The sequence below is a fragment of the Cryptomeria japonica genome, chromosome 4 (assembly GCF_030272615.1).
Source record: "Cryptomeria japonica chromosome 4, Sugi_1.0, whole genome shotgun sequence".
Lineage (NCBI taxonomy): Eukaryota > Viridiplantae > Streptophyta > Pinopsida > Cupressales > Cupressaceae > Cryptomeria > Cryptomeria japonica.
The window spans coordinates 304,249,601-304,321,689 of record NC_081408.1 but is presented as its reverse complement, the minus strand read 5'-3'; the positions used below and the strand labels follow the sequence as shown (position 1 = coordinate 304,321,689).

Here is a 72,089-nt window from a genome sequence, read left to right as displayed (position 1 = left end):
CAATATAATATATATTTATTGAATATAATATTATATGACTATATTATATTAAAATATAATATCTAATTTAAAAATCACATTTATATCCAAAAGAATTTGCCAAACCCATTTATTTTCCAAAATATATAAAAATAAACTAATAACTCAAAATAATATATAATTATTATTAATTAATATCTATATTAATTAACATTATATTTTTTTCAACATTTATATATATTTTTTTAAAACTTTCAAAAAAAATAAATAATAAAAAAAAATGAAATAAAGGGCTGAGCAGGCCCCACCGCTACAGCAGCAGCCTGCTACCGCGTGTATGTGTTAGCAGTTGCTGCTAACCCATACACACGATAGCAGCACCTGCTACCGCATGTATGAGGTAGCAGCACTGTTGCTAACCTCATACATGGGGTAGCAGCGCTGTTGCTAACCCATGAATGAGGGAGCAGCGAGCTGCCAAAGGGGGTGCGTGGCTGGGTTGAGCCCAATTCCCCGCCATCACCCTCAACCAAATTTTGTTATTAATTTTTTTTTTTATTATTTTTTAAATTTAAATTAAATTTTTGTTAATTCCAATTTTATAAAAAATTGAAATACAAAGATTTAAATCTCTGTTCCATTCCCACTCTGAGACAACAGAGTTAAATAAAACAAAATCAAATTAATTTTTTTTAAATTGAATAAAATTGATGAATCAAATTTTAAAACTGGTAATGAAATTTTACCAGCAAGAAAAATCTCTCAGACAAAACAGAAATAAGAATTTGTTTCCCAAAACAAACAAATTCATTCCCAAATTCAAATTGGTTGGGAAATAAATTGATTGCCATCCCCCAATTGGAATTTTTGCCAAAACAAGAATTGGACAAAAAGAATTTAACTCGGAATTTTTTTTCAATTTTGGAAATTACCAGGAATAATTTATTTTTTTCAAATGAAGACATAAGGGGAATTTCTTGGCAAAATTTTGCCAGCATGACTCTACCCAAAATCACAAAAATTAAAAGCTACAATCAACAGGAAATGAAATCCTTTGCATAATCAAAATGAAGAATGGATTTTTAAAGCAAAACTTTTCAAGAAATTGATTTGGGAGAGTTTGAAATTGCATTTTAATAACAAAATTGATTGGGATTTTTCCATAAACCTCATAGCAAACAAAATCCATAGCACAACACTCATTTAATCAAACTTTTAACAATACCCAGAAGAAGAGAAAGAGTCATATATTTTTTTAAAACCACAAAGTAGAAACCATCCAACCTATGGAGCTCCCTGGAAGAAATTTGTGAGCTTCTATCCATCAACAAATTACCAGACCAAAACCAAAATCTTCCTTCCAAAACAATTTTTCCAAAATTTTCCTCCTCCCAAAAACAAGCATTTTCTTCCAAAAACAAGCCTCCTCTTCCAAAAATATTTACAAGCATAAATAGGAAAAATATTTTAACATAGCTTTTAGGTTGAAATATTTGTCTCATAAAAAAAACATTTAATAACCAAATTGACTTTTTTCTTTTTTCCTTCAAAAATAAATGGGAATTTCTTCTTTTTTTGAAAAATACATTTCTCACATTTTGAAATTTAATTAACTCTTTTCAACAAAAGTAAAAATCAATAATTTAACTCTATTTTGTTTTTCTTTAAATCTAAAAGCAATAGAATTAACTTTATTTATTTTACTTTTCCCAATTGATTAAAATATAGTTACTATTCCAAAATAAAACAATTATTGATTTAAATCTAATAAATTAACTCAATAAGCTAAGCACATAACACAAAGGCATAATAATGCATAAATTGCTTATACCACTATGAAATGATGACTTAAACTTAAATAAATAATCGAACCCACTATGGCACATAAATCAAGGAAAATACAAGAAGACTCGAAGGCCAAACAAAAAGGACGGACGACCGAATGACGACACTCACAAGAGTAGACTGAGGGTAAGAACTAGGGTCAACAGCTATCTCCTCCACTCCCATCGGACATATAAGGTATGCTCAGACCTGTGAAGCCAGGTGGAGACGATACCCCGTACCTATCCGGTACTTGTACCTGCAATATCCTGCATCATCAAATCACACATGCATGTATATAAATATAGAATACACAACACACACCAATTAAGGAGAATTGCGACGTTCCCTGTCTCACCGAAATGAGTGAAGGAAAATCGTCCCCTTGTATCCAATACAATCGCAGACACGCAACATATAATTACACATTGCATAGATAAATTAAAGTGTCAGTACATAGCAATAATCCATAAAATACCACAAATCACCAATACCGAAATACTGAAAATAACTCATACATCTCATATCCAAATAAACATGAAATAATATCAAATACGTCTAAATAATGTTTAACAAAATTCTATCAACTGAAAAGTAAACTGCAACAAAATATCAGTCTAATAGGTCCAATCGAGAAGGGGTACTACATTCTCCCCCCCAAAACTAGGCTTGCTCCTGGAAGCCTAAAACAAATAAGAATAGAGCTCTCTCATCTTCGTTGCATCCTCCCAAGTTGCCGAGGTCTCATCATTTGGGTCCCATAGGACCCTTACCTAGTCAATGGTGTGACCCCTGAGGGTCAAATCCTGACGTTGAAGAATGCGCACGGGCTCCATAGAAAGTTGCTCATCCTCGACCTACAAAGTGTTCCAATCAAGAACATGTGTCACATCAGGGTGATAAGGTCGAAGAACTGAAACATGAAAGACATTGTGGATGCAGGATAGACTCGGTGGCAAGGCAAGACGGTAGGCAATAGGTCCTATCCTCTCAAGGATCTCAAAAGGGCCAACAAAACGAGGTGCCAACTTAGAACCCTTTCCATAACGGATCGGACTCTTTCACAGACGCACTCTCAAGAACACACAGTTGCCAATAAAAAACTGATGATCTACCCTATGAGCATCTGCATACTTCTTCTGCCTATCCTGTGCAGCTATCAAATGCTCACGAATCCGCTCTACCTGCTGCTCCATCTCTTAAAGAATATCCGGTCCTATACGTACCCTGTCCTCTAACCGATCCCAACTCAAAGAAGTACGGTAAGGACGACCATACAATGCCTAAAAGAAAGACATACCTATGGAGCTATGATATCCATTGTTATAAGCAAACTCCACCAGATAAATATAATCCTCCCAACATGACTGTTGGTCCATAACATACATGTGAAGCATGTCCTCTAAAACCTGATTCACTCGCTCAATCTCACCATCTGTCTCTGGATGATAAGCTGAACTGAAGTTCAACTGTCCCCAAAGCATGTTGAAGTGAGGTCCACAATGTTGAGGTAAAGACAGGATCTCTATCAGAAATGATCCACCTTGGAATCCCATGCAATCTCACTGCATCTTCCAAGAACACTCGAGCCACCACTGTTGTCGTATAGGAAGCTCGAATAGGAACAAAATGAGCAACCTTCGTCAACCTGTCAACAATGACCATGATGGCATCATGACGATGTGAAGAAACAGGCAACCCAACAATGAAATCCATGGAAATGATGTCCCATTTCCAATCCGGTACAATATTAGGCTGTAAAATCTCTGTCGGGTGCTAATGCTCCGCCTTCACTCGCTGACATTCTAAACACTTCGACACAAAATCTGCAATGTCACATTTCATGCCAGCCCAATGATAAATCTGTCTAAGACCTGCTTGCATCTTCTTGACACTTGGATGTGTCGAATAAGGTGCATGATGGGCCTCAGTCATGATCAAAGTGCGAAGACCCTCCAAAGGAGGTACATAGATTCGGCCAAGATGACGAAGAAGACCATCTGCCTCAAGACTATAACCAGAAAATCTACCCTCTAAAGGCCTTCTGGACTCCAACACGGCTCTAACATCCTGATACCAAGAATCCTAAGGAAGAACTCCAAGAATTCTCTGTCTCAAGTCCACTCCAAGGGATACTGTTGAAACTTCATGCCGCCTACGACTCAAAGCATCAGCCACTACATTCTCCTTCCCCTGAATATATCGAACCTCAAAATCATACTCGCAGAGGAATTCCATCCACCTTCGCTGTCGAGCATTCAAGTTCGGCTGCGTGAAGATATACTGCAAACTACGGTGATCACTATGCAGCTCAAACTGACACCCTAAAAGAAAGTGACACCATCTAACCAACACATGCACTACAGTTGCCAACTCCAAATCGTGAACTAGATAGTTCAACTCGTGGTCCTTGAGTTTGCGAGACTCATAGGCAACCACACATCCATCCTGCATAAGCACTGCACCTATACCTTCTAAAGAGGCATCTATGCATACCATAAAATCTCTGGATGGATCAAGGAATACCAAAATTGGAGCACTGACAAGGAGTTCCTTCAAGGTATGAAACACTCCCTCACACTGCTCTGACCAAACAAACTTCTTCCCTTTCCTCTGAAGAGAAGTAATCGGGTGACCTATCCAGGAAAAACCCTGAACAAAGCGATGGTAATATCCAGCCAAACCCATAAAACTCCGAACCTCTAAAACATTGGTCGGTGCTGGCCAATCCACTATAGCTTGGATCTTTGAGGGATCCACAGATACACCCTCTCCTGAAACCACGTGACCAAGATAATTCACCTCAGTCTGGAAGAAATCACACTTCGCCAAATTGGCATAAAGTTGATTCTCCCTCAAGCACTGTAATACCTATCGCAGGTGAACCTCATTCTCTTCCATAGATCTAGAATAAATTAGTATATCATCCAAGAACACAAGGACAAAATGATCAAGGTAGGTGCGAAAAACCCCATTCATGAGGCACATGAAAATTGAAGGCACGTTCGTCAACCCAAATGGCACCACTGTGAACTCATAGTGACCATAACAAGTACGAAACATCGTCTTGTGAATGTCTGCATCATGAATGTGCAACTGATGATACCCAGATTTCAGATCAATCTTAGAGAACACCTTGGCTCCCTTCACTTGATCGAAAAGATCATCTATACGAGGTAATGGATATCGATCCGGATGGTTACCTTATTCAGCTATCAGTAATTAATGCATAACCGAAGAGAACCATCCTTCTTCTTTACGAAGATAACATGCGCACCCCAAGGAGAGACACTAGGATGAATGAATCCCTTGGCCAACAATTCCTCTATCTGCAACTTCAACTCACTCAGCTCCTAAGTAGTCATCTGATATGGAGCTCTCGAAATAGGTTCTGCACCAAGAACCAAGTCAATGCGAAAGTCTATGTCTCGCTTTGGAGGCATACCAGGAATCTCCAACGGAAACACATCAACATACTCTCGAAGAATAGGGTGACCATCAAAAGCGATTTCTCGACTCTCTCTCCTCATCCATATCCTCAAGAGTTACTGCAAAAAGTTAACATCCTCTACGTATACACCACTTAAGTTGCATAGCGGAAATCATACGTAAGGATATCGATCTTTGAACTCCAACAATCCCCACTTTCCTGCTATGGTCATCTAAACACTCTACTGTCTTCTAACGACAGTCCATACAAGCACTATGAGATGATAACCAATCCATTCCCAACACTACTCCATAGGATCCCAAACGAATGACTTGAAGGTCAACAGAAGTCACAAAGGGTCCTAGGTCTAACTCACAACCAGGAACAAAGGTATCTACACACACGCACACCTCGATAGCCAACTCAACTTGCCACCTATCCACCTGCTTAGCAGACGCGAGTCCACACTGCTCCATAATGGACGAAGAAATAAAGGAATTTGAAGCACCGGAGTCAAAAAGTACTGAGATGGGGATATCACACAACACACCTATGGTCTCAATAACAGTCCCCTAATGCTTAGCCTAGCGGTCATCCACCGCTGCAAACACTCAGTGGGATCTACCAGCATCCCCTACTGTAGGCTCTGATGCAGCTGGCCTCTGACTTCCCATCTAGTGGGAACGCTGAGGACACTGCGTGGCTATATGGCCGAACTGCCCACAAGAGTAACAAGCTCCTCTACCTGGTCCTCTACCTCCAGTTGGCCCACTGGACTACTGAAAGCTTCCCTTGCTAGGGGCCTGAGATGCACTCTGAGAGGACTGTCCTAGAAAACCCTACCTGCTCCTCTGCCAGTTTCTACTTTTCCTATGCTGAGAATTGCCACTCTACTGGCCCTGGAATTATTTTGATCTCTATGGCTGCTGCTATTGTTATTGTTGTCCACCCTTAACGGGTGTCTGAGGAGTCCTGAATAGTGTAGCTGATTGGGACTAATTCCCACGAGCTTTGTTCCTGCTGAAAGGAACACTCCCTATCTTCACCCCTGTCTGTCCAGCATGCGCACGGTTGAGGTTTTGCTCGACCAATTTGGCTTTAGCCACAGCTACCTCAACTGAGGCTGGCTCGAAAAATCTAACCCCTCCACTGATACGGTCATTAAGAGCTCTCAAGAAATGTTGCACGAGCATATCCTCATCGTTACCAATCCCAGCATATTGTTTCAGCTCATAAAATCTATGCTCAAACTAGTCAACTGACATACCAAACTGCCGCAAAGTGTAGAACTCATCTGCCCAAGTCTGCCTCCACTGTGGTGAGAGAAACCGTGCCCTGAATCTCTCTAAGAAAATCTCCCAAGAAACGGTGTTGATACTCAAACTGATCTTCTCCTCCTCTAACCTCCACCAGATCGAAGCAAAATCATCAAGACGCATAATGGCACATCTCGCTCTGGTGTTGCTACTGTATGGAAACATAGCGAAACACCTATCCAAACTGATCAGCCAAGTCTCTACCTCGAGACCTGTGCCTCGACCGTCAAAGAAGGGAGGGTTGGTTCTCATCAAGTCCCTGATATGACCCATGGGAGCTGGGTCCTAGTCAGCTGAGACCTCCCTCCTCCTAGGAGACCTCTCTCTCTCTCTCTCTTTGGAATCTGGTGGAGCGACTCCCCAACCTGAGCCTAGATGGGCTGCTCACCCTCAGGCCTAAAGCCTAGCCTAGCTAGAACCTCCTGGAACATTTGTCTTAGCTTTTCCCTTTTGGGAACCTGCTCTCCTGGATGTTGTGAATCCTAATGCATAGACTACTCTTGATCTATACTCACATGAGTAGGTCCTGGTGAAGGACTACAGTGGTCTGAACCTCGACCCCATCCCCCACCTCTACCTCTACTACGGCCACCAGCACGGCCAACACCCCTAGCTTTCCTGACCATGATCTAACACTGCAAAAGAGTAAATGGTTTAGATCTTCGGCAAGGATAAAACAAGTGAAATTCATACACTAAGACCTACACAAAAGGTCAAACTAAATGGGCTCACTACATCCCAGAGTACCCAATGTTGAAACATGGGCTCTAATACCAAATGTAATGCCCCGCCAGGAACCCTAAAGGAATGCAATGCTACAAGGCAACTAAAGGGTGAAATAATTTTATTTTTTTAAAAGTTAAGTGCATTAATTATAACATTGCACAAATATTAACACAAGTGGAAGTCTATCATTGACATCCTAAAGGGTTACCAACGAAGATTACTTTGAAATAAATCTACATCACAATGTTAATCCAATTATCCATCTAAAATAGGGAAAGTCAATTACGATTAATTAACTCAACTAAAAAACCGATTCCAAATAGATAGGTTTAAAGAGTTACAAACATATATACTTCCAATGATTCATTTATACATAAGATGAAAGATAACTGAAATAACATACAATCCATTGAACTTTAAATTACAACATTCCATATATTCATGGCTTCAATAGAATGAATAAAGTACATAGGTTACAAAGTTACTGATACAATGACCACATGGGCCTCAAGGTACAATATCAAGAACATCAGTTGATACACACAACACGAACCAAGGTACACTGGCAAAGCCAATCCTCGCAAGAAGGTAAGAACAAGATACCCGATGGGAAGTGGCACTACCACCCGACCATGTGATCCCATAATGGAAACACCCCACCGTGCTAGAAGATAGCAGAAGACCCTCAAGCAAGCAATAAGACAAGTACAACAATACTTATGACTCCGCAGAACTCAAGTGACTCAACTCACAAAACACTAGTGACCCTAAAGAGAGAGTGTCATCACATGGCTTAAGATGGTTACCCTAGGTGGGTCTTCATAGGTCCTGGCCCCCATCCTAGGTTATCCTGGTAACCTCTCCCGAACCCCCAGCTCCATCTAAGCATCATGCGGACCCTATCAACCTTTCATGAAGACAAGGTGGTAGGTTTGCCATTCTAGGCCTTCCCACACACCTTGAGTCTGTACAAGCACTAAACCGTGTGCGGGGTACAATATCTTAATTAATTAATAACTACCCACCCCCTAATCAATTATTAGGTTATCACTTATTATCTGACTTTCGAGGGGTTATCCTGCCATCCACTTTGGGTGCGGCCCCCGCCCGAAAGCCACTCTCTCTACCAGGACACTAACAGGAAAGGTCTCTCTATGAGAACTCTATGGCAAAACTGATAGCCATAAACAATCCCGACATAACACAGGTGAATGACTCACAGTCACTAACCCAGGATTGACCATTAGGAAACATAACACACAATGGCTCACATCCTCAGGGTTTAAACAACGACACCTGACTAAGGGGGTAAACATCAAATGACATAATGACAACTTACCAAAATTGCAACGACATTTAAAACTAGACTGCAATTATTATAACACAAGATCCCAAACAGGCAATCTTTTCTTAAAGCAGTCTAAAAGCATAAAATGCTTGCAATAAAGATTTTCCAGAAATAAAGAAATTACATCTATATTAATATGAGGAAAATAATGAAGTCACGTGTCTAAAAAGGTTAATTAAACCACATTTAATATTTAAACCCCCAATCATTTGATTATGATTAAATTACAATTTACCCAAATTGACTATAACCATAATCTAAATTTAATTTCAATTTTACATATATATATAATAATATAAAATAATCCCAATATAATATTATATGACTATATTATATTAAAATATAATATCTAATTTAAAAACCGCATTTATATCCAAAAGAATTTGCCAAACCCATTTGTTTTCCAAAATATATATATATATACTAATAACTCAAAATAATATATAATTATTATTAATTAATATTTATATTAATTAACATTATTTTTTTTTAAACATTTATATATTTTAACATTTATATATATTTTTTTTTAAACTTTCAAAAAAAATAAATAATAAAAAAAAATGAAATAAAGGGCTGAGCAGGCCCCACCGCTGCAGCAGCAGCCTGCTACCGCGTGTATGTGTTAGCAGTTGCTGCTAACCCATACACATGGTAGCAACACCTACTACCGCATGTATGAGGTAGCAGCACTGTTGCTAACCTCATACATGGGGTAGCAACGCTGCTGCTAACCCATGAATGGGGGAGCAACGAGATACCAAAGAGGGTGCGTGGCTGGGTTGAGCCCAACTCCTCGCCACCACCCTCAACCAAATTTTGTTATTAAATTTTTTTAATTTGTTTTTTTTTTAAATTTAAATTAAGTTTTTGCTAATTCCAATTTTATAAAAAATTGAAATACAGAGATTTAAATCTTTGTTCCATTCCCACTCTGAGACAACAGAGTTAAATAAAACAAAATCAAATTAATTTTTTTTAAATTGAATAAAATTGATGAATCAAATTTTATAACTGGTAATGAAATTTTACCAGCAAGAAAAATCTCTCAGACAAAACAGAGATAAGAATTTGTTTCCCAAAACAAACAAATTCATTCCCAATTCAAATTGGTTGGGAAATAAGTTGATTGCCATCCCCCAATTGGAATTTTTGCCAAAACAAGAATGGGACAAAAAGAATTTAACTCGGAATTTTTTTTCAATTTTGGAAATTACCAGGAATAATTTATTTTTTTCAAATGAAGACATAAGGGGAATTTCTTGGCAAAATTTTGCCAGCATGACTCTACCCAAAATCACAAAAATTAAAAGCTACAATCAACAGGAAATGAAATCCTTTGCATAATCAAAATGAAGAATGGATTTTTAAAGCAAAACTTTTCATGAAATTGATTTGGGAGAGTTTGAAATTGCATTTTAATAACAAAAATGATTGGGATTTTTCCATAAACCTCATAGCAAACAAAATCCATAACACAACACTCATTTAATCAAACTTTTAACAACACCCAGAAGAAGAGAAAGAGTCATATATTTTTTTAAAACCACAAAGTAGAAACCATCCAACCTGTGGAGCTTCCTGGAAGAAATTTGAGAGCTTCTATCCTTCAACAAATTACCAGACTAAAACCAAAATCTTCCTTCCAAAACAATTTTTTCAGAATTTTCCTCCTCCCAAAAACAAGCCTCCTCTTCCAAAAATATTTACAAGGATAAATAGGAAAAATATTTTAACCTAAGCTTTTAGGTTGAAATATTTTTCTCATAAAAAAACATTTAATAACCAAATTGACTTTTTTCTTTTTTCCTTCAAAAATAAATGGGAATTTCTTCTTTTTTTGAAAAATACATTTCTCACATTTTGAAATTTAATTAACTCTTTTCAACAAAAGTAAAAATCAATAATTTAACTCTATTTTGTTTTTCTTTAAATCTAAAAGCAATAGAATTAACTTTATTTATTTTACTTTTCCCAATTGATTAAAATATAGTTACTATTCCAAAATAAAATAATTATTGATTTAAATCTAATAAATTAACTCAATAAGCTAAGCTCATAACACAAAGGCATAATAATGCATAAATTGCTTATACCACTATGAAATGACGACTTAAACTTAAATAAATAATCGAACCCACTATAGCACGTAAATCAAAGAAAATACAAGAAGACTCGAAGGTCGAACAAAAAGGACAGACAACTGACTAATGACACTCACAAGAGTAGACTGAGGGTAAGAACTAGGGTCAACAACTATCTTTTCCACTCCCATCGGACATATAAGGTATGCTCAGACCTGTGAAGCCAGGTGGAGACGATACCCTGTACCTACTCGATACTTGTACCTGCAATATCCTGCATCATCGAATCACACATGCATGTATATAAATATAGAATACACGGCACACACACCGATGAAGGAGAATCGCGACGTTCCCTGTCTCACTGAAATGAGTGAAGGAAAATCGTCCCCTTGCATCCAATACAATTGCAGACACACAACATATAATTACACATTGCATAGATAAATTAAAGTGTCAGTACATAGCAATAATCCATAAAATACCACAAATCACCAGTACTGAAATACTGAAAATAACTCATACATCTCATATCCAAATAAACATGAAATAATATCAAATACGTTTGAATAATGTTTAGCAGTAATGTATCAACTGAAAAGTAAACTGCAACAAAATATCAGTCTAATAGGTCCAATCGAGAAGGGGTACTACACAAGAAGAACTCAGAATTCAAAAAAAGAGGCATATGCAAAACAATGAAAGAAAGAAGATGGAAAAGACCAAGAAATAACGCCACAAGAAGCACGAACAAATATTGATCAAACATCAAGAAATGCCATATTTCTATCAAATGAGGAGCAAGATGTACTAAGGTATGGAAGAACCATAGAAGAACTTAGAGATAGTCAAGGAGGATTGACTTTTAGTTCAAAAGAAGCTGAGTTCGAGAGAAGACAAAATCAAGCAAAAGAATCCTCTGTATCATGTACACAATTATGTCAACTTCAAAATACAAATGAATCTATGGAAATTAAACAAGAAGGAACTTGTAGTGTTAAAGATGTATGTGTTGATATAATTCATGTGTTTAAGGGACAAACGTTAGATGAAGAGTCACTTGAGTGTGAACCACAAAATACCAATACTGATTTTGTTAGAACTAATTGGAGAACACTTGGGAGAGACTATCCTCAAGATCATTCTATCTATGGCATTGCCTACTCTATGTCAAATTATGACTATTATGTCATAAACCTTGAAGCACCTAACATTGACGATGACTATGACTGACCACTTCTTCATCCAGAACTAATTGATTGGGATAACCTAGAAAACCTTGAATTGGATGTCTTTTCCAATGACCATGACTTAGTTGTGCATCTTAATGTCATTGAACCCATAACACCTAAGATATCTTCCATTGCGGAATCAAGTAACGTTTCTTGCAATCAGGAGAATGTCAAACTTTCCAGTCGCAAAATTGAAATAAAACAAGGAAAGAGACCTAGTGTTGAAAACTATTTCATGGCGACATTAGATCAATCAAGAGGAAAAATAAAGGATGTATCTAACAGTGAAAACCTCTTTGAGGCGCCAGAAGATGGAAAGTTTGACATCCTCCCCACATACTTTCAGGAGAGATTTGCTATTCTAATAGAACCAACAAAAGCAATAAACATTGGCACATCAAAGGTTCCCAAGATACTTCATTCTATTGCATCATTGTCAGCTGAAGAGAGGAAAGGATACATAGAATTTTTCAAACAAAGGCAGATAAAATTTGCTTGGTCCTATGTAAACATGCTAGGACTTAATCCAAATCTTATCATGCATCATCTCAACATGGACCTAAAAGAAAAACCAGTAAAACAAAATCTAAGGAAGATGCATCCACACATTGCGCTTTTTGTAAAAGTCGAGCTAAAGAAACTATTAGATGTGAGTTTCATAAGACATGTTGCCTATCCAGAATGGGCTTCACACATAGTGCCAGTGTCAAAGCCAGATAAAAGTATAAGAGTTTGCACTGATTTCAAAGATTTGAACAAGGCGTGTCCCAAAGATGACTTCCCACTACCCAACATTGATATAATTGTGGACTTATCAGCAGGACATGCGATGTTTTCATTAATGGATGGATTCTCAAGATATAATCAAATAATAATTGCCCCTGAAGATCAAGAAAAGACAACATTCACCTATGCATGAGGTACTTACTATTGGAATGTTATGCCATTTGGGCTTAAGAATGCAGGAGCAACTTATCAAAGAGCTATAAAGATAATTTTTCATGATATGATGCATACATTTATGGAAGATTATATAGATGATATACTTGCAAAATCTCATATAAGAAAAGAACATTTGAACATCTTGAGCAAGGTCTTTGATAAGCTTGAAAGATATCAGTTGAGATTAAATCTAAAGAAATGTACATTTGGAGTAACCTCTGGAAAACTTCTGGGGTACATTATATCAACTTGTGGAATTGTGAAGTAGATCCTGAAAAAGTCAAAGCTATCATGGAAATGGAGTCACCTAGGAATGTAAGTCAATTGTGTTCTTTACAAGGAAGATTGCAATCAATCAGAAGATTTGTCTCTCAACTAGCAGATAGATGTCATCCATTCACTCATCTTTTACATAAGAACGTTCCATTCAAATGGGATCAGAAGTGTGAAGAGGCTTTTATGCAAATCAAAGAATATCTCATGAATCCTCTAGTACTTGTATCACCAATCAAGGGGAAACCATTATTTCTTTATATATCAGTGACAAATGTATCATTAGGAGCTCTCCTAGCCCAACATGACGAAGAACAAAAAGAAAGAGTAGTGTACTATATCAGTAGAATGCTTGTTGGCTATGAATTAAATTACACATCAATAGAGAAGACATGCCTAGCAGTTGTATTTGCAACTCAGAAGCTACAACATTATATGTTGACTCATTCAGTGAAGTTGATAGCAAAAATTGATCCATTAAAGTATTTGTTGAACAAGTCAAATTTGACAGGCAGACTGGCCAAGTGGGTTATGGTACTAAGTGAGTTTGATATAGAGTATGTTGATCAAAAATCTATCAAAGGACAAGTCATTGCTGATCAATTAGCTGAAGCACCTTTAGAAGATGGCATACCATTGCACATTGAATTTCCTGATGTAGACATTCTGACAATAAGTACAAAACTTTGGGAGTTGTACTTTGATGGTTCTTATACACAATATGGATCAGGTGCAGGAATTTTGTTTATCACACCTCAAGGACACATAATTCCAAAATCATATAGACTGCGGTTTCCATGCACAAACAATACTACAGAATATAAAGCATTGGCTATTGGACTCAAAATGACTATTGAATGAAATATCAAGGAATTACATGCCTATGGTGATTCACAACTTATCATCAACCAAATAAATGATGATTATCAAACCAAGGATGACAAGCTCCTGCCCTACAAACAATTGGTAGAAGGGTTTAAAGAGCACTTTGAAGAAATATCATTCACCCAGATCCCAAGAAATGAGAATAAGGCAGCAGATGCATTGGCTACAATAGCATCTCTCCTACAGAATCAGGAGAATCAACAACATTATAAATTCCTAGTGGAAGATATCTTAACCCCTACCATTCAATCTCAGCATGCCTACATGATCTGCCATATATCAGGAACCGATCAATCTTTATACGGCCAAACCTATCAATACTTGAAAGAGAATATCCTTCCTCCTGACCTATCCCGCAACCAAAGAAGAAATTTTATCCGTCAATCATCCCGCTATACTATTATTACTGATATCTTATATAGGCGAGGTCTAGATGGCACTTTATTGAGATGTCTTGAACAAGAGGAATATGAGAAAGTTCTTAATGAAGTTCACGCAGGTATTTGTGGCACACACTCAAGTGGATTAACATTGGCTAAGAAACTTCTTCGTATGGGTTACTATTGGCCTACTATAGAGAGAGATTCATTTACATATGCCAAGAAATGCAAACAATGTCAGATCCATGGGAACCTTATTCACACACCAGCACAAGAACTGTATCCTATGGCAAGTTCATGGCCATTCTCCCAATGGGGTCTTGATTTGGTAGGTAAGATAAATCCTTCATCCTCTAATGGACATAAGTTCATTCTGACTGCTACTGAATATTTCACTAAATGGATTGAAGCAATACCTTTGACAAAAGTGACAAGAAAACAAATATCATCATTCATCTTGAATTATATAATATGTTGCTATGGAGTTCCTATGACCATTATCACTGATAATGGACGACCATTTAAGAATCAAGATATGAAGGAACTATGTGAGCAATTCCATATCTAACATAGGTTTTCTACTCCATATTATCCACAAGGAAATGGTCAAGTTGAGGAATCAAACAAGACTATCTTGAAAAATCTTGAAGAAAACAGTCAATGAAGCTGGAAAAGACTAGCACATTCAGCTAAATCCTTCTCTTTGGGCATACTGAACCAGCATCCGTACACCAACGGGGACAACTCCATATTGTTTAGTCTATGGATCAAAAGCCATATTACCAGTAGAAGTGGAGATACCTTCTCTATGAGTATCCTTGAAAGGTCTTATACCAGAAGAAGAACACCGAGTCTCTAGACTTCAAGAACTTGAGTTGATTTAGGAACGTCGCCAAAATGTAATAGATCATTTGAAGGTATATCAATAGAGAATGGCAAGAAGTTGTAATCACAGAGTTAAGCCACACAATTTTTCAAATTGGAGATATAGTTCTAAGAGAGAATCCAAGAAATCAGCAAGATCGAGAAAAGAAGGGTAAATTTGAACCAAATTGGTTAGGTCATTTTGTCATAGTAGTAGCATATAGCTCAGGATCATACAAGTTATCTACTCCTGAAGGTGATTGGTTTGATGAACCTATCAATTCTATCCATCTCAAGAAGTTCTATGCTTGAGATATAAAGTCCTGGAAAAAAAATTTAATAAAAAGCATATAAAGTCCTAAAAAAAATCAATAAAAAGCATATCTTGGAGAAATCAGTAAAAATCAGGTAAAATAGAAAATCCCTAAAAAGCATAAAATAGTGAAAATTTAAAAAAAAAAAATCAAAATATGAAAAAAATGCAATAAATTTAGACAGTGAAAACCTGGTAAACAGGCGCTATTCCTCCATCTATGAGATTGCTTTGCGCACCTATCCACTCCATACTATCGCATCTATCGCTTCCATCTATCCTAGCTCATCCATTTCATCTTTCACATCCTTTGCTTCGAACTATTAGCAGGAAATATGCAGCTTACCAACAGTTATCAATCTTTGACATACTTGTCATAGTCACTGTCTTAGATTTTCTCAGAATCAATCATATCTGCATTATATCCCACCATGGTTTGGATCTTGATCAATTTGTGCATCCATAATAAAGTTTGTTTCCGCTGGGGACAAAAAATCCTAATTCCTTCCGCTAAGGTGATCTTTTCAATCTTTGAAAATCCAAAACATTCTGAAAAAATAGAAAAAACATCTAGGATTTCAAAACAGATAACGAAGCAACGAAGATCAAGGCATTTCATTACAACTGAATCGTGAAACTTAAGAAAATGAAGAATCAACCAACAAGTAATAAAGGATTATCAATGATCATCCATCAAGATGATTATATCAGTTAATGACCATGAGAACATGTGAATGACATATAAAGATTCAGTGTTTATATCTTGATTTTATTGCTAATCATGTACTCTGTGCGACTCAAGGATGTCCATGACTAGAGAAGCTATGATGGGGCATGATTATTTTCTTTGTTTATTGTCTGTGGTTTATCTCTTATTAAGGTATGTACTTGTCTAAGGATATGATCGACAAAAGATCAAGGAGGACGTTCCAAGTCATGCATGAAAGGAGATAATCCTTGTCTGTTCCGCAAGAAATACTCAGGTCAGCTTGATTCATTATATAAAGTTGCTTGTATAAACTTGCTATATCAAAGTTCATGTAAGAAATACTCAGGTCAGCTTGAATCTTTATGTCAAGTTACTTGTATTTTCTTACAACATTTTAAAGCTCAATGATGAAATCAAGCACTGTTATAAGATAGCATATGAAGAATGGAAGTATCATTTTAGTTTAGCTCATTATTCATCTGCATTATAAGCATTCATGGTCAGTTGCATTATAAGCATTTCATTTCATTCAGAGATCAACAGTCATAAATAAAGATTGAGAATACTTGGACAAACAAAAACAATTTGCATTTGATCATTGTAGGTGCATTCATCTTTAGAATCATTTTAAATCATTTCATTTAGTTGCATTTTAATCATTGCATTAGTTTGCATTCAATTAAGTGCATTTCATTAATCATGTAGTAATAATCATTATTATTTGCATTAGACTCATTATCATTATAGTTCTTTTATTCATTAGGGTCATTTAGTTGCATCTTTGCACATAGCATTCATAATCATCATTTGCATTTAAATCATCAAGCTTGAAATCAAAAACATTTCATTTGCATTTTACCCATAATTATATGCATACACATTAAAAATTAAAAAAAAACAATCATTCATTTGCATTCCCATATAGATAATTGCATTTGCATCATTTAAGTTAGTAATCATTTTCATTTGCATCCATGATCATCAAAATAAACAGCATTTCATCATCACATCATCATATATTAATTACATCATCATCATTTAAAAAAAAGAAAAAGAAAAAGAAAAGATCATCATATAGAGTCCATGTCTGCATATAGATCATCATAAAACAATAAATTGTCCAAGTATACAATGATATCACAAAAATAATCGATAATGTACAAAGTCCCATGATACAATATCAAAGATGAAATCAAATCTCAAAAATTACATCAGGAATGACTACCTCTCGAACATGTGGGTTTAACACCTGGATCACCTATGGCACCTACACCAACATCATCATCCAATGGAATCAGTCCACTTTAATATCTTCATCATTCATTCAACTATCATCTATCATGTCTTATACAGGATGTATCTTTCCTAAAACCAAACGTTTTGATCATCTATCATGTCTTATACAGGATGTATCTTTACTCAAACCAGACATTTTGATCATCTTTTGTCTTATATGGGATGTATCCTTCCTGAAACCAGACTTGATCTCAATCTAATCAATCTAATTCATCTGATCAATCTGCAATCTATTCACTCATCTATCTTTCATATAACATTCTTCTTCTATCGAGAGATCATTCATGCCTTTAATGCACGAACAATCTCTCAAGGGGGCATCATCATCAAATCAATATCGAAAAATCAGTATCTAGGGCACACAATCAAGGTTTTCAATCTCCATCAGGCGCATTATCAAGAATTGATTTAATCTTTGAAACAATGTTGTCTCGACATCATTTCAAAGAGGGGCAAAATGTATACACATAAAAATTGGCTATGAGCAATTAAATAAATATTTTTTATTTATTTAATATTTATTCTTCTATTAAATAGTTAATTTGAAAAGATTAATTTATTTAATTCATTTCGTGTCTTTCTATTAATTAATTCATTTATCCTTTTCTTCAAATCAATTAATTAAATATCTAATACTTAATTATTCTTCTAATCAATCAATTAAATATTTAATATTTAATGATTATTCATCTAACCTATAGTCTCAAATATTAAATAATTTCTAAATTATTTAATCCCTTTTCCAACTCACCTTCCATCTCCACTTCATCTTTCCTTTGCCAACTCGTCAATCATGTGGCTAAAGATATTAATATTTCTTAAATATTAATTCATCACTTATCTTCAACTTCCAAATTAAATAAATATTGTGTATGTACACATATTTCCTAACCTTCTTCTATATTCTCTCCAACATCCCTATATCTTAGGAAGGACTTGAGTCCACTTGTCCTCTCATGCCTAAATCCTCTCCAACCATCCCTAGATTCCCTCAGTCAGCAACCCAGTCAAGGTGAGATGAGTGACACTTGTCTTCTCCTTCCCCCTTTCTCTCAACCTTCACCTTTGCTCACAACCATCCAAATCTACAGATCTGATCATGACCGTTGATCTAGGCCACACCATCTTATCCTCTCAAAAGTCTATAAAAATGGGAGTTTGAGTTGAGAAAAAGTTATTCTTCAAGTTAACAATTTGGAAAACTTATGCATCTGTGAGTTTTTATCTTGGAGCAATTAGCAATTTAGCATTTCTCATTTAGCATAATCATTTAGCTTAAATCATTTGCATTGCATATCATATTATCAGTTAACTATCAGTTTTCAGTCCATTCTTCATATGTCATCTTGGAAGCTACCAGTGCTTGTCTAAGAGAAAATCATCTACAACCAGGAACAATCGAGTTAGGACACAATGAGACTTAAATCATGAAGATATTAATATAGTTTTTATTTTAATAATTCATTTCATGTAGTTTCATTGGTTGAGTTTGGATTTCCTGTAGCATTTCCTTTGTGTTTTGTGAAACTAATATGTTGTAGGTAGTATTCTAATGATGAAATTCAAGTCAACACACACACACACACACACACACACACACACACACACACACACACACATATATATATATATATATATATATATATATATATATATATATTACCTTTCTCACTCTTTCCCCTCTATCTCTGTCTCCCCCTCCCCATCTCTATCGATATCTCATTATCTCTACCTCTCTCCCTCTCTCTCATTCACTCCATCTCTCCCTCTCCCTCTCCCTCTCCCTCTCCTTGTCTCCCTGTCACTCTATCCTACCAGCTATATCTCTTTGTCTCTAGATCTTCACACACACACACACACACACACACACACACACACACACACACACACACATATTACCTTCCTCACTCTTTACCCTATATCTTAGTCTCCCCCTCCCCATCTCTATCGATGTCTCATTATCTCTACCTCTCTCCCTCTCTCTCATTCACTCCATCTCTCCCTCTCCCTCTATATCTCCTTGTCTCCCTATCACTCTATCCTACCATCTATATCTCTTTGTCTCTAGATCTTCCTCCATATTTCTCTGCCTCTTCATCAGTATCTTTCCCTCTTTATCTACACATCTCTCTCCCTCTATCTTTATCTCTCCATGTACCTCTCTCTATCTCTATATCTATTAGTCTGCCTCTTCCTCTCTTGCTTTATATCCCTTTACCTATTTATGCCTACCTCTCCATATTTATCCTTCCATTACTCCCTCTATCTCTAAGTGTATCTTTGCATGTGTCCCTACCCTTATATTCCCCCCTCTCTCTCTCTCTCTCTCTCTCTCTCTCTCTCTCTCTCTCTCTCTCTCTCTCTCTCTCTCTCTCTCTCTCTCTCTCTCTCTCTCTCTCAATATTTATCTATATCTATATCTTCCTCTTTATTTCTATCACCTTATCCCACTCTCTCTCTCACTCTTTCCATATTTATCTTCCCCTCTTTCTACCCCTATCTTTCCCTCTCTCGCTATTGCAACTATAACACAAGCCTATTGGTAACGAAGCCTAACTATCTTTCTAATTTAAAGGTTTTGTTTTGGTCATATTTGGATCCCTGTAAGTGGAAGCATAGTTGATTTAAAACTATGAATTCTCCATTGAGACCTTTGTTGCACAAACAAATCATTTTCTTAATAACATAGCAATTAATCTCATATAATTAGCCAATAGACTCTCTATGCGGGCTTTTGCCTGCCAAAGTGTCTGCCTTCTGACAATTACAGACTTCCGACATCTTTCTGGTCACTTTGCATTTTTAGTCAATGACACATTTTTGTTTGGGCGGTCACTTGATTTTATACATTTTATCATTTATTATCCAATAGTGAAATTGTATGACTCCAATAGTTTGATGATGACATTTATGTCGATTGGTGGCATCTGTTAATATCTTAGGGTTTAGGGAAAGAAATTATGTGATTGTGCAAATTCTTCAGTTACTACCTATAATTTGTCATCCTTCTTGCTTGGGTGTTACTTCCTGGTGACAAGCAACTGAATCATAGGCGGCTCAAACCCTATATGTTTTGCCACGTTCAAGGGTTGTGTGGTTGTTTGTTGGAGAATTTATCTATGCAGACTGTGAGGTATGTCTGCTTCAAACCCTATCCCGAAGATTGTAGGTTATTGGGTTTCTTTTTCTTTTGGTTTGGTGGTGTTTTTGAACTCAAAGGATTCTAGCATGGTTCCTTTTTGTCAGAGGAAATTGGATTTAGGATGAACTGCTCTAGCCCCTTTATCCACCGCCATTTGGAGAAACAATGAAGGAAAGAGATAAAAAGAGAAGTTTGGGCTAAGAGTGGAAAAAATAGAAATTTTCACAAAGTGATTCTTCCAACTCTGAGCGGATTCGTACAACACGGGAACATGGGCACTTATGGAAATTCTTATGTTTGTTTGAAACCCTACCTTGTATATTTGTCAGTTGTTGGGTTTCTTTGTGTTTCATTTCTTTGATGTTCTTACAAGTAGGGTTTTATTTGCTAAATCAATGAAATATTCGATTTAAACATTGGATTGCTTCCTCTGTTTTGTCATTTTCCCTGCGAAACAACTATATGCACAATCGCTTAAGAAACAATTGAACAAATCCCTAATCTCTTAGTACAACTCAACATAATATTTAAATGCATACATTCTTATATATCCATTTTCTGTTGTTTTTTGGTTGTTGTAACGGTGTTTATTATTTTTTCTATAAAATGCTTAGTCTATAGAATGTTTTTTTTTATTTGGAAAGATGAAAAAATACCCAATAGGTGAGTTGGATGGTCCAAGTATGAAATAAACTCATTTTGAACTTGTTAGTCATCATTGGTCAGAAGTTGTTAGAGCTCCAAAGTGTTAGACACAATGCACCACAGAGAGGGGGGGGGGGTGAATCAATGGTTCTCAAACTTTTCCCTTTAACTAGCTTGTGTGTGTATACCGGTTAAGGGATCTAACACAATGCAAACTTACCGATTAGTGAGGAGACCAACACAAATGCAATCACACACAAAGTATCATCACATAACACTAGCGTGTATGAGGAAAACCCAAGATGGGAAAAACCTCGGTGAGTAATGTTGCTACAGACTACTACTCCAATCCAGCCTCACAATCAAAACTCTGTTACAATGTTTTAGGTCTACAACCCAAGGAGCTACAACCCCTAACTTGTTAATGGGCTACAACCCAAAGGAGCTACAACCCTTGATTTAGGGCACCAACCCAAGGAGCACCAACCCCTGACTAATTTATGGGCTATAACCCAAAGTAGCTACAACCCCTGCACCAAGCTAAAACTCAGTGTTCACTTTGATAACTTCAAATACAAAATTAATACTACTGTTACAAGTGAATATTGTAACCATCTCATATACCTCTCTCTGTAGGTGAGACACCTTCTCAGCTATACCAACTCATTCTTCAATTGCTCTCATCTATTGCTTCCTTGCCAATAAACTCTATTGGTTCACCTCTCCTTTGTTCTGCTCTACTGGATCTCCTCCTCTTTGCTCTTTATCGGTACAATACTATGCCAGTTTTATGTATGCTCACTCTACAGCTTCCTTCACCTCTGCTCTGTCGATATGGACTCTATCAATTCTTCACTGATACGGATTGAACTCTTCAACTTGGTTCTCCCTCACACTGCTTTGCTCTCACATGCAAAAGTAACCCTTGATCACTTCACAACAACACTCTCTGATCTAGCAGCAACACTCACTCATCCAGCGACAATACCCTCTTCTTCGCAACAACCATTTCTGATTTTGGCTTGTAAATTTATATCCTGGATTTCCCGCCAAAAGCCAATTCAAATCTCAGGCGGCTAGGGTTTCTTCATCAACCTTGAGGCAAACCAAATCCAATAAGATCTTGTCCGATCTGATCTACCAAACAGCCAACTGTACATCTCCGCCATGGTCACGCCTTCCACTACACATTTTCCAAGTATAGAAAACTTGACCCTGTATGTTGACCTGCATCTATCAAACAACCATTAATACCTTTGTTGTTTCCTCCTCAAAATCTTCTCACAGACTGACTTTCTTGCTTTTATCTAGGCACCAACCACTTCCTAATTTGTCTCTGTCACTCATTCTTCCTCGAGCCGCACTCTTCTAATCCGATCCACAAATCACGGGATCCATATTGAATGTACAACAGTAGAAACATCTATCTCTACATGACACTCCACCGACCTTTGCATGTTTTCCACTTCATCTCCTTGTGGCATCCAAGTTGACCAATTGCCAGCTTGGATCGGTGTGTCAATTTAGGAATCACCGACCAAACACCCAACTAGTTCTACTCTTCTATCGGTTTACTAACCTTGCCGGTTAAACCCTCAAACTGGTCTGTCATCCACCTTGCACTCTACTTCTCTTTTGGTGGATTGCTCAATCGGTCAACACACTTGCTAACCTGCCTTATGCACAATTTCATCAGATGGGGAGTCTTCTGCATTTGTATCTTGTCCATATTACCGGTGAACATTCATACTGGTAAAACCCTCTCGATGACACCATGTCATCAACCTTCAACAAAATTCATCTTTTAGTCAAGCCATTCTCCTCTGACTACATCCGTTCAACCTTTCCTTCTCCCTGATCAGCTATGACCGTGTCTCAACTAGTTTGTCAAAGTGACAAACTCATCACTCTTCATCTATACCGACATCTTAACATGCCTTCGCGGTCAGTCCAGTGCATAACTCTGATTTCATGCACTCAAGGCTTTCCTTTGACTCACTAGTAGATCCAGTGTGAACCTTCAAACACCTGCCTTCGTCTCATCTACCTTATCTCATGGAGCTATGATGCACACTATGCATACTAGGAGATAAGTTCCACTTAACGGTGAGAGTGAATCTTTGTAATCTATATCCTGAAGTGCACTCATGTGGCTTCTCATGATGATTGTATCTTCATCCGGTGGGATTCCTATTGTTCTGCAACCTCATAGCATACTGATAACCTATTCATCCTTCTCCTCCTGTGTTGATGTGATTTTGATAGCATTCTACCTCTTCATCACAAACAACCACTCAAGCACCTTGCCCAACTTGCCTGTGCACTGATCATCATCTTTTCGGTTGATAACCACTCACTTGGTTGAACTAACTACTCTATGTCAACACATCACTTACCAATTGACATCCTTTCCTTGCCGGTGTTACACTATACCGGTAACCTACTCATCTCATCCACACGAGTTAGGCACTAACTTGTGTACTGGTAACCTCAATGATCATTCCTCTGAGTTGGATGCTTTGTCTTACCTTACCGATGTCCTGCATTCTTACCTTACCAGCATCCTACAACACAAAGTGATATCAAGGATATCTCAACCTATCATGTACTCCTCCTTGATAGTGTTGCACACAACTTGTTCCTCTCATACCATTATTCGTCCCATACCGATTGACATCAATGACAATCCAATGCCAACAATCTCCCCCTATGGCATTGATGTCAAATCGTGTAGTATCTGACATACTACATTCTCCTTCTGCCCCTTTCTCTAATCCATGGATTCTTAACACATGTAGTATGCGGTATACTACTGAATCCTTCTTCCCCTTTGACAACAATGGCAAGGGCACTATTAGGGTATCATTTCTGATGAGTTTCCTCCTGTCAGTTAAACTGCATCACCTCCCATTTGATCCCAAATTTCTTTAAGAATCAAATGTGATTGTACTAATGATACAACCAGCCAAATGACAAGTAGGAATCAAATGTGATTGTACTATAAATACAACCAGCCAAATGACAAGTAGGAATCAAATGTGATTGTACTATAAATACAACCAGCCAAATGACATGTAGATACCCCTTACAATGAAACTCTCCTGGATATTCCTACTGTAACTTTCATCATTTGCAGTTTGGACAGTTGGTGCACTTACCCTTTCAAGTTCAGGTATGTCGACCTTGAATCATAACCACTTGAAGTCCCCCTGAGTCATATATCTCAAGTCTTCAACTTCGGTGAGGTCTAATACCAAGAGCTCCAATCATCTCCACCGCAACCTATGACATGATCCTAAAACCTCACAATGGCATACAATGACATCACCATGCCATAAATTAAACTGGTTAGCCCAAAGACATGCATGCCTGCATGATCAACCACTGGGCCAACATATATCGTTAAGGTCTTTTCCAATACCACCTGATACATAATCTCCACATTTCATGCTACCAAGGCTATTGTAATGATCTCCACCCTCATTGTCTTTCATAACCTACAAGTACTTGTTAGCATCCATGCCAACAATATTCTGCATATACCAGTCTCCTGTATCAGTTAGCTATCACTACCAGAGCACCTTCCTATGACTCCTAACCTTTTGTGTCACTTTGTATCCGATTTCAATTATTATCTCATCATACTTTGACACAACAGTAGTGATCCAACACTTATCTGTAGGTGTGTAGTCATGGCAGCCTTTGCACACACTTACCTTCTCATTTTCTTCCTTCATACTGGCAGCAGTTTGTTCTTCTTCTTATCCTTCTTCACTGAGGGGGGTAAATGATAAATTTAATGTGTATTACTCCCTCTAAGGTCTTGCATCTCCCTTAAGCCTTAGGAGATATCACCCATGCTTTGAATGCATAGTGTTGGTCCAAGGTCTTCTTCCTCCACACTTGCTTGGTCTCATTCTTCTTCCCATTTTTAGTCTTGGGAGTAGGTCTTTACTTCTTCTACTGATGGGTCCTTCCATTTCTGGATTCTGCATCACAACTCGAAGTGGTGCTATAGTAGCACACAACATTCATTCCAACTTCATGATTGGGGAATCTCTTGGCATGTCGATTTGACCTTCTTCTTCTGATCATATTGCTATGACTAGCAATTGAAACCGATGGAGCTCTTGCTCCTACAGGGACATTTCTTCTTTGGTTCCATGTAGGTCTCTAATTTCCATATGCTATGTATCCACCTTTTTGCAGAGCATAGTTTCTATGTCGGCCTCCATGTGACTGCAGGTGCCTCCTCCTGCATTCAAACTCTCTATGGCCAAATCCATTATAGTTATAACATGCAACATTTATATTATAAGGAACAACAAATGGATTCTTTCTAGCATAATCAGGAGAGGGAGCATGCATGTATCTACTCCTAGATACATTTTTCTCGTATGCATGATGTCTATGAGATCCTAGATTATTCCTTCTAGATCTCTTTTTGCATTCTTCTGCCCTATGGCCATAAGCATTACATGCAAAGCAATAACCAGTAAAAGATGGCATGTGACTTACAAATTTGTTCTGCCATGCATGGGGAGATCTTATTGGTTTAACATCTCCACTTCTCCTTCCTTGAGAATGGATCCTGGGTTGTCCATTTTGTGCAACCCTTCCTTCTGGTCTCTTCTTTTGTCACACTTGCATTTCCCTGTGGGTGGTAGCATTTCTTTGTTCTCTGCCAGTAGGAGGTCCTCTTTGTTGTCTTCTCATGTTCTTGCTTCCGATGAAGCAGTCTCCTCCTATCTTCCCTTCTCCCCTTTGGGATCTGCATGGTTCCTCCTTCTTGCAACATTGGTCTTTACTCTTGTCTGCAGTTCTTCACTGGTTGTGGTTAGATCAACCTTCTTTCGGGGAGTGTTTCTCACTGTGAAGGTTTGGCCTTTATTTTCTCCATAGGAGGAGATAAACAGAATGTCATTGTGGGGGACATTCTTGCTGGTGGAACATTCACCGACACCACTACCTAAACCTTCAGTGTCCTTGGCATGCTTTTGCTTCTTCAACATTTTGTCCAAGGCATCACTGCTGCCATCAAATTAGATTCTTACCTTGAGTTCATCCTAACATTTCTCAAGGTCATTTTGGAGAACCTCCATTTCTCCAAGCAGATGCTGATATTTTCACTTTTAACTTCTAACCTAGAAGCTAGATCTTCACACCGACACTCCTTGAGCTCTTCCTTGTGAGACTTCAACTCTGAGATACTTTTCTCAGATTCTTCAAGGCATTTATTCAACCAGTTTTGTTCCACTATAGCAACATTCTTGAATAGCTTGTACTCATTTCTTAATCTATTGAGTTCTTCAAGTGCATTTACAAGCTCTCCTTCAAGATCAACTTTTGCTTCATCTTCTTCTTCACCTCCACTATCAAATAGATCTTGATGGCTAGATCTATCTGCCATGTCTCCTTCTTCCTCATCATCACTACCAAACACATCTTGCTGGTGGGATCTATTTGCCCTATCACTTTCAGATGTGTGCTCCTCCTCTTCAGATTCTTGAGCCATGAAGAGGTGGGTTCCTTCTTCATCAATGTTGTGGCTGCTAGTGGATCTACCTTCATCATCTGCACATGCATTTGTTGCATCATTCTTCTCACTCTCACAAACTGATCCAGTGGTGCAGGGTTCATTTCCATAAACCTTCTTTAGTCTATCCCATAGACTCTTTGGTGATTTACACTTATGGACCTATGAGGAGACATCACCAGTGAGCCCACTGAATATAGCCTTCATGGCTTCTTCATTGCACATGCATCTTCTTTCTTCTTCAGATATGGGGGGAGGACTGACATTCCTAGGGAGACCATTAACAACTGACATCCACACATCAAACCCTAGAGAAGATAGATGGAGTTCCATTCTATAACTCCAAATAGAATAGTTTGAACCATCAAACACATGAGCAGGTATTGACACTAAACAGACCATTGTGTCCTTAAGCCAAAATCTACCCAAGCGAGAGAAAGCTTGATAAATAGGGTACCTAGGCTCTGATACCAATTGTTAGACACAATGCACCACTGAGAGGGGGGGTTGAATTAGTGGTTCTCAAACTTTTCCCTTTAACTAACTTGTGTGTGTATACCAGTTAAGGAATCTAACACAATGCAAACTTACCAGTTAGTGAGGAGACCAACACAAATGCAATCACACACAAAGGGCCATCACATAACACTAGCATGTACGAGGAAAACCCAAGATGGGAAAAACCTCGGTGGGTAATGCTGCTAGAGACTACTGCTCCAATCTAGCCTCACAATCAAAATTTTGTTAGAATGTTTTAGGGCTACAACTTCTAACTTGTTTATGGGCTACAACCCTTAATTTAGGGCACCAACCCAAGGAGCACCAACCCCTGACTGATTTATGGGCTACAACCCAAAGGAGCTACAACCCCTGCACTGAGCTACAACTCAGTGTTCACTTTGATAACTTCAAATACATAATTAATACTACTATTACAAGTGAATCTTGTAACCATCTCATATACCTCTCTTTGTAGGTGAGACACCTTCTCAGCTCTACCGGATCATTCTTCTGCTGCTCTCATCTACTGCTTCCTTGCTGGTAAACTCTACCGATTCACCTCTCCTTTGTTCTACTCCACTAGATCTCCTCCTCTCTGCTCTTTACCGGTACAATACTTTGTCGGTTTTATGTTTGCTCCCTTTGCAGCTTCCTTCACCTCTGCTCTGCTGGTATGGACTCTACCGGTTCTGCACTTATACTAGTTGAACTCTTAAACCTGGTTCTCCCTCACACTGCTTTTCTCTCACATGCAGAAGTAAACCTTGATCACTTTGCAACAACACTCTCTGATCTAGCAACAACACTCACTCATCCAGCGACAACACCCTCTTCTTTGCAACAACCATTTCTGATTTTGGCTTGCATATTTATATCTTGGTTTTCCCGCCAAAAGCCAATTCAAATCTCAGGCGGCTAGGGTTTCCTCATCAACCTCAAGAAAAACCAAATCCAATCAAATCTTGTCCAATCTGATCTACCATATAGCCAATTGTACATCTCCACCATGGTCACGCCTTCCACTACATGTTTTCCAAGTATAGAAAACTCGGCCCTGTATGCTGACTTGCATTTGTCAAACAACCATTAATACCTCTGTTGTTTCCTCCTTGAGATCTTCTCACAAACTGACTTTCTTGCTTTTATCCAGACACCAACCACTTCCTGATTTGTCTCGGTCGCTTGTTCTTCCTCGAGCTGCACTCTCATGATCCGATCCATAAATCACGGGATCCATATTGAATGTATAATAGTAGAGACATCTATCTCTACATGACACTCCACTGACCTCTGCATGTTTGCCACTTCAGCTCCTCGTAGCATCTAAGTTGACCAACTGCTAGCTTGGATCAGTATGTCAGTTCAAGAATCACCGACCAAACACCCAATGGGTTCTACTCTTCTGTTGGTTTACGAACCCTACCGGTCAAACCCTCAAACCGGTCTGTCATCCACCTTGCACTCTGTTTCTCTTCCAATGGACTGCTCAATTAGTCAGCACACTTGCTAACCTACCTTATGCACCACTTCATCAGATGGGGAGTCTTCTGCATCTATACCTTATCCATATTACTGGTGAACATTCATACCGGTAAAACCCTCTTGATGACTCCATGTCATTAACCTTCAACATAATTCATCTTTCAGTCAGGCCATTCTCCTCTGACTGCATCTGTTTAGCCTTGCCTTCTCCCTGATCAACTTTGACCATGTCTCAACCGGTTTGTCGAAGTGACAAACTCATCACTCTTCATCTGTACCGACATCTTAACATGCCTTCTCAGTTAGTCCAGTGCATAACTCTAATTTCATGCACTCAAGGCTTTCCTTTGACTCACCGGTAGATCCGGTGTGAACCTTCAAGCACCTACCTTCACCTCATCTACCTTATCTCATGGAGCTATGATGCACACTATGCATACTAGGAGATAAGTTCCACTTACCGGTGAGAGTGAATCTTTGTAATCTACATCCTACAGTGCACTCATGTGGCTTCTCATGATGACTGCATCTTCATTCGATGGGAGTCTTGCTCTTTTGCAACCTCACATCTTATTAATGACCTATTCATCCTTCTCTTCTTGTGTTGATGTGATTTTGATAGCATTTCTCCTCTTCATCACAAACAACCGCTCAAGCACCTTGCCCAACTTGCTTGTGCAATGGTCATCATCTTGTCGGTTGACAACCACTCACTTGGTTGAACCGACTACTATATGTCAACACATCACTTACCAATTGACATCCTTTCCTTACTGGTGTTACACTATACCGGTAACCTTCTCATCTCATCCACATAAGTTAGGCACTAACTTGTGTACCGGTAACCTCAATGATCATTCCTTTGAGTGGGATGCTTTGTCTTACCTTACCGGTATCCTGCATTCTTACCTTACTGGTGTCCTACAACACAAAGTGATATCAAGGATATCTCAACCTATCCTGTACTCCTCCTTGACAGTGTTGCACACAACCTGTTCCTCTCATACCAGTAGTCATCCCATACCGATTGACATCGATGACAACCCAATGCCAACACAAAGTTGTGAGAGAGCAACAATAGCTAGGAGAAAGTTGTTTGCACTCCATGGAGATCCTAGGTAGTTGTAAAGCAGAAAAATCGAACCCTAGTTGTTCTCCCCTCCCCAACTCCAAAGAGAGAGAAGGGGGAGTCACTAGGGTTGATGGTTTTCACTTAGGGGAGACTTTACATTCAAAAGAGGGGTTGAAACCCACAAGATCCAATCCCACACAATGCAAGATTGGATTCTAAATGAGTTTCAAGGGTTAAGACATCAAGGATACCCTCTTTTGTAAAGAATGTAGATAGAATGATTGAACTAGGAATGCATGTAAAGTAGGAAAGATTCGCTTATAAACTGAGATAGGGATATGGGATGAAGCTGCAGACCTGGAATTAGTAGTAAAATGTTGAGACGGTGCTGTTCTACAAATTTGAGCGAAAGTTGACGGGACGATGGCGCCCGACGTGCACACGGTCCTCCGAAAAATCCGCGAAACGAAGGGGGATCTGTTCGTCTCTGCACAAGGATTCCAGATCTTCAATTACAGCCGCGTACCTGCAACATGCGAAGGTGTAATGTATGTAGTATGTTGTATGTTGTATGTGATCTCCTCTTCAATGGTTGAATCCTTGTCTTGAATGCAACACCTAGCCTTGAATGGAGACTTAGAATGCTCAATTGCTTGAAGGAAATGCTTGAATGCTTGAATGCTTGAATGCTTGAATGTGTTGAATGCTTGAATGTTTGAATATCGCTCTCCCCTTTTTTCCCCCTACCAAAATGGGAGAGGAAATGTAGTTTATATACTTGTCAATTAGGGCTGATAGACTGATTTTCTTGACCTTAGGCCGACCAGGAAATATTATTTTCCAATTTGCAAACTTAAAGACCCGAAGCCCCAAAAGAGACCGGGCCCAAAATAGGGCCAGGGACCAGGGCACTGGGCACCATGGTCCTGGGGGACTAGGGCACTGGGCGCCCTAGTCCTAAAGGACCAAGGCGCTGGGCGCCATGGTCCCACCTCCCGGGATAGCAGGGTGCAAGGAGGATCAGGCCAGGGTGCTGAAAAATGCAGTTTTTGATGTCATGAACAAGTTTTGGGGTCTCCATTCAGGTTCCGTGTTGCATCGCCATCGTGAAGACCCAAATGCAGTCAAAATTGCAAGTGTCGCAATTTTAGGATGCTACATTTAGCCCCCACTTTAGCGGGAGTATAAGCGTACGCTCATACTTCCGGTAAAGTACAAGGAAACAACATTGAAAAACTTTCACCACGTCAAGGAGGCAAGATACACCAAGCCCCCAGTGGACTAAGGATCTTACGACTTCGATTGACAAAGTAAAAGGGAAGATCACTAGGGAGAACCATGACTGTCAGTAGTAAGGTTCCCTCACTATGAGTCATGCAAGAAAGATATCAAAAAATTTTGAGGCAAAGCTAAATTTGTCAAAAATTTTCAAGTATCTTGAAAAGATATGAACGAGATGTATGCCCCCCTATGTTAAAGCGATAGCACACGCCTCACCGGGGGTGATTGCTTTAAGGTAGTGATACATATAAGAAACGAGAAGGGAAAGGAGCACGTTATCACAAGGATTTAGCCCCCAAGTGTGAGATAAGCCCAAGGATAATAGACACAAAACACAAAGCACAAGGTGACTTCGCTTTCCTCGGGGTCAGTATGTTGTATGATAATTCATGTATATCATATGTATGTATGCATAATTGTTCTTCATTCCCCAATCAAGGAAGGTCACCTAGAAGAAGGGAACACATGTGTCTTTTGAGTCAACATGAGAGAGACCAAAAGAGATCTCAATGTTTTGCATCGTCCTCAAGTAGACAACACTAAGGACAACAAATAGAAGAATGAGAATAACACATAGAAGAAGTAACAAAAGAGAGGAGGAAAGAGTCTGCTATGCTAATGAACTAGTCTAGCACGTCATCTACCCCCCAATCTTGCTGATCAATATTTCGGGAAGGTAGGAAACATGCTAGAGGAGGAACATCCAACACAGCAGATGGAGCTATCACAAGATCCAAACAAGGGCTATGTTCATGTCCCAAGCCACGTTGTTCTTGTCTAGGAGCTAGGATAAGTGCTTTAGAAAAATCGTTAGATAAATGGTTATCAACATCAACATATTCATATTCACTATCAGGATGAATAGGAGTAACATTTTCATCATGAATAACATTTTCATCTATATCATCATCAAGATTTATAAAAATAGGATCTTTAACTCGCACAGGATCAAGACCATCATGCATCTTATGTTTAGGAGATTTCGACTCAATCGTCGGCTAAGGAGAAAATGGAATAAAATTGGCTGAAGGTGTTTTTGGGGATTGCAAAGTTTGAGCTCTAAGACGACGCTTTCGTCGGCGTTCACGTGCAGAACGATTTCGTCTAGTCTTAGTAGGAAGTTGCGAAGATTGAGGAGGAGGAATGTTCTCATCCTTATCACTTGGGTGCTTAGGTTGTGGTCTCTTAGGTTGAATAATAGGAGAAGAGGAAGGTCTCTTCTCTCCATAAGAGGAAGGAGGAGGAACTGCTCCATATAAAGGAGGAATATTCGGTTTAGGAAGGAGACCAAGTCCATCATGACGAGGAGGTATAGGTCTACTTTTAGGAAGTTTATTAGATATAGGCATAGTCACATTCATAGAGATAGGTTGGGAATCTTCTTGAGGAAAGACATTAGTTTTATCTTTCAAAGGAAGAACTTCTTTCTCAAGAACGATAGGAATGTCAAGTTTGGGTGTTCTAGGTTCACTTAGAGATAGGATCATGTCTTTTTTCCACTTTTGATAAGATTTAAAAAGATGATCACTTCGCGGAGGAAGAGATTGAAATTGTTTAGGCCAAAAGTAATCAATAGGAACGCTAGAAGTTCTTTCAGCTGGTTTAAAGAGACTATGATTGACAGTAACAACTTCACCATTATGAGGAAATTTCAAACACTTGTGAATAGGAGAAGCAATAGCTTTCATGGAAGATAGCCAAGGATAGCCTAGCTTCACACGAAATTGTTCGGATGATGGAATAATAGCAAAGCTCATATCAAGGGATTTGTTATGGACCTCAATAGGTAATGTAATAGAACCAATTGCAGGAGAAGAAAATGCATCAAATAGTTTCACAACCACATTTGTTTCATCATAGATCACTTGATTCAATTGCAAAGTAAAAAGAAATTCTTCAGTAATCATATTAACCATACAAGAAGGATCAATAAGCACTCCACGGCAATGTGTATTCTTGACTTTTGCAACTATGTATAAAGGACCATCAGGTGCCCTGATAGTTTCACTAGAATCAAAGGTGATGGAAGGTTCTTTAGGGATTTTCTGCTGCTCTACAAAGTTAATCACATTCGGAGTCATGGACACAAGATCATCAGGTGAGACAGAGGAATCAGTAGTATCAATCGCATTAGAGGTATGAGAAGGTAATGGATCAGTAAAAATCTGAAGATTTTGGTTAGGAGGAGCTACAGATGTGTTGCCTTTATCATTCACTCCAGAAACAGAAATAGTATTATTATCAATCAAATCTTGAATTTTACCCTTTAAAGTAAAACATTTTTTAGTATCATGCCCAAGATGACGATGAAATTGACAAAAAGATTTGTTATCAAAATAGGGTGAGTTAATCTTTGCAGGATCTATTTGCCTTATAGGAGGAAGAGTAAGCACATTTTATTCCAATAACTTATTCATAATACTATGCAATGATTCATTCAAAGGAGTAAACTTTCTTTCTTTCTTGAAAAACTTAGAAATAGGAGGCACACCTGATGCCGCATTCACATTGTTGTTGATGATGTTTTCATTGAATTTAATGGACTCTCTGTTCGGTTTAAACTTCCCAAATGGTTGTTGACTACTATCACCCTTATCACTCGGAGCCATAGGATTTGCTTGTTCCATTTGGCTCACAGTCAGTTGATAATTGTGAAGAGTTGCGCACAACTATTGGAAAGAAGTAAACTCAGAAAACAGGAGTTTTTCTCTAATATCTTTTTGTAAATTAGAAATAAAGATTCTTTGAATATCATTGTCAGGTACTGGAAAAGAAATTTGAGCATGCAAATGCTTATATCTACCAATGAAATTAGTCACTTTTTCTTTAACACCTTGTTTACAATGCATTAAATCAATCAAAGTAACTTTAGGACTTATATTGTTTTGAAATTGTTGAATAAAAGCATTTGCAAGTTGTTCGAAAGAAGTAATAGAGTAAGAAGGCAACGAGCAATACCATTGTAAGGCTTTATCTCTTAATGTTCTAGTAAATAGTTTTGCAAGCAACCTTTGGTCATAAGCAAAATCAGTACATATTGTTTGAAAGGTCTTAACATGTGTTAGAGGATCACCTTTACCATTATAAAGCTCCAAATGCAGAATTTCAACATGTTTAGGGGGAATAGCTCGAACAATGTCAAGAGAAAGTGGGCTCGCAACATCAAATGTGGGCACACTAAACTTAGATTGATTCATAGAGGCAATTTGTTGCTGTAAAGAAGAGACAGTTTGTGCAAGATTGTTAATGGTCGCTTCAGTCGAAGAGTTCATATTAGACGTGTTAGATTGTGATGGAGGTGTTATGTTATTGAAAGAAGGTAGAGAGTAAGGTGGTGGGACACTATGATAGTTAGTCATAGGAGATGATTGGAAAGGAGGAACACTACAAGGAGGAATGGAATGGTTAAATGAATTGCCCCCTTGTGTCATGTTCATTTGTGGAGATATAATAGGGACACTCATTGAAGGAATGAATGAAGAAGTCAGATTAAATGGAGGAAGAGGGTTGATTGAAGAAGAGGGATTGCCCCCATGACTAGTGATCATAGGAGGAATGTCTTGTATTGAAGTAGTCATTATGTTTGATGTAAAAGTAGGTATACTAGCAATAGGAGTTGTCAAAGGAACAAAATGATTAACTTGAGTAGGAGGTTGTGTGTAACCTAAGGTTTCGGCACAACTTTTCATCGGCATCACATTCGAATCCACAATGTGTGCAATACCACGCAAAATATCAATTCCATTCTTATCACTTTGAACCATACGTTTTAGACCCTCAATTAATGAAAGAGCTTCACTATCGGGGTATTCTTGAGACATCCATTGTCAAAAATCATCAAATTGGTTATCCAATTTCGAAAGTTGTTCTACAGAAACCTCATGGAGAGCTTCTTCATCATTAAGAGGATTAGAGGAATTACCCATGTCCTCGTTAAAAAGGCCATTCAAATTAGGTTCCATCTCCTCAGTAATTAAACCTTGGAAGGACTTAATTCTAAGGTTTCGTCTAACATGAATAGTGTAAGTAGGGCTTATTGTTGTAAAACTCATGCACTAGAGAGAGAGAGATTTTGAATTTTAGAGGTAGAAAATTTCAATAAAATCAGCCAATCTCCTAGATTCAAGCTGTTAAATGCAATCAGGACAATCTCCCGAAATTTCGGAAAAAATGTCCGGGACCGTGGCGAACGGAGTGCACACGGTCCTCGCAACTTTTTTCGAAATTTTTAGGGATGAAAGTTATGATGATTTTAAAGCTGATCTGAAAAAATTGAGTGATTTTACGATCTGTAGATAGGCCAAATTAAAGTTGCAATCTTAAAATTGAACCCTACCAAGATTGTTGAAAAATGTAAAATTTGAATTTTGAAGAAGAGAGGGAAACTGAAATTTTGAATTTTATGATTTTAGAGGGAATGCTAAAAGCAATGCAAGTTTTGAAATTTAAAGGTTGACCCGATTTCATGCAAAATTCGAATTTGAAAGTGGAAATCAAGGTTACTGCAATTAAACACTTAATTTCAAAAGGCACAAATTGTAAAAATTTGAATAAAACACTGAAATTTGGAATGAATGCTAACACACTTTTCAGATTTAGGACTGTAAGAAACACAATTTTGATACAAATTTCAATTTCAACAATTTTTGAATGATTAGAAGCCTCAATCCGAGCAATCGCTAGACCAACTTCGACTTTAATTTTGAAAGTGTTAGAATTGATAAAATCAGCCAAAATTCTGGATTTTAGCAGAAAAATACAGTAAGATCTAGCTCCCGAAATTTCGGAAAAAATGTCGGGGACGATGGCGCTCAGGGTGCACACGGTCCTCGCAACTTTTTTCCAAATTTTTAGGGATGAAAGATATTGTGATTTTATTGCGGAATCCAAAGTTACAGTCGATTTGGAAGTGTTTTGATTAGTGAAATTATCAGTCAAAGGTTGAATCAAGAAGGTTTTAAAAATTAGGGTTTTGACATTTAACCACTTAATTTTCAGAATTAAAGCACAAAGATGAATTGACAATTTGCAATAGAAGGGTAGATCTGAAACAAGCATTAACAATTAAACATTTCACAAGTTTAATTACTAAAAAGAAAATTTTAGGGTTTTTTATGCAATCAACCTCTAAAATTTGCAAAAGATCAAACATGGAAATATAATTAGGAAAGCAAAATTTTCAGATCTAGCCATGAATAATCAGAAGGAGGATGTTCACGTCGGGTTCACCAAAATGTAAAGCGAAAAAATCGAACCCTAGTTGTTCTCCCCTCCCCAACTCCAAAGAGAGAGAAGGGGGAGTCACTAGGGTTGATGGTTTTCACTTAGGGGAGACTTTACATTCAAAAGAGGGGTTGAAACCCACAAGATCCAATCCCATGCAATGCAAGATTGGATTCTAAATGAGTTTCAAGGGTTAAGACATCAAGGATACCCTCTTTTGTAAAGAATGTAGATAGAATGATTGAACTAGGAATGCATGTAAAGTAGGAAAGATTCGCTTATAAACAGAGATAGGGATATGGGATGAAGCTGCGGACCTGGAATTAGCAGTAAAATGTCGAGATGGTGCTGTTCTGCAAATTTGAGCGAATGTTGACGGGACGATGGCGCCCGGCGTGCACACGGTCCTCCGAAAAATCCGCGAAACGAAGGGGGATCTGTTCGTCTCTGCACAAGGATTCCAGATCTTCAATTACAACCGCGTACCTGCAACATGCGAAGGTGTAATGTATGTAGTATGTTGTATGTTGTATGTGATCTCCTCTTCAATGGTTGAATCCTTGTCTTGAATGCAACACCTAGCCTTGAATGGAGACTTAGAATGCTCAATTGCTTGAAGGAAATGCTTGAATGCTTGAATGCTTGAATGCTTGAATGTTTGAATGCTTGAATGTTTGAATATCGCTCTCCCCTTTTTTCCCCCTACCAAAATGGGAGAGGAAATGTAGTTTATATACTTGTCAATTAGGGTTGATAGACTGATTTTCTCGACCTTAGGCCGACCAGGAAATATTATTTTCCAATTTGCAAACTTAAAGACCCGAAGCCCCAAAAGAGACCGGGCCCAAAATAGGGCCAGGGACCAGGGCGCTGGGCGCCATGGTCCTGGGGGACCAGGGTGCTAGGCGCCCTAGTCCTGAAGGACCAAGGCGCTGGGCACCATGGTCCCACCTCCCGGGACAGCAGGGTGCAAGGAGGATCAGGCCAGGGTGCTGAAAAATGCAGTTTTTGATGTCATGAACAAGTTTCGGGGTCTCCATTCAGGTTCTGTGTTGCATCGCCATCGTGAAGACCCAAATGCAGTCGAAATTGCAAGTGTCGCAATTTTAGGACGCTACAGTAGTAAATGGAAGGTATCAAGGAATATAGAAGCCATAAGAGTTATAAGTTTTAGAGGGACAAATGCTTGCTGGAAATTATTGAAATCTAAAAATATATGTTACCAATTTAGGTGTGGTATAATTGCATCACAAAATGTGTTGTACTGAAAATTTCTCTTATATTATCCTACTGTAAATAATATTTACATATGCCTTAGTGATTACAATGAGTTTCCATCATTTCACATATGTGATATTACTAAACAAAGAGATTTGTGTTTGGGCACAAGTATGGGGACATAGGTTGCAGGTTTGAGTTGTTACAATGGTAAAGATCCTAGCATAGTTATGAATTCTTTCCTTCTAGTTGCATTGAATTTAACACAATATTTTTATAAGCAAGGCCAATGAGTAATTTTATGACATTTTATGGCCAACAACACAAACTGATTGATAAATTTGGAAGCAATCCATGAAGGGCCTATATATATCCCCATAATTGTAAAGACATCAACACGACTAGGTAAAGAGGCTTTTCCTCTCTAGTTTTCATGGTATGTGCATAATGTTTTTTTTTAACACGGTGGGTGAATATTATTTATTACATTTGTTTTTTAATTAAACAATATGATCAAGAAAATGATTTTCTCTCCACTGAGTTTTGCTTGAATGTAAATGATATAAGCATCTAGAACATTGTTCTTTGGCTAGTTGTGTTTGACATGCAACTTAGTTTTGTATCACTGTCTTCTTTTAATGTCATCCCCACAAAGATTGTAGATATTGTTAAATACGAAATGGACCCACATATTATTCTATGATGTTGAGTTTATATCACTTTGGACTGAGTGATGTTATACACTTGATTTGCCTCCAGCCATAACATTGATATTGTTAGATTTGAATTGCATCTTATTCTCATTGTAAATATTTTGGCATGTTCAAATTATATGGTGTTCTTGTCAATGTAATACAGGGAAACTACCTACGTGCTTAACATTTCTGTCGATAGTTAATTTTATAGGACTTTTTGTTTGAAAATGAGTATACGATTTTTGAACTTGAAGACATGGCTTGATACACTGAATCACTTTTAACAAAAATGCAATTCCAAAGTTGTGTCCATAGTTGGCACTGTGTATGACTTGAACTGTAGTCCATCACTTTGGAGGAATGGATGACTAAATATAAATGGGCATGGCCTTTGCTAATAAAAGTTTTAGTTTGACAAGCATTATTTATGTGTACTACACCTATAATCATTTCAGTTGCATTGTCTTTTAATGTTAGAAGTATCATATCCTGAACAAATTTCAATGTTCTTTGTCTCAATAAATTTATTTTTGTACTCTCATGAAAGGGTGTCCTTTCCATCTTACTCTTCTCTACACCCTCAAGTTTGGAGTTAGGAGATTTTGTGCAGCATCCGTGTTCCTTTGAAATAAAGCATCTCTGCATCTTTGACCAAGATTTGAAACTGTAATTGATTGGAGTAAATTTGGGTTGATGGTAGGAAGTGTTTTTTCAACCTGATCAATGAACTTCCAACTATATTTGAGGTAGTTAGTGGAGCTACAAAGAAGTAAGCAAAAGAGAAATCAAGTATAACAAATAATAGTAGCACTAAAAGCAAGCCTAATGCAAAAATGGTAAGGGTATGTGACATTTTATAGCAGACAAATGTGTAGATCTTCTTGAAGTGTAGCTATGCTATTGTCTAGTCATTTTCCAAGTCACGATCTTGTACAATTTAATATAATTATGTTTAATGTTTGGCCATTGTGTTGTGCCCGCTTTAAAAAATACTGATGCCCCAGTTATACAATTTGTTTAAGTGTTTCGATTTCCAACATTATGAGCTGAAATTACAATTTAATTTCAAATTTTTATTAAGTTACACTTTTTATGTGGAATTAATTATACTTTTAGCATGCATCAGACCACGCATGGTCACCGTTTGTTGTACTGGAATGATCATCTAAATAAACTAATATCTTGTTGTACTATTTCATATTGATAGTTTAATGATTCAACGAATAACCACAATGTGTAAAAAACTGACACATAAAACCATGCGATGCTTCTCTATTAGCTATTAATGTGTTGCTTTAAAACCATTAACTACTTCATCATCACAAACTTTTTGATATGGGAGATCCCTTACATTGGAAAGAAACAATAGATCAAATTATTGACATTTTTTTGTTGTTTTTTTAATATTGTCAAAGAATAAATAAATTTTAAGTTATGTGACATAAAGAGAATTTTGAATCCATATGCATGTAGTCTTACTTGTCATTACAATAATCTTTCTTTTATATCATAAATCTATTCCATATGAACAATATTTTATGGAGTTTTCAAACAAAATCTCTATACACTGTGTATTTTTTTTTCACAATTTCAAGATAAAAGACGAGTGAATCATTCTAGATCAAACTTCTTTATTCACCATGTTTATAGAAATCTTACAAGACAATATTTACATGCTTAGTAAGATCTAATATTGCCAGCAGACTTTAAACTTATAGATTGAGGATTAGAACAAACTAAATTTTGTATAGTGAGCAGTTGTCCAAAGATAATGTTGTCACCAACACACCCAAATTGTTTGGAAAGTGTGTATTCATCTTTTACTTGGAGCAATAATAATTTGTTTAAGCTTCCTTGATGTGCCTAGCCATTATGGCTTTCACAAACAATTGAGGAACAAGGAGCTGAACATCCTATTAGGGTAGTGAGCCCAACCATTTAAAAAAGAGTTAAAAATTCCATTATGGAATTGTGTTTGTGTATCTATGAATGTATAGTTGCCTTTTATACACGAATCTGTTATGACATCTTGGTCATTCTCATTGCAACCTTTCCAATACGTCCTGCTTCTTCTTTTAAGCTTTCTTAACCTTTTATGATTTGATTTAATTTTAATTCTTATTTTATTTCTGCAATAATAAAAATTACTTGGTTATTCAACTGCTATCATCATCTTTAGATGGATTTACCAAATTAAATTATGGTTTTTCATTTGATGGATTTGAATCCAGTATCATTAAAAAAGTGTGCAAACAAAAATCTTTTTATCAAAATTATTGAATTCTGTGTTCATATCAAATGTTGGCATCTCAACTTTCAAAAACACCTTACCCAAAAAAGATATTACTAATTTGCATTGAGTTTGGAAAATAAACTTATCGACTCACCGTTGCATGAGAAAAAACATACAACTGCTAGTATACAAATGTATGAAAAAAATAGATCAACATTTTTCCTAATTGACCTTCCAGACCTTTTTAACGCACCCATTGCGCACCAAAATGCAATGACCGTATTTATGCTATAGCCAACTACCTTGTGGTGAAATGGTTCAAGTGATGTAATTTTATCCAATGCCTATGCATTGAAAACCTTGCACTTGCCCTTCACGTGTTAAAAGAAATTAGGGTAGGGTTTTAGTGTGTCTTTCTGTATGATCCTGTCACCCCGTTTTTAATTTGATGCGTTTTGCCGTAGCCCAGGGCAAGACGGGAGCAGCAACCATGGCGGTCACTTTAACACAAACTAAAATAGAATTATCTAATTTCTGGTGTTGCGAAGATATGTGTGAAGCAGTCCTTAGAACTTCTGCAGGATGCCAGACTGGTGATTCTCGGAGCACGGCTGAACGCGGATTTCGAACTCATTGAGTTGGCGGAAGCGGACAGTTTTTTGTCCGGTTCCTCTGAGGAGGTCGTGGTTCTATGCTAATAATGCCGATAAGCGTTTCAAGCAGTGCTTAATGAGCCTTAGGAATGGCACACAGAAGGTAATACCTTTCTGCTTTCCCTTCTTGTGGGCATTGGGGTTATCTTTGCGTCCTATCTCACTCAAGCAAAACTGCCAGGCATAAAACATCATTAAAGAACCATACAACCACTTTTCTAAAGTTAGCCATTTGGGAATATAAGCTGAACTTGAGATGGCTTCTGAAATGATACTAGGGTTTTGTATATGATTTCACAAGCAGTTCTGTTCTCTAAGTTGAGCCTTGAGGAAAAAATTCAATACATGTCCATTTTGCATATGATTTGGTTGCTATCACTTGATATGGGGTTTTTAAAGTAATGTGGCCGTTTTGGTACTTACGATGACATTGTTTTTCAAATACGATGACATTGTTTTTCAGATCGTGTGTTATTGTAATTGCATTGAAAAGCTATATATATATATTTGTGTTTGTCAACCTTTCATTAGCACTTTTATGTGTTGTTTCTAGCATATCCGGTAGTTATGGTGTTTATTATACATATGATGATAAAGGGAACAACAAATTCTGTAGACCAGCAAAGCTTAACTTTAGCAAGGTTTGTTTGTCGATCTTACAAAAACAAGGGTTAGGGTTTGAACCAAATGAAGTTCCTAGGAAGGGTTAGGGTTTAAATAACGTAGAAAGGCTAAGATTTAAGGCACAAGGGATGGTTTTTCTTAAGCCAATGTGTTAAATAGTATTGAAAATACCTTGTCCAAGCCAGCAAGTGCAATTATTCAGCAATTCAAATGATTGGCTTTATGCTTTTAAAAATGAGCTATCAAATCCTATGTATTTTCTTGTGTTTCAATTTTCAGTACGGTTTGCTTTAGTTTACAAGGATTCAACACGGTTATGATTTGTTAGGGTTTTCAGATTATATAATGCTAGTAAAGGGGGACAAGTGTTTCTTTCTTTTGGTCACTATTTCCTTTGCATAATTGTTTTTCAAGTTGAATGCCACAATTAAAACTATTCTGGATGATGAATACATGTACAAGGCCAGGGAAGTAGTCATTTGATTTCTTCATTTGGTTTCTCAATGAGGCTGTTGTCATAGTTACTCTGACAGATAACTCTATTTTGGCATTCAGTTTTTATTGACAATGTCGTGTAATTTTTGAAAATGTGTTTGCCAATTTGATTTTGGATTTTTGATGTTTGCCAAAGTGGGTATGCACTGATTCATTTGTATTTCACTTTTTTTTTTTTTTTCTGAATTGATGCGTTTATGGAAAAATGTGTGCAAGGAGTCTTGTGTGCTTCCTTGTTTTGGGGAAAGAAAAAATCCTTTCGGCAGTTGACAAATTAGTTGATTTTTATGACAAATTCTTATTTGCAACTGCATATGAGTGCTTTTTAATAAATTCTTGAAAAGTTTGATGGAACTTAGTGAAATTTGTTATGTACAGTTCTTATGACATAGTAAGTTTGAGTGTGTTGCTGTGCTAGAAAATAGAATCAATGCGAAGTTCATGGCATTGTGCTTCTGTATTAATGGGGTTGAATACCAGCAGTGTTAATTTGTATGATAGTTATGGACAGTTGGTATGACATAGTAAGTTTGAATGTTGCTGTGATAGAAAATAGAATCAATGTGAAGTTCATGGCATTGTGCTTTTATGTTAATGGGGTTGAACCCCAGCAGTGCTAATGTATATGATTGTGTTTAATGTTTATGCTGCATTTGTTTATTTGGTTGCATGTATTTCTGTTTGGAGATTTTTCAAGTTTAAAGCCTATGTATGGCTTTGTGCTTTTATGTTGCAGAGTTTGGATTCTGAAAATGTCAATTTTCTATTGGTCCATATGTTTCTTTTTTTATATTCATTTATGCTTTTTTGTGATGGATTGAGCGTATAACTACTTGCAAGGTTGTTCCTTGTATTTTTTAAGATGTCATTAGTGTGATCACTATTCATTGAGTTCAAAATCTTAAAAAACCCAATTAACAGTGCTTCTAAAACTTTCTCCTTTGCTATATATGAGTGTATTGTTATTGGTTTAATCCTTATTTGACAAGAGTTGTGAGGTGAGGATGACTTTCAAGGCACTAAAAGTTTCTAGAGCGCTTGCCAATAGGAAGAGGTTAGAGGGTTAAAAGCTCAAAGCGGTGAAAAGTACATTTATAGTTGTCGGATGAGGGAGAGAAGTTAGAGAGCAAGAAGCCCATAGTGATGAAATATATGTACAATTCCTCCCTTTGCTAACAAATTCTTGAGATGTTTGTATGCCAAGAGGTTTCCCTTGTTCTTGATTATATTTGTAGTACAATGAATTCATTAAAGTCATCTTGAGATTACAATGATCAAATCTTGCCCAAAATAAGGTAATTGCCAAAATCTCAAAAAAATTATAGAAGATAAAAAATTTAATTAAATAAACTATTAAATTCTTTTATCAAGTTCTCTAGTTCCCTACTCTGTTGTACATACTTGATTTCAACTTAAATTATCAAGCAAGATTTAAAACTATGTTAGAGCATTTTCATTAATTTCCTTGCCCATATTGTAAATTTTATTTGAACTTTAATTTATTGTGTACCATGTTCCAAGGTAAGCATGTCATTGGCCACCATTTGATGTGCTAATTGTCTATAAATTTGTACTCGTTTAGAACAAAGTCCTTTTCACATTTGAATATCTTCCCCTTTTCATTCTCTACCTTTGTGTAATTTTGAATACCAACACACCATGCTCGTGTACTTCTCATAGGATTGAGAATTGTAGCGTTCAAATGTGCATTTCCTACCCATATTTTTTCCTTTCTATTGTATTCAATCCCTATTCCACTTCCCTAACTATAAAAAATGGTCAAAATTGACTTATTAAATAGGGGGTAAATGGAAATAAAAAGGGATCACTTATGAGCGCTAGGATATCCAAGAGAGTACATAGGCAACATTAACACAAATAGAAGCAACAATCTTACACATCATGCACCTCCATGAGCTAGACCTCCACTATTATTGCAATACCTGTACTTCTGCACCTAGGTTCACATTTTCAAAGTAATCTCTATACAACCTGTTGATTTAGCTTAGGGATTTGATTGAGGCAAATCTCCAAATGTACCACAAGCATCAACTTGTCTTCAAATATCGTTTTTCTAGGTATAAGTACCGAGAATGATCAAGAGGTTGTAGAGCTTGCTATTTGAGTTTGGAGAGGAGATCCTTGTAGCCTTATGAGACGCCAACATGATGATAGGTCATCATGGCTGTATGGTGCTTGATAGGACATTATTGGCTATGGTCTTGTGCCAAAGGCAAAATGCAGAGAATCGAACTTGATTCTTGTAGTGTCGTCCCTCTTCTTGGTCTTCTTCATTTTGTAGAAATGTTGTTGACCACTAAAATAGACAAACTTCTCTTACCCACTTTAATAGTATAGAATTTTCTATTTATGGACAATTTTCACTCTTTAGTTATTCAATGTAGAGTTTAAAATATTTTAAAATACTTCGTAATATTTCTAGATTGTAAATAGATAGGTAATCTTTCACATTTCAAGTGGCATGTTTGAAATACATGCATTATCCTTAGGTTGTATCTACACTAGTTTATTGGTGGTTGAAGCTTAGAAGTGCTTATTGCAGCCTTTGAATCTTGACCTGTTACGTGAATTAATTTGTGATGAATATTCTTAATATTTGAGAAGTTGATTTGCTTTCCATTTTTTAACGTGTGGAAGTGGATGGAATTCCATTTACAAATATGTTCAATCGTAGAAACATGTAACAAAATTGCTGAAAAACAAAGGTTTGTATTGTTTGTGGTGAATGGTATAACATTCAAACCATGGCATTTATAAATAAATATTAATATCTTTTTGCTTGTGGAGATTGCTGTGGCATTCAAACAATTAGATAGAAGCTAAGTCGTCAATTCTAGGTTGGGCTTGGGCTTGGGTTTGGGTTCAAGATTCGGGTTTGCGGGTATGGCCAATTTTTTTTTTTTTGCTTTGGGATTGTTAAAACATACAAAAATAAAAAATATATACATATATGCAACAGTAGTTAAGTTCAAAGTACACCGCTATGCTAATAGTCAAATAACATAGCAAAATACACCGCCATATTAATAGTCAAAACTCTATTGTCATGATGTATATACCAAACTGATGGGTGCTGATGTGTGAACATGATAGCCTAGTTGTTGCTTCTTGGGGATGTTATTCACTTCATCTTGTGGAGCCTTGACCTGGAGGTGGAGCATTGATGGGTTTTGCATGGAAAACCTCGAGAAAAAAACATTTTTTGATGGGCCATACAGTTCCAGGCATGTTGTTTCAGCAGCAAATCACAAGCAGACCTGTAGGTGGTTGTTTAGTGCAGCAAACTTAATGTTTTCAATCCTTCAATGAGTCTTGGTATGAGTTGGAGCTAATATTCGAGGTGCTGGTACAGGTTGAGGCTTTCTAGAGTGTTGTTGATGAATTTGGAAATTAGCTGGGTGAGCTTGCTTTCCTACCTGACACAAAGTGTTCCCTATCCTTCATTGGTCTATAGCTGTCCATTACTGCATTTGGAGGGGTCTATTCAATGCTGGGTATGTTCAAAAACTAATTATAGACTTGTAACTCACTATTTTCTGCATGTTGGAGACTTTAGGAGGCGTACCTTGAAGCATGAATGCCCTGAGGGGGTGTTGTACGATTCATAGCATCAACTGAATTTAACATTTCAGATCTTTTTGGCAAAAAAAAAAAAGCACTTTAAAAAAGTTAAAAAATTTGACTTCAGTGCCAAATTTCTGCCAGGTTCCTTGAAAGTCTCCAAAATTCTGTCTAGGGTCTTCCTTGGTTTGCAGGGCCGAACCCACAGGCTGTGTGCAGGTGTAATGTCCCCATTTTAGCAGACATGGTTTTTGGGTGATTAGCCTATCATTCTGACCCTCGTAGGCTAATGAGCATGGATAGAGGGTTTCTCGAGGCTTGTATCGTCTCCAAAGTGTTAACTTTTAGCACTTTCAGATTAATATAAACTCAGAAAACAGATTTTAGTTTCTTTCAGATTAATATAAACTCAGAAAACAGATTTTAGTTTCTAACTAAATTGATTAGATGCAAGATTTAGAGTTTTCTAGGTTTAGGCATCACATAGAAATGAACAAAATAAGAACAAGACACGGTTACCCTTGGAAAACCTCCTAGGAGGAAAAACCTAGCCAGAAAAGATCCTCAGATCTGATTATGGATTATATTCATATGAAGATTACAACACTTATCTTTAGTACTTGAAGATGATTGCACATAGGGCTGATAAGGTCTTCAACAAGTCTGCACTTTTGTAAGTCTCAAGCCTGCCCCATTTAACACAGTAATCAGCAATCAGATCCACACCCTAGGTCAGCACCTTATTGTATCTTAAGTCTGCCCCTTTGCTTGAAACTGGACTGCAACCCTAGCTGTTTGAATCTGGAATAGTTCGCCCTCCTTGCAATGGTATTTGCTCTTGATATTAGTGCCCTTTTATGATAGATACAAATCACCAATATTATTTCTTCAAACTTCACATTTTAGGCAGAGGTATAATTCGCATGGAATGATGAATTGGTGAATGATAATGTGAAGTTGTTCTTTATTTATATGATGAGCAATGACTTTAGTCATGTCGGCTTGCTTTATAATTTATTTATTTATTACCTTTCCTTTTTAGCCTTGATAGGGTCGGCCCTATTTTGGGGGAGCACGTTGAGTGTGGTGTGAGCAAGTTTAAGTGGTGTCGTGGGGTTTAGGGCCCAACCCTACACGTTGGAGAAAGGGGCCAACCCTTTGGGCGGATTCCAATGTTGCCCAAGACAATTGGAATCCGCCATTCCCTAATTACAATCAACACAGAGTACAGTGTGTTTCGATCTGGCTTTCATTTGGTATCATTTGGACTTCATTTGCTATACTTACTATTTATAGTAAGTTTGAGATGGACCCCTTCTATTTTTAGTAAAGGGGTATGGTCATATGCAGCTTCATCATGTCAGCTCCCAGTTCAGACGACGTTCAAAAATGTTGAGTATTAATGGAGATATTAATGTTTATTTAGTTTAAATAAACATTAATGTTTTGAGTTTATATTATTAATTTTATATTACAACTTAAGTAAGGGTCCAAGTATCATTAAAGGGGACCATTTAATTAATTAATTGTGGCTCTTTTACCAAGGTGAAATATTAAATGACAAAGTGAAAATATTATATCATTAAATGTCATTTAATATCATTAATTGATTTAATGCCTTATTGGAGAATATCGAACCTTCATGGGAAATATATATAAGGCTTTTGAAAAGAAGAGAAGGGGGATTGATCATTGTTATTTTTGATGAGAAGACTTGTCTCTTGGCGTTGGAGAAGAAGCCGGGGTTTCTGCAGCTTGTCCAGAGTATCGGCATTGGAGAACGTGAAGACTTCATTGCATCAGCAATCTGAGGGTGTGAGATATTCATCTGAAGTTGCTCGTAGGGTTGGCTTCATCCAGAAGTTGACATTGTGCTGATTGGAGATTTATTGGCATAGCTGAGGGCATATGTATATGGCAGACTGAGAACATCATACATAGGGTTTATTTGCTGCTACAGTGTTGCGCTACAGTACCTTGCCAATTTTGTGGTCTTTGTGGAGACCAAATTGGAGATGTTTGTTCAGATTTATGATGAAGATTGAATAAGGAGTCTTCGGCTGCTTCTTCTACATTCTGCAAACCCCGGCAGCCGCCTCCATCACCTACAGATTGGGGTCAATTGATATTCCAGGTGACATTCAACATTGATCAGCCACTTAGCTTTCATGCCAACTGTTTGCTTAAATGCCTAATGGCTGTAGGTGTACTTTGGGAAGCATGACAAGTGTTTGTCTTAATGTCTACTAGCTGTACAAGTTAATTTTCAGTCATTTCATGTGTGTGTAAGGTCTAAAACAGCTAGCATATCATTTCTATAACAACTTTGCATTGTTAGAAGCTTTCCATAACTTCATTTGCAGCCTACAAACCCAAAGAAGACAAATAAAGAATTCACTACAGCGTCTTCAAACATTGTATGCCAAGTGTTTGACAATATTCCTTGGGGTTCAATAAGCGAAACAAGGTTAGATTAGCCAAGGTATATTACAGTGGTACAAAGGGGTTTCTTGCCAACTTGTTGGGTAGATTGATTCAGTTAGTTAATCATGGTTACTTCAAGTACCTAGAATTAGTGGGACCAGAATATGAAGCAAGTGTATTCCTCATTGGAAAAGTTCAAACAAAACCAAAAGAAGCTGGATGAATTGATTTCACACCCTGCAAAACTTGATAGAATTGCTCAGTACATGACATCTATTTTTAAGGATAAAAAGGTGAAACTTGAAGAGAATGTGGTGATTATTGGCACTCAAGAAGTTGTTGTCAGTCATGATAACAAGTCTGATTTTCATGACAGCAACCTGCACTTGAGCGTAATGATGATTTGAAAATCATGGAAAGTTCAAAAAGTGCTGTGGGAGTGACCTTGAGTATTGGCACTCGTGATACAAGTGTCAAGAATGAGGATTGCATGGGAATTTTGGCTCATAAGAGTTCTGATCTACATGACAGCAGTGATGAAATTTTGCATCAGCATGAGAGAGTAGTGACTACACATGTGCAAGATGCTTCTATTAAGTTGCCGCATGAAGGTACTCGAGATTTGGGTACTAATGGGGTAATGTGTGATGTGGATTCATGTCATTTAGAGTCTGATTTTTCAGATCAGACCTTATAAAACAAGTTTGAAGATTCATGCTTTGGCATAGGATCCTAGAATCATGAGTTGGATGGCCATGTAGTTGCATTGGAAGTGGAAGTGTGTGAAGATATTGTCATAACAACAACTTCTACCTTGCTAGTTGAGCCATTCTATGAGGTACACAGTAGCAATACCTTAGATATTGATGTGTGCACAATTGATTGCACACATGATGCTGTTGATCACGAGGTGAGTGATGTTGATTCGATTTCATACCATAGTGCAGATTTGGGTGGAAAGAATGAGTCATAGGGGTATCATCATCTGGCTGGGCAGTTGAAGGTTGATGATGATATGATTGCTACAGCTTTGGAGTATTTTGATGTTGCTCGACAAATGTTGGCGACCTTTGGTTGGAGTACTCCTGAGACATATGAGCATGGTGATAGTAGCCTTTCCATAGCAGAGATCCATGCGCTCCGAGCAGCTATTGGGATAATGAAACAGAATTACTTGTAGTTACTTGCTGATAGGGATTATCTTCTTAAGTGGGATTGCACTTGCTACGATGCACTGAAGGGAAAGGAGGAGGAGGTTGATGAGCTCACCCATGAGCTTGAGGTGACTATGGACTCGTTGGAGAGCACTTAGTCAGCCCTTCGTGAGTCACAGTCACAGGTTGAGGAACTTACCATGGCGTTGAGTTTAGCACAGTCTTCACCATCTGTGGATACAGTTGAGTTTCCTGTAGAATCACTTGGTGATGAGTTTACACCCACGGGTTGTAATGATGGGTGTGTGGAGGATGTGGTTACATCCGTCATTGATGCAGGTACAAGTGACTTAGCTGGGATGAGTATTTGGGTTGAGAGCAGCAGAGAACCACTTGTTGCATCAGGTTCTCCTGAGGTTAGTGCTATGACAGATGATACAGGTTAGATTGTTGATAGCTCTTGTGTGGCAGTGGTGGACTCTCCAGAGAGTTGTGTTAGTACGCAACATTACTCCATCCACTTCACATGGAACTCACATAGTGTCATCTGGTTGGGAGTATGGCTCTCATGTAGATTTGTTTCCCTCTCCTGGAAGCAAATCCGTTACTTCATCCCATGCAGCTGATTTTGGATGCTAGCTTGTTGTTTCTCAGAGTCAGAGTGATCAGTTGCAAGTCTTAGAGGATAAGGTTGTCTCAGCCTTATATTGTTTTTATTGGACAAATTCATTTATTGAGTACCTTCTTGAGAGTCCTGAGTTTCGAGAGGGTCCGTTTGGAGCCACCAAGGATACTCATCCGAGGTTCTCTCGCCATCAGGCATGGTGTGGGAGTAATTATCGATACTCTGACTAAAATGCTTCCTAATAGAGATTTTGTGATTGGTTTTGCAGAGAGGGTTACCAGAGCCCCTACCCAATCAATTGTTTGGGGTCTGAGATTGGAGCCATCTCATGATTCCAGTATTGTTAGAGATGAGCCCTTGACCGAGGTTGGAGCTTATCGCAACTACACAGTGAGGAGTGCTCATCACTTTTCTTTTGATCCACCCGTGGAGGACTTGATGATGCATTGGTGTGGATTGGCTTTAGGATTATACCATCCATTATGGGATGGAGAGTTACCATTTTCAGTAGATGGAACTAGTAGTTGCAAGTACCCGACTTAGTTGATTGTCGGTGGCTACTTGCTCGAGCAGTGTTCAGTTTCCCATCATGCTGATGTGTATCCGGTGGAGATTGTTACTCCTATGAAACAGAGGCTATCTTTGGACACATGGCTTCAGAGAGACTATGGTGACAATGGGCATGATGGTTTAGTTGGATATCACATCCCTGAGGGTTTAGCAGAGGTTGTGGAGAGATGTTGCGTAGCAGATGTTTCTAGGTACTCCTATCTTCACAGTACAGATGGATGTGTGTATAGATTGCACTGGGATCCAGGTGATGACAGAGTTAGTGTTGCAGTTTGGATAGGTCCCATGGGTTGGCTTCACCACATCTTGCATGGTGAAGTGGCGATCAGTGTTGAGCAGCAGAAGTCTGAGGGAGGTTTACATGGCAGATTTCTACCCTGGATTTGGAATCCAGGTATACTATGTGGGACACTAGCGAGTATGTTGAGGGATCCTTTGTGTGCATCCGAGTTTCGGTTGGTGTTCCCTGGTAGGTTTCATTGCATGTACATGGTGTGCATCGTTGGTAGTCTCATTTCAGGTTCTCATGTACATGATTTGTCTCAGATGCATAGTTCAGTTGCACGTGTTAGATGATGTGGTTGGCAACTTATCTTGCGCAGTTTTGGGAAGCAAACATTGTCAGTTTTTAGAGTTGCTTCCACTTGATGTTCATGTTCTTGTGACACCTGTTGTTGGGGTTGATTTAGTTTGGTAGGTCTTGTTAGTTGTGCCCTTGGTGTGGGCATTACAGGAGTTGGTTGGTAATACCAAGGACATTACACAAGTCTTCATTTGGGATCCAGGTGGAGGAGTTTATTTGCAGTCGATATTGCTTGGGGACAAGCAATTTTAGGAGGGGCGGACTGTAATGTCCCCATTTTAGCAGACATGGTTTTTGGGTGATTAGCCTATCATTGTGACCGTCGTAGGCTAATGTGTATGGATAGAGGGTCTCCTGAGGCTTGTATCGTCTCCAGAGTTCAGTGTGTTTTGATCTGGCTTTCGTTTGGTATCATTTGGACTTCATTTGCTATACTTACTATTTGTAGTAAGTTTGAGATGTTAGAGATGGACCCCTTCTATTTTTAGTAAAGGGGTATGGTCATATGGAGCTTCATCATGTCAGCTCCCAGTTTAGACGACATTCAAAAATGTTGAGTATTAATGGAGATGTTAATGTTTATTTAGTTTAAATAAACATTAATGTTTTGAGCTTATATTATTAATTTTATATTATAACTTAAGTAAGGGTCCAAGTATCATTAAAGGGGACCATTTAATTAATTAATTGTGGCTCTTTTACCAAGGTGAAATATAAAATGACAAAGTGAAAATATTATATCATTATATGTCATTTAATATCATTAATTGATTTAATGCCTTATTGGAGAAAATCGAACCTTCATGGGAAATATATAAGGCTTTTGAAAAGAAGAGAAGTGGGATTGATCATTGTTATTTTTGATGAGAAGACTTGTCTCTTGGCTTTGGAGAAGAAGATGGGGTTTTTGTAGCTTGTCCGAGTATCGGCATTGGAGAATGTGAAGACTTCATTGCATCAGCAATCTGAGGGTGTGAGATATTCATTTGAAGTTGCTCGTAGGGTTGGCTTCATCCAGAAGTTGACATTGTGCTGATTGGAGATTTATTTTCAGATTTATTGGCATAGCTGAGGGCATATGTATATGGTAGACTGAGAACATCATACAAAGGGTTTATTTGCTGCTACAGTGTTGCGCTACAGTACCTTGCCAATTTTGTGGTCTTTGTGGAGACCAAATTGGAGATGTTTGTTTAGATTTATGATGAAGATTGAATAAGGAGTCTTTGGCTGCTTCTTCTACATTCTGCAAACCCCTGCTGCTTCTTCTACATTCTGCAAACCCCTGTAGCCGCCTCCATCACCTACAAATTGGGGTCGATTGATATTCCAGGTGACATTCAACATTGATTAGCCACTTAGCTTTCATGCCAACTGTTTGCTTAAATGCCTAATGGCTGTAGGTGTACTTTGGGATGCATGACAAGTGTTTGTCTTAATGTCTACTAGCTGTACAAGTTAATTTTCAGTCATTTCATGTGTGTGTAAGGTCTAAAACAGCTAGCATATCATTTCTATAACAACTTTGCATTGTTAGAAGCTTTCCATAACTTCTTTTGCAGCCTACAAACCCAAAGAAGACAAATAAAGAATTCACTACAGCGGCTTCAAACATTGTATGCCAAGTGTTCGATAGTATTCCTTGGGGTTCGATAAGCGAAATAAGGTCAGATTAGCCAAGGGATATTACAGTAGGATCTTGTCTGAACACACAGGGAACCAGACTGGGTTCAGGACCGGGGGGGGGTCCCCTTGCAGAACCTGGTAACATAGGATAGAAGCACAAAGCTTTACAATCTTATTTCTCTTCTTGTAAATGGTGTAGCATTCAAATCTTTAGAAAGAGGATATAAAAATACTGTTTTATCTGGGAAATAGTGACAAAGAGAAAGAAACATTAGGCATCATTTGTACACATTATGTATGTTCAAACCCCCCCAAAAACATAAAGATATTGAATCCATGTAAACTAATAATGCAAAATGGAATGAAAATTAAACTGCAAGAAAAAACCTAAAGATACACTGTGCATATGTATAATCATGGAGCTAATTGTTTGAATAGCTGAATGATTCCACAAACTGACTTTGGACAGGGGATCTTGAACACTACTTAAAAACAATGGCTTTATAGAAACTCTTCTTCATGCCTTAAGCCTTAACTGTTCCTCATAATTTAAACTTGAAACCTTCCTACAAAGGCCATTTGATTTAAATCTTAACTCTTTTGTATTGTAGGCTTGGCAAACAAACCTTTATAAGGGTTAGGCTTTGTTGGAGCTCAAAATTTATTGTTTGTTTTCCTATATGATTTGTACCCAATGCAAGTGGAGTATGATTTCTGTACCATTTAATTCACTTACTCTTCTTTTTTTTTCGATCAGTAATTGGGTCTTACGCTTTTGTTTGGAGCTTTGAACCAGTGGGATCACATTGGGGGATCCCATCCCCGTGGTTACATTATTTCCAAGGTATTAACACCTCCCCCTTATCACTCCTGCTGCACCGAAGCTGTCACCTTATCTTCACCACTCCTTATCCCTCCACGAGGCACCCCTTATCACTCTGATAGTCTCTCCTTATCTCTCCATCTACGGTCACTCCTTATCACTCCTTACGAACCCTTATCACTCCACTGTCTGTCGACTCAGCCTGTACATGCACTTGCCATGGGCCAATCTCCCAATCAGTGCATGTGTCCGTGTGCTCCTTTGCATGGGGATCCAGCCTGTCCGCCTGGCATAGTGTCCGCCAACCACTGCCGAGCTGTAAACATTATGGCATCAACACCATTCATTCGTATCACGGGCACGAGAAATATGCCAACCTACAAGCCATGTGAGTCGAACCACAAACCTCCCCATTCCGGGGTTCGTGACATTACCATCACGCTGCGGGGTGAACCCCCTCTTACCCTTCTTTTTCCTTTTTTATATTTATATGTTTAATTAATATTAGACAATTGGATATAATAGAAATAACACCTAAAGATGCCATTGAATGGGTGATGAACAAACATCAATTGATTTTTCAAGATCATCACGTTGTTGTGCACCTTAGAACTAAACTTGTTAACTCTGCTCTCCACTGTTTATAACAGAAGTCAAAAGATAAGAGGGGCTGAACTGCTGAACTAACACTAAAGCTGTAACAAAGCCAGACCATCAAAGTCTCACAAGCCAGACATAGTTGTGTAATATTTGATTATACAAATAACAATAAAAAGTACAAATTACAATATAGATAGAAGAGTAACAAAGAAAGTTGTATCTGAGTTCAATTAAGATGGGCAAAAGCTATATGTCTAAACAAACAATTAATTAGTGTTGTGGCCTAGTAAGGCCTCCACCAATTGCATTATTTGTTTGCCAAGCTTGCAAGGAAAAAGTGTCGAGGCTGTAATGTCCCCTGTGGGAGAACCTTACTTAAATTGCCCTAAATTGCCCTAAGTAGGGTTGGGTATGATGTTCGGAACTGAGATTGTTGTGTTAGTCCCTTAATCTTGAGCCTGCAACCAGATTAGTGACACAAAATAAACATAATATTCAACAATGTACAACTAGAATTTCCATGCTCATGATATTCAATAAATGCCTTCGTAGCTCCATCCAATCAACTCATTGCTATTGTGAAGTTCCCGTGGGAGATCATACGAGGTGTCTTTGAGCCTATCCAACAGGTTTAGGGTCATGGAAGTGCGACCGTTGCATTACCTCCTGCTTAATTCTTTGGAGTTTAGGTGTACGAAAACACATCCGTGAAAGACATTCATCATCAACCCCCGCTTAACACAGATGGTCCCTTGATTACGTGCCCTCCTTATATGTGCCGTCTCTCCCCTTCACAACAGAATGTTTGATTGACTGGAGTTAAAAAGAATCTGATCATTCTACCTTATTATGTAAATATACAAATTTAGAAATATATAATCAGACTTAATACTGCATAGATGACATTACTAAGATTATATAAAGATTATTTTACACATAAATATATATTCACTCTTAATATGGATCATACCACCAGAATAAATAGGATTGCTCAGGTTGCTGAGTTACTAATGTGTATATCTGTCTGAAGACACGTGAATGCCTTCCTTCCTGATAATGAAAATATTTTGATGTAGTGGAAGGACCTTTTAAAAATTAAGAGAGATTATTATTAGTATCTGATCGCTGTAACATATCTGGTTCCAATATTAGAGAAAATTGCGAGGTCTTATGAATAAACAATTTCTTATGATAGTAAAGATTTATCTCTTCTTTAGCTTCTGATTTCTAAATATATCCTCAGATCATTTGATCAGAATTGACTTATGTTCCAGACCAGGACTTCATCCTTCCAATCTGATCCTCTTTTCTAATTTTTCGTTCTTTATCTCTCCCTCTTATATCTCCTTGCTTCCATGAAGAGAGGCATCCCTTTGTAAAGATGATGTCCTTCCAAATAGAAATGACTCTTCTTTAATAATTATTTTGGCCTCTTCAAATTATATCATTGCTCTTTTTCAGATGCTCAATAATGTGTTCATATGTTTGCTTTAATAATATATTTTTGTTTACTCCGTATCTGGTCTTGTTTGGATAGCTTTCTTCCTTCTCATTTTATTCCATCTTTGCATTCCTATATCCAAATGAAGGGATACATTTGAATAGAGATCTCCTTTCATAGAGACATGTCCCTTCTTATGAAATGATTGCTCCTTTATTAATGCTGCCTTCATATTAATTGCTACCTTAATACTAATCATAATTGTTGCTTTTATAGAATTCTCTCAATCGTACCTGTTGTCATTTTATGACACCTTGGTCCATCAGCAAGAACCGATTAGAGATATGTTCTACGGACCAGCGTTGCTCCAAAATTGATCAAGAGAAGACGATGGAATCACGAGGTTTGAAGTTTTGCCTTGTCGGAAGTTCCTAGGCCCTTTTTTTCTCTTCCCCCGAAACTCCGGAACCCCGAGGTTTCGAAGTTCTTTGCTTAGCCCCTCCTCTCCTTAGCCTTTCTCCCTCCTCCTCCGGAACTTCGGAACCTCGAGGTTACGAAGTTCTTTGCTTAGCCCCTCCTCTCCTTAGCCTTTCTCCCTCCTCCTCCGGAATTCCGGAACCCCGAGGTTCCGAAGTTCCTTGTCCTTTTATCTTCCCTCTCCAGAACTCTGGAACCCTGAGGTTCCGAAGTTCCCCGCCTTCCTTTTCTTCTCCTCTCCTCTTAAGCTTCTCCTTTTCTCGGAACTCAAAAACCCCGAGGTTCCGAAGTTCTTTCCCTTGTTTTCCTTCCTTTCCCCGGAACTCTGGAACCTCGAGGTTTCAAAGTTTCCTTCCCTTGCCTTCCCCTCCCTCCTGGCCTTTCTTCCTTCTTTTCTTCGGAAGTCTAGAACCCCGAGGTTCCGAAGTTCTTTCCCTTGTTTACCTTCCTTTCCTCGGAACTTTGGAACCCCGAGGTTTCGAAGTTTCCTTCCCTTGCCTTCCCCTCCCTCCTAGCCTTTCTTCCTTATTTTCTTCGGAACTCTAGAACCCTGAGGTTCCGAAGTTCTCTTCCTCGCTTCCCCTTCTTCTCTCCGAAACTCTGGAACCTTGAGGTTCCGAAGCTCCTTCCCTTTTTGCCTTTTCTCTTCGGAACTTCGGAACCTTGAGGTTCCGAAGTTCCTTTCCTTAGTAGGCTTTCTATTCCCCGAACTTCCGGCTTGCGACATTTCAGACGGCATGATCAACACTCAAGGCACTAAATGCTCTACCGACTATTATGCCCCGTTTACCTTCTTTTCATGAGCTACAGAGGCGCATTTATTGAGGTTTGCAGGCCCGTCTGAGACGTCCGGGAATATTCCGGGGGTCATAAATGCAGATTTGAGAGCTTTTAATGACAAGGTATGGGCTGGCTTGACTTTTGGCTCAAGCCATCCCCTTCTAGACATGATTTGACCCCTAAAAGTAGGGTTTTTTGGGGAAATTCGACTAGGATGGTTGGAGTTCCTCACTTGGATGCAACTATTTGGAAAAGTATATAAAGGTTGTTAAGCCTCATTGTAAAATGTTCTCTCCCTGTTGGCTTGAGCTATTCTATGCTCTCCCACTTCTCTTGTATAATTCTATATTTTTTGCAACTATAAGTTGGCCATTGGCCTTATGATTAATTGAATCACCATTCTTGCCTTCTTTCAACCTATGTATGCTGTGTATGTTTCTTACCTTCAACATAGGTGTATGTCTTGTGGCTTTTCTCTCTATATATGCTGAGTTAACTTGTTTTCTGAGTGTGACTTGTGGGAATCTTTCTCCCCTCTTGACACTTAGCGAATTCTAACCTCCATACATGCATTGGAGTCACTCATGCAACTGAAGTTTGTGCATCTCCTGGGTTTTTCAGTTAATTCTTTGTGTCATTTCGATGGGGAGAGGAACAATCTCTTCTTGGTGCATCACCTTCTATTTCAAGCATTCTCTCTCTTTACCTTTGCAAATTGTTAGGATAGGCTTAGGAGTTAGTTTTGAAGTGTTGAGTTGGTTCAACACCTGCACTTGGATTGAGAAAGAAGCCGACCTTCTCCGGAGATTCAACGCCCTTGCGCAAGGTCCCACACTTCGGGGTTGTCTCCATGTTTCACAAGGTTGCCGAGTTGATAGCTCAGCAAGGGTGCGAGCTTTTGTGATAACAGTACCTTTCATGAATAATTGTAACTTTTGAAAGGGACTATCTTATAGAGGGAGGTGTCCCATTTTATATTTGGTGTCCCATTTTAAAATGGGACACCTCCCTCTATAAGATAGTCCCTTTCAAAAGTTACAATTATTCATGAAAGGTACTGTTATCACAAAAGCTCGCACCCTTGCTGAGCTATCAACTCGGCAACCTTGTGAAACATGGAGACAACCCCGAAGTGTGGGACCTTGCGCAAGGGACACATGTCCCTGATTTGAAGTCTAACTAATAGGAAGTGAGGTTAGATAGAGAATAATATTTGATGAAGTGCCATGTGTCACTCGCTCCTCTTGGATGAATTAGGTTCAATGTATTTGGATGTGTTGGTTTTGGAAGAATTTGATTGGCCGATGATGAGTAGATTCCACCTTCGCTACATCATCACAAAGTGTATGTGATTGAGGCATATCTCTTGATACTCAACATGGTGTAACTGTCTGATTGATGTTGATGGATCATATTCCCAAATTGTATCATCTTTGTATTATCAAGTATCTAACTTTGCTTAACTCTTCTAAAACTATCTCTGCTTGATCACACTTGCACAATTTCACCACCTTGTGATACACCATCCTGATAATGTTCATTCCTGACTTTATAATGCCTAGGCATTAATCTTCATGTACATGACTGTAAGCATAATGATGCTTGATGTAGACTATGTGATGCCCTTGTTTGATCTTCCTTGGTTCATGTTGAACTTGAATGCCTTGTATTACCCCTGCTTAAACTTGAATTCCTGGCCTTGATGTATGACATCTACTTGTTGTACCATTCCTTAACCTCCTTGTATTGACAGCCATTCTTGGATTTCCGAAGGAACTTCAAGATTGTCAAATTCATCCCCATTTCATTGCTATGTCCTTACATGCCTTGAAATAGTTCTCATCTTGACCTTCTTCATGTTGGCATAATGAACTTGTGGATCTTAATGTTGAAATGAATCTCCTTGTAGTAGCTGCAATGCTTTGGGTTCTTCACCAGGAACTCATGAAATGGACAACTGTTCCTTAGCCATGTCATTTATTGATCAAAGCTCTCTCATCCTAATCGACAAGACATCACCTATCTCCAAGAGTTGAGAGACTAAGAAACCCAAAAATGTCGCAAAGCTATGCAATTTAAGCAAAAAAAAGAAAAAATCAAGCAAGAAAGAAAAAAAATGGGGGTCCCTATTTGCAATGGGGTGATGTGTGAAAATGTCACAATAGTGTGACCAAGTGGTTTGTCTTATTTGGCAAAGATATTTAATCCATTTTTTTTTGTTTCCTTAGTATTGTACGGGGGATGTATGAGAGGTGTTGGCTAAGGAATGTGGATTAATTTCTGTCAAATTTTTAGGGATATCACAGGGGCTTAAATCAAATGGAATCTGTATGAAGGGTTAGGGTTTAAACTTTAAAGTACAAGAAAGGTTTAGGGTTTAAGACACGAGGAAGGGTTTTGTTTAAGCCATTGTTCTAAATAGCAATGAAGACATCCTATTGAAAGCTGATCTATGGAACTGTGGAGTAAGTCAAATGGTGGCTTTATGGATATAAGTGTGACCATGACTCCCGTTTTTTTCCAAAATTTTCTTTCTCGTAGCATTTATTTGTGGGATACCATATCTTAATATGATGCTTTCTTATAAATGGGGTCATGTGTTTCTTTCATTTGGTCTTCACTTCCTTTGCTTAAGTGCTCTTAAGGTGAGTGCCACTGTTAGAAGTTTTCTGGATGATGAATACATGTACAAAGCCAGGGAAACAGTCACTTGATTCCTTCATTTGATTTCTCAGTGAGGCTATTGTCATAGTTACTCTGACAGAAAAATATATTTTATTAGTTGTAATCGAGATCTTATGTGATTCTCAATAATATGCTCATCAATTCGGATACTGTTTTGTTTGTATTTGATTTGCGATCTGGTTCATCCATTTGTGAAAGTGGGTGTGCAATGAATCTTGCGTTGATTCTTTTCTTCATTTGGAGAAAGGAACTTGTTTTTTGCTTAGCAAAGAGTTTTTCCTTCTCTTTATTTGGAGAAAGAAGCTTGTATTTTTCCATTTAACAAAATAATCAATCAATATGGCAAACTGTTAGCTGTAATTGCAGAAGAGTTTTTGAAGAAACTCACCATTATGTTATTTTTTAAATTATAAAATCCTGAAAATTTGGATGGATCTTAGTGAAATTTGTAAGATAAAATTGGTATGTTTAGAACAGATGTTTTTGTTATGTGTTTGAATTGTGATCTGGTGCATCCATTTGTGAAAGTGGGTATGTAAGGAATCTCATGTTGATTCTTTTCTTCATTTGGAGCAAGAAACTTGTGTTTTTTTTTTTTTGGCAATTAACAAAATGTTGTTTCTTTTCTTTATTTGAAGAAAGAAACTTGTATTTTTGCAGTTAACAAAATAATCAATCAATATGGCAAATTATTAGCTGTACTTCGAGAAGAGCTCTTGAAGAAACTCAGCATTATGTTGTTTTTTTAATTATAAAATCTTCAAAAATTCGGATGGATCTTTAGGGGAAGCGTACTAGTAGTCCTTATAGCTAACTTCGTGTACCCACAGATTCTAAATGGTACATCAGATTTTGACGATTTTGTTTGGGTGTCTCCACATGCGACTTAATTGCTTATAGCTGTTGTTTTGGCTTATGGGTAGTAACAATGCACGCTGTGGGGTCTGTTATGTGTGCAAAGGCTAAAAAAATACACTTTTCAAAGTTTCGCTCAATAATTGTGCACTTAAAATCACCAATACTTATGCACGAATGTACCAGTAATCGTGTGCACAAATGTCAAAGTAATCTTGTGCTATGGGTACCAATAAAAGTGCACCAATTATGGTCCAAAAAAGCTAAAAAATGACTGGCTATTGGTACATGTGTAATTTATTAATGAGCTTTTATTTATTTATTTTTTCGGTTTTTTTAAAGTTAGTAATTTGGGGGGGGGGGGGGTGTTGGGTGTGCAAGGAGTGAACAGTTATTGGAACATGAATGGTAATTCAGATGTTTGTGTTAAAATATATTTGATGTAGAAAAGTAAAAGCAAAAATATTATAACTAAAAAGAAACATAAACACAAGCTTGGAGGCTGGAGGCTAGGAGGTATCAAAGGAAAAGAGTGTATTCCCCCCATCCATGCTAGGAGATGCCTAAAATGATTTATAGCCCTTGTTCATTGATTGTGAAATACCGACACATTCTATCATATTGTCTCATAAATCATATGATAAATATTGAACCAATAGTTTACGAGACAAGGGATTAATTGCATTCTCAATGCGTTGGCACTTTTGCCCCTATATCAACAAGAGTATTGGAATATCCTGCTTACCTACAAAAATTCGGTCCAGTGCTTGCCTATTGTGGTTTTTTATGTCTTCTATCAACAGTATTCTCTAAACCAGATGGAAGTTCCAAATACATTTCTGGGCATGATGAGTTTCAGAGTGATTCAGTTGTCTTTCTGAAATGTGCATTGGATCTTAACATTAGTGTCATTGTCTGGTAGAATGCCAAGCAAAACTTCTGGGGTATTTCAAGATGTCAATGATGTAGCTTTTGCATGGTATCTTGAAGGAATTACACCAAGTTTACGTGGTGTGGGATGTTGATGATATATGTGACAAGAGGCCCTTTTTCAGGGGATGGCAGGGCATGATGATTAAAAAGGTATTTGAAAAATTAAAAAGTATATGAAATTTTAGTTTATCGTATATAAGCTAAGTTACCGGTTCGGGTTCGGGCACGCAAATACAGTTCATGGGTTTGGGCAAATTTTTGTTTGCCCTTTTGGTTTGTGGGTCGGTGTGTGAGTTATATACTCGTGTACATGTGTGTGTGTGTGCGCGAAAAATTTAAAGAAATGTATAAAATTATAAAACTAAATATATTTAATCTGTCACAAAGTTTGAGTTCGAATTCAGCAACAACAAAATTCAGATAAAATTTGGGCAAGGAAAAAAATTCGGATTAAATTTGTCATACATAAATTTAATTTTTTAATATTAATAATAAATCTAAAAATAAAATAATATTATATTAAATTTGAATATATTATATATTATAATAAAATTAAAAATATTATAACACAAATAAATTTAAAATATAAAATATTGTAACATAAATAAAGTTAAATATATTATATATTATATATTATAATAAATTTTCAAATATTATAACATAAATAAATTTAAAATCCTAATTTAAATTTATTACTATATAAGTCATAAATATATTAAATATACGTCTTTAATATATGTATTTGAATACTTCAGTAACTATATTAGATATGCGTAGTAGGAAGACACACTTTAACATATGTTAGATTAAGATATCTTAAATTTTTAAAATATATATAAACTTACATATGACTTTAATAGGATTTTGATTTAGATATGTTCATGCCTGTAACTATTGGAACGGAAAAAAACCTGAATAGGAGCGGGGAAAAAATGTTTTTTGAATGCATTTTACTAAAAAAAAATCTTTACCTAAAAATATTTTTTAAATGCATTTTACTGAAAAATAAGGCCAAAAAAAAAATGTTTTAAATGTTTTTTAAGTGACTTTTGGAGTGACTGCCCGCAAGGCTCCCAAGTTTCACCTGGGTGTGGCCCGGGTGCGTCCCTTTCGTGGACCCACAGAGAACCCGGTGCCCCTGGGATGCACCCGGTTCCAGGCGGACCGGGTCTGGAATGAGCACCTGGACACACGAACCTAGTATCTCAGTATATAAGGCATTCATGGTATATAATGTATACTTGTATAACATACACTAGAGCTAAATTGAGAATACAGATGAGAGTCTGGTATGTAAATTAACAAAATTTTATTGTTTTCATTGTCAATGTGGATATATAATATTGGTTTATTATTACTTAGAGAGGCGTAACACTACAGTGGCAGTCATCCGTGTACATGAGAACTTCTAATTAAATCTCGGATTTTACTAAAAATCGCAACCGTTGGATGGATGGATAAACAAAACATGATTAAAGGCGATTAAATTTGTTTCTTATACTTTAAAATGGTGACATTTTTGGTTGATAATGATGTAAATACAGAATGCATGCTGAGTGAAAACCCTTGTCCTCAATTGTTTTCCATGAACTGTTTTTCTCTCACATATTGGGGTGTGTGGAGGATGATTTTTTGCAAGAACAATTTGAAATGGAAAAGTGCCTCCTAAGGTATCTTGGATGTTGATATCTTGGTCACTATAAATGTGCCCTAGATAAGGAATTGTGGTTTCTTGGAATGGTGAAAATATGTGATTGTTTTGATGCACAAAAATCCAGACTTGGGGTTTCAATTCCTATGCAGAACTTTCTGCCATTGTCCTTGTACAGATATGCAGTTTTTTAAGGTAAAATTGGGTGTTAGTTGTATGTTTACCTCGCGCATTAGGGTTATCTAGGCTGAACTGTATTCGAGAAAGTTTGTAGAGTGAATGGGATGTTATATGCAGCTATTTTTGTAATCTCTAAACTGGCATATCTAATTTTAACCAAAAGTTTTTAATGGATCCTTCTCCAGGATTTAAATATAGCCAAATTTAGATTGTTGTGAAAATGGGAAAGAAAGCTATTTTGTGCCGTCTTATTACATCAATCTGTTTCTTTGTTTCAAGTGAATCGGTTGAAAGGTTATTCAATTTCAATTACAGGCTTATATTCAAGATTAAACTGAGAAACTCTGCAATTGAAGGTGAATTTATTAGTATCGAGAATTTATGACATTTTATTATTGATAAAAACGAGAATGCTTGTTTAATTCTGCATTTTATGTTTGTTGCAGGTTGTCTATGAGCATCATCCTCGGCCTAAGCAACTTACAGTTTAGAATGGTTTACACCTTGAGCTACAAAGCCTTATTGAAGAACGGACAGATGGAGAGCGCTCTGGTGGCCAGGTGTTTGTAAAACAAATGGCAACTGCGCTGTTAAAGGCTCTCCATATTAACACTGTTCTGTAATGAAGTTATGGATGTCTCATATGATATTTGAAAGAAAGTACGGTCTTGTATTATCTCTATATTTTTGTGTGAAGATCGTTAAGAACAGTTGAAATGAAAATATACGTAGTGCTTCACTATCTTTGTTGCAGAAAGGCCTTGTAAAAAGGAACCGTGAAATGCATATTTAGGAGGTGTTAATTATGCCGAGAGGCGTTCTTTTGCTGTGGTGGAAAGATTCCGTGCAAACAATAACCCTTCAGTATGAAATTGACCCTTCAATAATGAATTTGATGTCTGCAGTAATGGTTAGATCGAGGCTCGTGAAACCAACCCTCCATCTTCCACTTGTGACTGTCAATTAAAAAAACATGCTTTGTCTTTTTGTAACACCTACCATTGCTTTCATAAGTCACTGATTCTTTCCGGACTGCATTGGAATGTGGTGTATTTCCCATTCTACCTGTCCTCTATGCAGGACTAAGGTCCAGCCAGGGCAGGGATTTGCTGCTGCTGTGGAGATTAGTGAGGATGTGGGTTTTCATTCGATAGAGGGAGGAACTAGTTCTGATGCTGTTGAAGTCTATGCCTCTTGTATTTGTGCAAAGTATGTTGGTAATGAAAGGAGTCGCTTTATCAGCCCCACTGATTTCTTGAATCCTTATCTCTTGCGTGCATTGCTGGAGAAAGCTGAGGAAGAGTATGCGTTTGACCACCAAATAGGACTAAGCATCCCCTGTGATGAAGATGTTTTCCAAAGTTTGACATACCTGTTACAGAAAAATGATTCATCACTTGAAAATTCGGGTGTCGGCGAGCTCATTCCTAGAAAGACAATCCTCTCGGACGGTAAATCTTGTAGAAGATAAGAGGTGAAATTTAAAATCACCAGGCCAAAGAAACATGTACTTTTTATATTAATTGAGTTTATGTTTTCCGAGACTGCTGAAGGCTGAATCTGATTGTAATTTCCGTCTTAATTAGCCTGACAATGATGGAATGGATTTTAATTTATCAAATTAGCTGGGATTCATCTGTTTTGAAACCATACATGAAAGAAACCTGACTTCTAAACAACACTTTGAATACACAGAAAATTTATAGAACAGAAATATCACTCCATAAGGAGCCCTATTTATTATAGCATCAAATGTATTTTCCAGTTACAATTTTAATACACAAACTTCCTTCGTAGAGATTATATCTGATTTTCATTCAATATTCAAAATAGAGGAATCATTACAGTTTTCGGGAAAACTGTGAATCGTTACAGTTTTCGGGAAAACTGTGATAGTTCAGAAATTAAGATGCAAGGTTACTTGATTCAGATTTTAAACTCACGCCTGATCCTTTAGTAGAGCAGCAACAATGCTAGCTTCATATCTGTATTGAATTTCAGAATGCATTCGATAAGAGGATTATTAATGCCCATCGTTGAAAATCGCTGACATTAATATACAGAGATCTGCTGCTTAATAATCTCCCAGTCAGACCCCTTACCAACCAAAGGAGTGTGAGTCGGTGCAACAATCAATCATTCACTATTGCAGTAATATTCCAGTTAGCTACGCCATAGAAATGAGTATACTTTCCCGAGGGTAGACATCTTAGAAATTCTGTCACAAAAATGGAATTTTGTGCCAGTGCTGATGTCTTACGAATATATGAAATTAAGGTCTCCCAGGAATTAGGAATCGAGCAAGTGAAATAATGTTAGCTTGCACTGAGAACGGAGTAGCGGTCGCGACTTCAATACACATATAGTCTTCCACTTAGTGTTTTGGATGCCACGAGTATCAGAACCCACGCAGTGAAATAATCCGATCACCAGTCTGCGCTAAGAGTATGAAGCTCCTCCGTGTATGATAAAGTGCGGCAATGTAATTCACGATAAAACAACGGCTCACGGCTTTATAATTATTATTTTTGCCAAACTTTAGGATAGTCGGCCAAACAAGGATCGGACCCAATAAATATATCACTTGAAAGTTGAAACCTTATTACTGCCGTCAAGGGACTCCAATTTCTCAATGGCTCAAATAATTTAAATGTTCACCTTTACGCACCCAATGCTTACGATTTGGGGAAAACTTCAATATCACCTTATTATCTCAAATGAATGAATGAAATTACGAAAGATTTTAATGACGTCCATGAGACTAAATAGTTTATGGGATTGAAGATAGCATCCTTAATTAATCTTCTGATTCTTTTTGATATCCAATCTTCTACTATTGATTTTGACTAGGAGGTTGGCAATCTAGTCAATTCTATCTTCTTCAAATAATTGATGCATGTTGTCAACACTCGACCCATTTTCATACTGAATGTGGATGTTCTCATAAGCCGTGCACTACATGATGAAGTGCCATTCCATTTCCACAACCCCTTTATTGCAGAATATGCAAGCTCTTTCTTTCCATGCTTCTTTGGGTATCGTCCACCTACCGATCTCAAATCTAAGGTGGTGTGATCTGGTTCACAATTGTGCAATTAGCATCCCAACCTCTTGACAAAAGTTTTCTAAAGCTTTCAAATGTTCTCTTAACCCATCAACTGTTTTTGAAATTAAGATAAGATCATCAACATATAAAAGGAGTTTCACCACATAACCTGCCAATTGAACACCATCACTCTCTGTCTTTGCTTAACCAAGCTTCTAACTTGTCAATGTATAGACCAAAAATTGTGGGAGATACATGGTAGCGCTGTTCAACTCCAATGTCATTGCTAAAATAGTCTGACATGCCTTCACTTGTTCTGATTTTAGCTCTAACCTTCTCATATAGTCTATGAACTGCAACTCTATACCCATTTGGTATGCCTAGCTATTCCATTCTGTGCCATAGTTTACCTCTAGGTACTGTGTCAAAAGCTTTATTGAAGTCCTCAAAACAACAATAAGCTTCCTCACCTTGAGTGTTCCAAATTTTTTCTATCAAGTGTCAAAGAGTGATGTAGTGATCAATGGTAGAATGTCTTGCCCTAAAACTTGCCTGCACTTTTGCCCTTTACCTTCTTTCTTTGCCCAGTTACTGACCCTACATTCTAATATGCTCCCGAAGAGCTTGCCAAAGAGAGGATTGACCATAATTGTGCGATAGTTAGATGGGTTATTGATATGATCCCCATTTTTAAAGAGAGGGATAACAATAGTAGTTGTCCATTCAATCAGAAAACCTTTCTGAATGATGTCATTGAAAATTCTCCTTATATGAGGGGCGATAACCTCGCTCCCCCATTTTAAGAATTCAACTTGTAACCCATCTATGCCCTGTGTTTTAACACTTGCTAAATTCTTTATGCCTCTTTTATTATCATTCGTTTTGAAAAGTTTAATTGAAGTGTTAACACCAAGTGGATAGTTTTTCTCATGGGTGTGTTCATAAAGGATCTTGGCATATTCCAACCATCGTGCATCTATAATGCTATTTTCAGTCTTTTTTATTTTTTTGCTACAAACCTCGCTCCCCCATTTTAAGAATTCAACTTGTAACCCATCTATGCCTTGTGTTTTAACACTTGCTAAATTCTTTATGCCTCTTTTATTATCATTCGTTGTGAAAAGTTTAATTGAAGTGTTAACACCAAGTGGATAGTTTTTCTTGTGAGTGTGTTCATAAAGGATCTTGGCATATTCCAACCATTGTGCATCTATAATGCTATTTTCAGTCTTTTTTTTTTTCCTACAACTCCTTCCAAAAACCCTTGGGATTATGCCTTCCAAGAGAAATTAGTTTTTTCCTTCTTTATTAACATATTTTTCTATTTTTGATTACACCAGTTTTTCATATTTGTTCTTGTACTCTGTCCATTCCACTCTCTTTTAGAGATGTCTTGGTTGCCTTACAGTCTTCATCAAACCAGGGATTTGCCAGAAAAGTGTTTGCAACCCTCATCTTGGATTGAGGTCTTTTGCATGACCTAAGCCTTGTGGATTAATGGGATCAACTAACTGCTATGAATGTGGGCCCCTATCTTATTGGCCGCCTTAACCTTAACCTTTCTATTGTACTTTAGATCGTGTAAATGTTGCTTAAGATCAACACTAAAGATTTCTTTGTTCTTTTGATTTATGAGGATTTTTCCCTTGGAAGGTCCATTCTTTTGCATGTGGTGAGCCTACTCATTGTGTTGATTGCGTGGAGAAATGCCTAATTTAACAAGAAGGGGTGAGTGATCTGATTTCATCTCAATAGGGCAATCCCCAATATCAAACTCCAACAATCTATAAACAAAACTTTGTGAGAAAATCACGTAGTCTACAACACTTCGGCCATTATAAGTATTGCATGTGATGCCCTTGACCTTGGCCAATCTTTCATGCCATTGCAAATGACCATGCTAAATAAACTACAAAGGTATAATTCTGCACCAAACTGAGACACACTGCCCTTACCATCTTGAGAGGTTCTTTCCCAATGTTGACCTCTACCTTCCTCCAACCAAAGAGGATTGTTTTCCCCTCTTTCTTCATTGCCCAACTAAAGGGATTGATTATTAGCCATCTTTGCATTAAAGTCTCCCATTAGCACTATGTCACCAAAGGTATTAAAAATAGAGATATCTTTTTTTAGTGATGCGTAAGGGTCTTCGTTGTCTAGGTTCCTCTTCTTATAAAACTTTGAATTTTTTGGAGCCAAGTAGCAAGTGGCCAATTTGAAAGTCACCCCATTCTTTGTTATTTGCAGCCATATGTATTGTTTATTAGTGTCTTCTTTTTCCACTTTTACAATTCCCTGCCACTTCTCATCTATTAGAACTGTGACTCCACCATGCCCTTTGCTCGTTTCACTCCCTTTGTTCCAAACTGAAACTTTCTTAAGCCTTTAAACCTTTAAACCTTTAATTATGATGTTTGCAGCCTTGCTCTGTTTATCTTTTTCTTCCCTTAGTTGTCTTTTGACTTGATTTTCAATGATTCCTCTCTGCTCACTTGTTGGTCCCCTTACCACTTGTGACCATGACTTGAACTCTTCTATTTGTTCTCTCAATGATGAAGGGCCAAATAAAGAATCGACTTCATCGAGAATTATGACAAACAAGCACTCTTATATTCAAAACAAAATATTATTTATTTCCAACAACTACAAATTATCATTGATCTGTCATTATTTTTTATTCCTGCAAATTTGACTTCATAAATTTGGGTCTAGTTGTGAACTTTGTCATGAATCCATTCTCAGGAAGAGTCAATCTTTGAAAGTTTTCATCTTCAGAAATCATAAATCGTTTATCAAATCCATAAGCATAAGCATATCCGATATATTTAATAGTGATCTTATAAAAACAATTAATATTAAGTTTGTTTGAATATTTTATTTTATTTATTTTACAACAAAAAACAATTTAATTCACCTTAAAAATTGGGGACATTACAATACAAAATGAGGGGTTTTCATTTCAATACAAAATCTGGGGTTTTCATTTCAATCCAAGAGTGGCGATTTAGAGAGTGAAGAGAGGGATCATCTGTTTGAAGCAAGAACAAGGCTTCACATGGCCAGGTTATTGTGTACGCAATTTGGGGCCTTGTCTAAATGGAGCCACTTGATTGCCATTGGTTTTGCCTAATTACTAATCACTAGTCACTTTGCTTTACAATTTTCTAAAAACAATCACAAATTAATGAAATATCCCAATGGCCTGGTATAATTTGTTAAATTGTCTATTAAGAATTGGTAAAAAGGTTTTTTTGAGAGTTTTGCTTTCTACAGAGCCTTTAAGCATATGCTATTATGTTGAAATGTATATTGTTAACTGCATGCCATTTGTAATATGAAAGCTCACAATTTCTTACCTCATTATAGAGTACTGATAAAAGATTATTGAACACCTCTTTTTTTCTCAAGAGTTTTTTTTTTTTTTTTTGTGGTCAGATCTATTGAACTTTTCTCCTCTGGACACCTTATCAATGGCATGTGTGAATCCATCTACAACCTTTGAGTCATCACATGGAGACACCCTTCCATCCCTTGGTCCATACAATTTTGAAAGTTGGAACATTGGACAATTAAAATATTAAAATAAAAATTTTAATGTGAAAGTCAGTAATCTAATGTTTAATTTTTAATAAAAAATCGTCATCAAAGATATTTTGTTTAATGGATTTTTCTTGAGTAGAGTTTGAATTATGCCATCTAAGTCCATTTTGGAATCACCATCATCAATTGTAGAGGTTCATGCACATGAAACATTCTCTCCAACAAGATGAAGTGCGTGCTATACCTATGGTATATTCATTAAAAGACGAGCATTATAAGGTTCAATGCAATTGTAATACAAATGATTGAAGTTTCAATTTTTTCCCAAAATTTCATATATTGAAAATTTAAAAGTGAATCAAAATGAAGCAAGTGGCATACCTTGTCTCAACAGGTTTGAGGAACTCCTTTGAAAATGTTTAGAAGAGAGTAAGTGAGGTGTGGTGGTTATAAATGAACATTTGAATTTCTTTAGCTTCCACCACCACTTGCTTTACCTAATCTATCTTCCTTATGGTTTTCAATGCATGAACACAACACAAGGTCCGAAAAATGCGCTTGTAAGCACCCTACACCATCAAACTAGTTGATTTGTACATATGTTGAATTGGTGATCACTTGTACAATATTAGCAGGCACAACCTCCTCTATGACATCTCTCAAAATGGTAACTTGGAAGTCTACGTCCTTACACTTCCTTGAACAATCCACGACTTTGAGAAAATAAGAACCAATTGGGCATGTGACTATGATATTGATGAATGGTTGGTGTCTAACATCAGTCCAACCATCCATCACAATAGAGCAACCTGTCTTAATCCAAATTTGCTTCATATCCGCTACTAGCACATTAACCTTGGATAACGCTTTTTCTTGGAGGGTAATGTGTAGCTTATGATCTCCAGGGGGGTATGAATGAGGGACCAATGGTGGTTACATTTCTCATCATTTGTTTGAAGTAAGAGAAATGGGCCACATGAAATGGGATGACACGGGAAAAAAACAATTTGGCATTGAAAAACTTTGTAGCTTCTTGCGCTTTCACACTAAACATAGCTTCAAATGACACTACTTTGTCACCACCACTTATTTTCCTCTTTCCTCTTGTGCCAACTTCACTACTACCAATCATGGATGATATAATTATAAATGATTGTGCACTTGCAAAAGAAGGTGTCGACATTGCCACACCTTGTTTCCCCATTTCCACTTCCATGTGCAACCTATGACACTATGTCTTCTCATTTTCTTTTAGTGTTGGACAAACTTTAACTCCATGGATTGTGACACCCAAAAAGTGAGATCGTAATCTTGTGTAGCTACCTCTAAAATCTGTCAAGCAAATATGACAATTCCACACCTTATTGCCCCCTACATTTTTCTTGCTTTTTATCCTTAGGTGTAACATATTGGAGAGTTTTTTTTTGTTGAAAGGGCCCTTTGCATATTTTTTCCATGATTTTTGAAGGGTGCCTAAATGGGTTTGGTTGTTGTCTACTATCACCCTCCTCAACACTTGGATTTGTATTTTCACCACCTACTTCCATTTCATTCTCACTATTATTGTCACTCTCATTGTTGCTCTTTTTTTTTGAGATTGAATGCAATTTTAAATTGAAAAAATGCAAAAAAATAAAAAAATTTAGACATTTCATGCTTGAAGCTTTGAATTTTTTTGAAAAAAGAAAGGATGAAACTTACCTATTTGAAGGATTTGTAGCCTCTTTGCCCTACATTGAATCTCTTTTCTTTCTATCACTTGTTGTTGCTCCTCTTTCACTAGTTAGCTTCAAACCCTTGTTGCTGCTTCTCTTTTTTCCTTTCACACAAATGTTGAAATGAAACAAAAAAGTCAATCTATTCTCCTTTAGGATAAGTAGGGAGGTAGGGGCTCACAAAAGAATTAAAAAATGTTTTTTTAAAAAAATTGAACTGTATGTGTTTGTTTGTTTGATTTTTTTTTATAAAATTTGGCTCCCTTGTGTCCGAGTCATTTGGCCATCTCTCTAGGATGATCAAGAGATGTCCCAAACATCCTCATTTGTCCCTGGGATGATTAGACACTCTCGACACTAGGGAGCAGTGGCCCCTATTTTTTGAGACAATTTTGACT

The 72,089-nt window shown here is 37.5% G+C and overlaps 1 long non-coding RNA gene across 1 annotated transcript; it reads left to right on the top strand.

Moving 5' to 3' along the window:
- Window positions 1-40,922: 40,922 nt before the first annotated feature.
- LOC131052137 (uncharacterized) lies at window positions 40,923-65,040 on the top strand. The gene is made up of 2 exons (XR_009107287.2): window positions 40,923-41,385; window positions 63,837-65,040. It is a non-coding gene; the product is annotated as an uncharacterized LOC131052137 (long non-coding RNA).
- Window positions 65,041-72,089: the final 7,049 nt, after the last annotated feature.